Source organism: Triticum urartu, chromosome 5A (genome assembly GCF_056163025.1).
Source record: "Triticum urartu cultivar PI428250 chromosome 5A, HENAU_Tu73, whole genome shotgun sequence".
NCBI lineage: Eukaryota > Viridiplantae > Streptophyta > Magnoliopsida > Poales > Poaceae > Triticum > Triticum urartu.
Window position 1 is genome coordinate 8,634,554 of NC_141877.1, and position 72,089 is coordinate 8,706,642.

At 46.4% G+C, this 72,089-nt stretch overlaps 2 protein-coding genes and 2 pseudogenes across 4 annotated transcripts; 2 read left to right on the top strand and 2 right to left on the bottom strand.

Moving 5' to 3' along the window:
* Positions 1-22,375: 22,375 nt before the first annotated feature.
* LOC147967423 (uncharacterized) lies at positions 22,376-24,037 on the bottom strand. The gene is made up of 2 exons (XM_087522465.1): positions 22,644-24,037; positions 22,376-22,413 (listed from the first exon to the last, which is right to left on the bottom strand). The coding sequence occupies exons 1-2, from the start codon at positions 23,935-23,937 to the stop codon at positions 22,376-22,378; spliced, it is 1,332 nt and encodes a 443-aa protein (XP_087378591.1). The 5' UTR covers positions 23,938-24,037.
* Positions 24,038-28,311: 4,274 nt separating this feature from the next.
* Positions 28,312-41,064, top strand: LOC125506859 (putative protease Do-like 14). Of its 3 annotated transcripts, none has more exons than XM_048671562.2 (12): positions 28,312-28,639; positions 29,725-29,880; positions 29,965-30,111; positions 30,214-30,365; positions 32,882-33,163; positions 33,265-33,395; positions 37,780-37,897; positions 38,008-38,100; positions 39,058-39,135; positions 39,240-39,327; positions 39,416-39,487; positions 40,106-41,064. In XM_048671562.2, the coding sequence occupies exons 1-11, from the start codon at positions 28,402-28,404 to the stop codon at positions 39,442-39,444; spliced, it is 1,512 nt and encodes a 503-aa protein (XP_048527519.2). In that variant the 5' UTR covers positions 28,312-28,401; the 3' UTR covers positions 39,445-39,487; positions 40,106-41,064. The 3 variants fall into 3 exon arrangements, with proteins under 3 accessions (XP_048527519.2, XP_087381424.1, XP_048527518.2); XM_087525298.1 differs by having other exon boundaries at positions 40,661-41,064; XM_048671561.2 differs by having other exon boundaries at positions 28,313-28,639; positions 40,041-41,064.
* LOC147967424 (uncharacterized) lies at positions 30,376-32,870 on the bottom strand (annotated as a pseudogene).
* Positions 41,065-54,341: 13,277 nt separating the features above from the next.
* LOC147967425 (uncharacterized) lies at positions 54,342-59,035 on the top strand (annotated as a pseudogene).
* Positions 59,036-72,089: the final 13,054 nt, after the last annotated feature.

The following is a 72,089-nucleotide window of genomic DNA, read 5'->3' on the forward strand; positions in this document are numbered from 1 at the left end:
ATCACGTGCATCATGCAATCTAATCGTGCATCCTGATTTTTAGGAGAAACTTGCCTACCAAACGATAGATTGGATGTGGATTTCTTTCTCTGGAAACCTTGCGTGAACCGAGGCAAGAAGATGGAGGAGGGATGGAAATGTAAAACCAATATGAATCGGGGCTGCTAAGATTGCACGCCTCCTCTCTTCTCATTATGTCATATATATATACACAATTACATGGCAATCAACGTGGGTTACAAGTTTAGGTAGGATACAAACCGACTTGATCTATATTAGGAATTCTATCTGTAGCAGCTGGACTAGGACTCTCCAACACGCCCCCGCAGTCTGAACTGTGGAGAGAAGCAACGTGAAGACTGGACCGAAACTCACGAAAGAGTGCAGACGGTAGCCCTTTCGTGAAAATATCAGCATACTGGGATGAAGATGGAACATGTAGAACACGTACGTCACCGACAGCAACCTTCTCGCGTACGAAATGAATGTCAAGTTCGATGTGTTTGGTCCGACGATGTTGTACTGGATTATGAGCAAGGTAAACAGCACTAACATTGTCGCAGAACACAATGGTGGCATTGTTGACTGGGCGATGAAGTTCCTGTAGTAACTGACGGACCCAACAGGACTCGGCTACTGCAGTTGCGACAGCTCGATATTCGGCTTCCGCACTTGAACGAGAAACGGTAGTCTGCTGCCGAGAAGACCATGAAATCAAATTATCGCCAAAAAAACATGCAAAACCCGGAAGTGGAGCGTCTGGTGTCGGGGCAACCAGCCCAATCGGCACCTGAATAGACAATGAGTTTATGAGAGGAAGAGATATGAAGTGTCAAACCAAGATCAAGTGTGCCTTTTAGATATCTAAGAATACGTTTAAGGAAGAGAAGGTGGGGTTCGCGAGGATCATGCATATGAAGACACACTTGTTGAACAGCATAGGCTATATCTGGGTGAGTGAGGGTGGCATACTGAAGAGCACCAGCAAGACTACGATATAGTGAAGGATCAGAAACAGGGGAACCAGTGGTGGATGAGAGTTTGGCATTAGTGTCAACTGGAGTAGAAACAGGATTACAGTCACGCATGCCAGCCCGAGAGAGAATATCAAGAAAGTACTGTCGCTGGGAGAGTTGTAAGCCAGTGGATGTGCGAGAGACAGAAATTCCAAGGAAGTGATGAAGAGGTCCAAGATCTTTCATAGCAAATTCTTTAGCAAAGGAAGTGATAATCGATGAGAGAGAAGAAGGAGAGGAGGCAGTAAGGATGATGTCATCGACATATAGAAGTAAATATGCAGTGATGTTTCCCTTGTGAAGAATAAACAAGGAAGCATCAGATTTGGACTCAACGAAACCAATAGAACGAGCATAGGTTGCAAACCGCTGAAACCACGCTCGAGGAGCTTGCTTGAGACCGTACAAGGATTTATGCAAGCGACAAACATAGTCAGGATAGTGAGGATCAATAAAACCGGAGGGTTGTTGACTATAGACGACCTCATCAAGATGACCATGAAGAAAGGCATTTTTAACGTCTAGTTGATGAATGGGCCAAGAAGAAGAGAGAGCAATAGAGAGAACCAACCGTATAGTGGCCGGCTTAACAACAAGGCTAAAAGTCTCATCATAGTCAACTCCGGGCTGTTGGGAAAAACCACGGACTACCCAACGGGCTTTGTGACGAGCAAGTGAGCCGTCAGGATGATATTTGTGTCGAAAAATCCATTTACCACTAACGATATTTGCACCGGGAGGAGAAGGAACAAGTGACCAGGTGTTGTTTAAAGTGAGAGCATCAAACTCTTCTTGCATCGCGCTGCGCCATGATGGGTCACGAAGAGCCGTGAGATAATTATAAGGTATGGGCGAGGATACGACAGCAGAAAGATTAAGGCGATCAATTGGTGGTGGTAAACGACCGGTCGTTGAGCGAGTTCGATGAAGAGGTACTGGGTCAGGTACCGGGAGTGTAGGCGACGTGCTAGCGGGGCTCGGAGAGGGAGATGTGGCAGCGAAGTTAGGCGGACTGATGGGAGTGAGCAAGCCAGCCGGACTGGGCGGGCTATCGGGCGTAGGTGGAGTGCATGAAGGGGTGGCGGGTGCATGCATAGCGGGTGTGGGGGTAGCGGGCGCATGCATAGTGGGTGCGGCCGTAGTGGGCGCATGCATAGGGGGTAAGCTGCGGTTGACATCGCCTCTGCAAGTGTTGCTCCATATGTTTCCCGATCCAAGTCGCCTCCTCCTTCTCACAACAATCTCTGGGATATACGTTGGCGGCGGCTGCGGTTCAAGGAGCCGTGTATTCCGTCGATTAGCAACCATCCGCATGAGCCATCGTTCCTTGACAGTGACACCGGCCGCACCTCCGTTGGTCGCACTCTGCCTTGACTGTGGACACACCGGCTGTGCCTCCGTTGGTCGTAGACGTCTTGGAAGAGGTCCATCCGCGTGTTCACATTCGGCGTCCTCCTCTCCCCGTCAGTTCGGGCCGGCGGGGCGGCCGACGGCTCTCCCGTCTGGTCGTATGGGTGTTGTGTTCGATTCGCGGCGTTGCCGGTGTCACAGGCCATGGGATGCCTCTGGGTGCCGCCGATGGAGACGCAACGTGCTGGAGAAGGCCGCCGTCACGGGGATGCCGCGCCCGCAGGAGAATCGGAGAAGGTGCAGCCTGACCTGGCGACGGACACGGAGGAGGCGCCATGAAGTCTGGTGGGATCCGGGGTTCCTTTTCACGCATTGCATCACGTGCATCATGCAATCTAATCGTGCATCCTGATTTTTAGGAGAAACTTGCCTACCAAACGATAGATTGGATGTGGATTTCTTTCTCTGGAAACCTTGCGTGAACCGAGGCAAGAAGATGGAGGAGGGATGGAAATGTAAAACCAATATGAATCGGGGCTGCTAAGATTGCACGCCTCCTCTCTTCTCATTATGTCATATATATATACACAATTACATGGCAATCAACGTGGGTTACAAGTTTAGGTAGGATACAAACCGACTTGATCTATATTAGGAATTCTATCTGTAGCAGCTGGACTAGGACTCTCCAACACGCCCCCGCAGTCTGAACTGTGGAGAGAAGCAACGTGAAGACTGGACCGAAACTCACGAAAGAGTGCAGACGGTAGCCCTTTCGTGAAAATATCAGCATACTGGGATGAAGATGGAACATGTAGAACACGTACGTCACCGACAGCAACCTTCTCGCGTACGAAATGAATGTCAAGTTCGATGTGTTTGGTCCGACGATGTTGTACTGGATTATGAGCAAGGTAAACAGCACTAACATTGTCGCAGAACACAATGGTGGCATTGTTGACTGGGCGATGAAGTTCCTGTAGTAACTGACGGACCCAACAGGACTCGGCTACTGCAGTTGCGACAGCTCGATATTCGGCTTCCGCACTTGAACGAGAAACGGTAGTCTGCTGCCGAGAAGACCATGAAATCAAATTATCGCCAAAAAAACATGCAAAACCCGGAAGTGGAGCGTCTGGTGTCGGGGCAACCAGCCCAATCGGCACCTGAATAGACAATGAGTTTATGAGAGGAAGAGATATGAAGTGTCAAACCAAGATCAAGTGTGCCTTTTAGATATCTAAGAATACGTTTAAGGAAGAGAAGGTGGGGTTCGCGAGGATCATGCATATGAAGACACACTTGTTGAACAGCATAGGCTATATCTGGGTGAGTGAGGGTGGCATACTGAAGAGCACCAGCAAGACTACGATATAGTGAAGGATCAGAAACAGGGGAACCAGTGGTGGATGAGAGTTTGGCATTAGTGTCAACTGGAGTAGAAACAGGATTACAGTCACGCATGCCAGCCCGAGAGAGAATATCAAGAAAGTACTGTCGCTGGGAGAGTTGTAAGCCAGTGGATGTGCGAGAGACAGAAATTCCAAGGAAGTGATGAAGAGGTCCAAGATCTTTCATAGCAAATTCTTTAGCAAAGGAAGTGATAATCGATGAGAGAGAAGAAGGAGAGGAGGCAGTAAGGATGATGTCATCGACATATAGAAGTAAATATGCAGTGATGTTTCCCTTGTGAAGAATAAACAAGGAAGCATCAGATTTGGACTCAACGAAACCAATAGAACGAGCATAGGTTGCAAACCGCTGAAACCACGCTCGAGGAGCTTGCTTGAGACCGTACAAGGATTTATGCAAGCGACAAACATAGTCAGGATAGTGAGGATCAATAAAACCGGAGGGTTGTTGACTATAGACGACCTCATCAAGATGACCATGAAGAAAGGCATTTTTAACGTCTAGTTGATGAATGGGCCAAGAAGAAGAGAGAGCAATAGAGAGAACCAACCGTATAGTGGCCGGCTTAACAACAAGGCTAAAAGTCTCATCATAGTCAACTCCGGGCTGTTGGGAAAAACCACGGACTACCCAACGGGCTTTGTGACGAGCAAGTGAGCCGTCAGGATGATATTTGTGTCGAAAAATCCATTTACCACTAACGATATTTGCACCGGGAGGAGAAGGAACAAGTGACCAGGTGTTGTTTAAAGTGAGAGCATCAAACTCTTCTTGCATCGCGCTGCGCCATGATGGGTCACGAAGAGCCGTGAGATAATTATAAGGTATGGGCGAGGATACGACAGCAGAAAGATTAAGGCGATCAATTGGTGGTGGTAAACGACCGGTCGTTGAGCGAGTTCGATGAAGAGGTACTGGGTCAGGTACCGGGAGTGTAGGCGACGTGCTAGCGGGGCTCGGAGAGGGAGATGTGGCAGCGAAGTTAGGCGGACTGATGGGAGTGAGCAAGCCAGCCGGACTGGGCGGGCTATCGGGCGTAGGTGGAGTGCATGAAGGGGTGGCGGGTGCATGCATAGCGGGTGTGGGGGTAGCGGGCGCATGCATAGTGGGTGCGGCCGTAGTGGGCGCATGCATAGGGGGTAAGCTGCGGTTGACATCGCCTCTGCAAGTGTTGCTCCATATGTTTCCCGATCCAAGTCGCCTCCTCCTTCTCACAACAATCTCTGGGATATACGTTGGCGGCGGCTGCGGTTCAAGGAGCCGTGTATTCCGTCGATTAGCAACCATCCGCATGAGCCATCGTTCCTTGACAGTGACACCGGCCGCACCTCCGTTGGTCGCACTCTGCCTTGACTGTGGACACACCGGCTGTGCCTCCGTTGGTCGTAGACGTCTTGGAAGAGGTCCATCCGCGTGTTCATATTCGGCGTCCTCCTCTCCCCGTCAGTTCGGGCCGGCGGGGCGGCCGACGGCTCTCCCGTCTGGTCGTATGGGTGTTGTGTTCGATTCGCGGCGTTGCCGGTGTCACAGGCCATGGGATGCCTCTGGGTGCCGCCGATGGAGACGCAACGTGCTGGAGAAGGCCGCCGTCACGGGGATGCCGCGCCCGCAGGAGAATCGGAGAAGGTGCAGCCTGACCTGGCGACGGACACGGAGGAGGCGCCATGAAGTCTGGTGGGATCCGGGGTTCCTTTTCACGCATTGCATCACGTGCATCATGCAATCTAATCGTGCATCCTGATTTTTAGGAGAAACTTGCCTACCAAACGATAGATTGGATGTGGATTTCTTTCTCTGGAAACCTTGCGTGAACCGAGGCAAGAAGATGGAGGAGGGATGGAAATGTAAAACCAATATGAATCGGGGCTGCTAAGATTGCACGCCTCCTCTCTTCTCATTATGTCATATATATACACAATTACATGGCAATCAACGTGGGTTACAAGTTTAGGTAGGATACAAACCGACTTGATCTATATTAGGAATTCTATCTGTAGCAGCTGGACTAGGACTCTCCAACACGCCCCCGCAGTCTGAACTGTGGAGAGAAGCAACGTGAAGACTGGACCGAAACTCACGAAAGAGTGCAGACGGTAGCCCTTTCGTGAAAATATCAGCATACTGGGATGAAGATGGAACATGTAGAACACGTACGTCACCGACAGCAACCTTCTCGCGTACGAAATGAATGTCAAGTTCGATGTGTTTGGTCCGACGATGTTGTACTGGATTATGAGCAAGGTAAACAGCACTAACATTGTCGCAGAACACAATGGTGGCATTGTTGACTGGGCGATGAAGTTCCTGTAGTAACTGACGGACCCAACAGGACTCGGCTACTGCAGTTGCGACAGCTCGATATTCGGCTTCCGCACTTGAACGAGAAACGGTAGTCTGCTGCCGAGAAGACCATGAAATCAAATTATCGCCAAAAAAACATGCAAAACCCGGAAGTGGAGCGTCTGGTGTCGGGGCAACCAGCCCAATCGGCACCTGAATAGACAATGAGTTTATGAGAGGAAGAGATATGAAGTGTCAAACCAAGATCAAGTGTGCCTTTTAGATATCTAAGAATACGTTTAAGGAAGAGAAGGTGGGGTTCGCGAGGATCATGCATATGAAGACACACTTGTTGAACAGCATAGGCTATATCTGGGTGAGTGAGGGTGGCATACTGAAGAGCACCAGCAAGACTACGATATAGTGAAGGATCAGAAACAGGGGAACCAGTGGTGGATGAGAGTTTGGCATTAGTGTCAACTGGAGTAGAAACAGGATTACAGTCACGCATGCCAGCCCGAGAGAGAATATCAAGAAAGTACTGTCGCTGGGAGAGTTGTAAGCCAGTGGATGTGCGAGAGACAGAAATTCCAAGGAAGTGATGAAGAGGTCCAAGATCTTTCATAGCAAATTCTTTAGCAAAGGAAGTGATAATCGATGAGAGAGAAGAAGGAGAGGAGGCAGTAAGGATGATGTCATCGACATATAGAAGTAAATATGCAGTGATGTTTCCCTTGTGAAGAATAAACAAGGAAGCATCAGATTTGGACTCAACGAAACCAATAGAACGAGCATAGGTTGCAAACCACTGAAACCACGCTCGAGGAGCTTGCTTGAGACCGTACAAGGATTTATGCAAGCGACAAACATAGTCAGGATAGTGAGGATCAATAAAACCGGAGGGTTGTTGACTATAGACGACCTCATCAAGATGACCATGAAGAAAGGCATTTTTAACGTCTAGTTGATGAATGGGCCAAGAAGAAGAGAGAGCAATAGAGAGAACCAACCGTATAGTGGCCGGCTTAACAACAAGGCTAAAAGTCTCATCATAGTCAACTCCGGGCTGTTGGGAAAAACCACGGACTACCCAACGGGCTTTGTGACGAGCAAGTGAGCCGTCAGGATGATATTTGTGTCGAAAAATCCATTTACCACTAACGATATTTGCACCGGGAGGAGAAGGAACAAGTGACCAGGTGTTGTTTAAAGTGAGAGCATCAAACTCTTCTTGCATCGCGCTGCGCCATGATGGGTCACGAAGAGCCGTGAGATAATTATAAGGTATGGGCGAGGATACGACAGCAGAAAGATTAAGGCGATCAATTGGTGGTGGTAAACGACCGGTCGTTGAGCGAGTTCGATGAAGAGGTACTGGGTCAGGTACCGGGAGTGTAGGCGACGTGCTAGCGGGGCTCGGAGAGGGAGATGTGGCAGCGAAGTTAGGCGGACTGATGGGAGTGAGCAAGCCAGCCGGACTGGGCGGGCTATCGGGCGTAGGTGGAGTGCATGAAGGGGTGGCGGGTGCATGCATAGCGGGTGTGGGGGTAGCGGGCGCATGCATAGTGGGTGCGGCCGTAGTGGGCGCATGCATAGGGGGTAAGCTGCGGTTGACATCGCCTCTGCAAGTGTTGCTCCATATGTTTCCCGATCCAAGTCGCCTCCTCCTTCTCACAACAATCTCTGGGATATACGTTGGCGGCGGCTGCGGTTCAAGGAGCCGTGTATTCCGTCGATTAGCAACCATCCGCATGAGCCATCGTTCCTTGACAGTGACACCGGCCGCACCTCCGTTGGTCGCACTCTGCCTTGACTGTGGACACACCGGCTGTGCCTCCGTTGGTCGTAGACGTCTTGGAAGAGGTCCATCCGCGTGTTCACATTCGGCGTCCTCCTCTCCCCGTCAGTTCGGGCCGGCGGGGCGGCCGACGGCTCTCCCGTCTGGTCGTATGGGTGTTGTGTTCGATTCGCGGCGTTGCCGGTGTCACAGGCCATGGGATGCCTCTGGGTGCCGCCGATGGAGACGCAACGTGCTGGAGAAGGCCGCCGTCACGGGGATGCCGCGCCCGCAGGAGAATCGGAGAAGGTGCAGCCTGACCTGGCGACGGACACGGAGGAGGCGCCATGAAGTCTGGTGGGATCCGGGGTTCCTTTTCACGCATTGCATCACGTGCATCATGCAATCTAATCGTGCATCCTGATTTTTAGGAGAAACTTGCCTACCAAACGATAGATTGGATGTGGATTTCTTTCTCTGGAAACCTTGCGTGAACCGAGGCAAGAAGATGGAGGAGGGATGGAAATGTAAAACCAATATGAATCGGGGCTGCTAAGATTGCACGCCTCCTCTCTTCTCATTATGTCATATATATACACAATTACATGGCAATCAACGTGGGTTACAAGTTTAGGTAGGATACAAACCGACTTGATCTATATTAGGAATTCTATCTGTAGCAGCTGGACTAGGACTCTCCAACACGCCCCCGCAGTCTGAACTGTGGAGAGAAGCAACGTGAAGACTGGACCGAAACTCACGAAAGAGTGCAGACGGTAGCCCTTTCGTGAAAATATCAGCATACTGGGATGAAGATGGAACATGTAGAACACGTACGTCACCGACAGCAACCTTCTCGCGTACGAAATGAATGTCAAGTTCGATGTGTTTGGTCCGACGATGTTGTACTGGATTATGAGCAAGGTAAACAGCACTAACATTGTCGCAGAACACAATGGTGGCATTGTTGACTGGGCGATGAAGTTCCTGTAGTAACTGACGGACCCAACAGGACTCGGCTACTGCAGTTGCGACAGCTCGATATTCGGCTTTCGCACTTGAACGAGAAACGGTAGTCTGCTGCCGAGAAGACCATGAAATCAAATTATCGCCAAAAAAACATGCAAAACCCGGAAGTGGAGCGTCTGGTGTCGGGGCAACCAGCCCAATCGGCACCTGAATAGACAATGAGTTTATGAGAGGAAGAGATATGAAGTGTCAAACCAAGATCAAGTGTGCCTTTTAGATATCTAAGAATACGTTTAAGGAAGAGAAGGTGGGGTTCGCGAGGATCATGCATATGAAGACACACTTGTTGAACAGCATAGGCTATATCTGGGTGAGTGAGGGTGGCATACTGAAGAGCACCAGCAAGACTACGATATAGTGAAGGATCAGAAACAGGGGAACCAGTGGTGGATGAGAGTTTGGCATTAGTGTCAACTGGAGTAGAAACAGGATTACAGTCACGCATGCCAGCCCGAGAGAGAATATCAAGAAAGTACTGTCGCTGGGAGAGTTGTAAGCCAGTGGATGTGCGAGAGACAGAAATTCCAAGGAAGTGATGAAGAGGTCCAAGATCTTTCATAGCAAATTCTTTAGCAAAGGAAGTGATAATCGATGAGAGAGAAGAAGGAGAGGAGGCAGTAAGGATGATGTCATCGACATATAGAAGTAAATATGCAGTGATGTTTCCCTTGTGAAGAATAAACAAGGAAGCATCAGATTTGGACTCAACGAAACCAATAGAACGAGCATAGGTTGCAAACCGCTGAAACCACGCTCGAGGAGCTTGCTTGAGACCGTACAAGGATTTATGCAAGCGACAAACATAGTCAGGATAGTGAGGATCAATAAAACCGGAGGGTTGTTGACTATAGACGACCTCATCAAGATGACCATGAAGAAAGGCATTTTTAACGTCTAGTTGATGAATGGGCCAAGAAGAAGAGAGAGCAATAGAGAGAACCAACCGTATAGTGGCCGGCTTAACAACAAGGCTAAAAGTCTCATCATAGTCAACTCCGGGCTGTTGGGAAAAACCACGGACTACCCAACGGGCTTTGTGACGAGCAAGTGAGCCGTCAGGATGATATTTGTGTCGAAAAATCCATTTACCACTAACGATATTTGCACCGGGAGGAGAAGGAACAAGTGACCAGGTGTTGTTTAAAGTGAGAGCATCAAACTCTTCTTGCATCGCGCTGCGCCATGATGGGTCACGAAGAGCCGTGAGATAATTATAAGGTATGGGCGAGGATACGACAGCAGAAAGATTAAGGCGATCAATTGGTGGTGGTAAACGACCGGTCGTTGAGCGAGTTCGATGAAGAGGTACTGGGTCAGGTACCGGGAGTGTAGGCGACGTGCTAGCGGGGCTCGGAGAGGGAGATGTGGCAGCGAAGTTAGGCGGACTGATGGGAGTGAGCAAGCCAGCCGGACTGGGCGGGCTATCGGGCGTAGGTGGAGTGCATGAAGGGGTGGCGGGTGCATGCATAGCGGGTGTGGGGGTAGCGGGCGCATGCATAGTGGGTGCGGCCGTAGTGGGCGCATGCATAGGGGGTAAGCTGCGGTTGACATCGCCTCTGCAAGTGTTGCTCCATATGTTTCCCGATCCAAGTCGCCTCCTCCTTCTCACAACAATCTCTGGGATATACGTTGGCGGCGGCTGCGGTTCAAGGAGCCGTGTATTCCGTCGATTAGCAACCATCCGCATGAGCCATCGTTCCTTGACAGTGACACCGGCCGCACCTCCGTTGGTCGCACTCTGCCTTGACTGTGGACACACCGGCTGTGCCTCCGTTGGTCGTAGACGTCTTGGAAGAGGTCCATCCGCGTGTTCACATTCGGCGTCCTCCTCTCCCCGTCAGTTCGGGCCGGCGGGGCGGCCGACGGCTCTCCCGTCTGGTCGTATGGGTGTTGTGTTCGATTCGCGGCGTTGCCGGTGTCACAGGCCATGGGATGCCTCTGGGTGCCGCCGATGGAGACGCAACGTGCTGGAGAAGGCCGCCGTCACGGGGATGCCGCGCCCGCAGGAGAATCGGAGAAGGTGCAGCCTGACCTGGCGACGGACACGGAGGAGGCGCCATGAAGTCTGGTGGGATCCGGGGTTCCTTTTCACGCATTGCATCACGTGCATCATGCAATCTAATCGTGCATCCTGATTTTTAGGAGAAACTTGCCTACCAAACGATAGATTGGATGTGGATTTCTTTCTCTGGAAACCTTGCGTGAACCGAGGCAAGAAGATGGAGGAGGGATGGAAATGTAAAACCAATATGAATCGGGGCTGCTAAGATTGCACGCCTCCTCTCTTCTCATTATGTCATATATATACACAATTACATGGCAATCAACGTGGGTTACAAGTTTAGGTAGGATACAAACCGACTTGATCTATATTAGGAATTCTATCTGTAGCAGCTGGACTAGGACTCTCCAACACGCCCCCGCAGTCTGAACTGTGGAGAGAAGCAACGTGAAGACTGGACCGAAACTCACGAAAGAGTGCAGACGGTAGCCCTTTCGTGAAAATATCAGCATACTGGGATGAAGATGGAACATGTAGAACACGTACGTCACCGACAGCAACCTTCTCGCGTACGAAATGAATGTCAAGTTCGATGTGTTTGGTCCGACGATGTTGTACTGGATTATGAGCAAGGTAAACAGCACTAACATTGTCGCAGAACACAATGGTGGCATTGTTGACTGGGCGATGAAGTTCCTGTAGTAACTGACGGACCCAACAGGACTCGGCTACTGCAGTTGCGACAGCTCGATATTCGGCTTCCGCACTTGAACGAGAAACGGTAGTCTGCTGCCGAGAAGACCATGAAATCAAATTATCGCCAAAAAAAACATGCAAAACCCGGAAGTGGAGCGTCTGGTGTCGGGGCAACCAGCCCAATCGGCACCTGAATAGACAATGAGTTTATGAGAGGAAGAGATATGAAGTGTCAAACCAAGATCAAGTGTGCCTTTTAGATATCTAAGAATACGTTTAAGGAAGAGAAGGTGGGGTTCGCGAGGATCATGCATATGAAGACACACTTGTTGAACAGCATAGGCTATATCTGGGTGAGTGAGGGTGGCATACTGAAGAGCACCAGCAAGACTACGATATAGTGAAGGATCAGAAACAGGGGAACCAGTGGTGGATGAGAGTTTGGCATTAGTGTCAACTGGAGTAGAAACAGGATTACAGTCACGCATGCCAGCCCGAGAGAGAATATCAAGAAAGTACTGTCGCTGGGAGAGTTGTAAGCCAGTGGATGTGCGAGAGACAGAAATTCCAAGGAAGTGATGAAGAGGTCCAAGATCTTTCATAGCAAATTCTTTAGCAAAGGAAGTGATAATCGATGAGAGAGAAGAAGGAGAGGAGGCAGTAAGGATGATGTCATCGACATATAGAAGTAAATATGCAGTGATGTTTCCCTTGTGAAGAATAAACAAGGAAGCATCAGATTTGGACTCAACGAAACCAATAGAACGAGCATAGGTTGCAAACCGCTGAAACCACGCTCGAGGAGCTTGCTTGAGACCGTACAAGGATTTATGCAAGCGACAAACATAGTCAGGATAGTGAGGATCAATAAAACCGGAGGGTTGTTGACTATAGACGACCTCATCAAGATGACCATGAAGAAAGGCATTTTTAACGTCTAGTTGATGAATGGGCCAAGAAGAAGAGAGAGCAATAGAGAGAACCAACCGTATAGTGGCCGGCTTAACAACAAGGCTAAAAGTCTCATCATAGTCAACTCCGGGCTGTTGGGAAAAACCACGGACTACCCAACGGGCTTTGTGACGAGCAAGTGAGCCGTCAGGATGATATTTGTGTCGAAAAATCCATTTACCACTAACGATATTTGCACCGGGAGGAGAAGGAACAAGTGACCAGGTGTTGTTTAAAGTGAGAGCATCAAACTCTTCTTGCATCGCGCTGCGCCATGATGGGTCACGAAGAGCCGTGAGATAATTATAAGGTATGGGCGAGGATACGACAGCAGAAAGATTAAGGCGATCAATTGGTGGTGGTAAACGACCGGTCGTTGAGCGAGTTCGATGAAGAGGTACTGGGTCAGGTACCGGGAGTGTAGGCGACGTGCTAGCGGGGCTCGGAGAGGGAGATGTGGCAGCGAAGTTAGGCGGACTGATGGGAGTGAGCAAGCCAGCCGGACTGGGCGGGCTATCGGGCGTAGGTGGAGTGCATGAAGGGGTGGCGGGTGCATGCATAGCGGGTGTGGGGGTAGCGGGCGCATGCATAGTGGGTGCGGCCGTAGTGGGCGCATGCATAGGGGGTAAGCTGCGGTTGACATCGCCTCTGCAAGTGTTGCTCCATATGTTTCCCGATCCAAGTCGCCTCCTCCTTCTCACAACAATCTCTGGGATATACGTTGGCGGCGGCTGCGGTTCAAGGAGCCGTGTATTCCGTCGATTAGCAACCATCCGCATGAGCCATCGTTCCTTGACAGTGACACCGGCCGCACCTCCGTTGGTCGCACTCTGCCTTGACTGTGGACACACCGGCTGTGCCTCCGTTGGTCGTAGACGTCTTGGAAGAGGTCCATCCGCGTGTTCACATTCGGCGTCCTCCTCTCCCCGTCAGTTCGGGCCGGCGGGGCGGCCGACGGCTCTCCCGTCTGGTCGTATGGGTGTTGTGTTCGATTCGCGGCGTTGCCGGTGTCACAGGCCATGGGATGCCTCTGGGTGCCGCCGATGGAGACGCAACGTGCTGGAGAAGGCCGCCGTCACGGGGATGCCGCGCCCGCAGGAGAATCGGAGAAGGTGCAGCCTGACCTGGCGACGGACACGGAGGAGGCGCCATGAAGTCTGGTGGGATCCGGGGTTCCTTTTCACGCATTGCATCACGTGCATCATGCAATCTAATCGTGCATCCTGATTTTTAGGAGAAACTTGCCTACCAAACGATAGATTGGATGTGGATTTCTTTCTCTGGAAACCTTGCGTGAACCGAGGCAAGAAGATGGAGGAGGGATGGAAATGTAAAACCAATATGAATCGGGGCTGCTAAGATTGCACGCCTCCTCTCTTCTCATTATGTCATATATATACACAATTACATGGCAATCAACGTGGGTTACAAGTTTAGGTAGGATACAAACCGACTTGATCTATATTAGGAATTCTATCTGTAGCAGCTGGACTAGGACTCTCCAACACGCCCCCGCAGTCTGAACTGTGGAGAGAAGCAACGTGAAGACTGGACCGAAACTCACGAAAGAGTGCAGACGGTAGCCCTTTCGTGAAAATATCAGCATACTGGGATGAAGATGGAACATGTAGAACACGTACGTCACCGACAGCAACCTTCTCGCGTACGAAATGAATGTCAAGTTCGATGTGTTTGGTCCGACGATGTTGTACTGGATTATGAGCAAGGTAAACAGCACTAACATTGTCGCAGAACACAATGGTGGCATTGTTGACTGGGCGATGAAGTTCCTGTAGTAACTGACGGACCCAACAGGACTCGGCTACTGCAGTTGCGACAGCTCGATATTCGGCTTCCGCACTTGAACGAGAAACGGTAGTCTGCTGCCGAGAAGACCATGAAATCAAATTATCGCCAAAAAAACATGCAAAACCCGGAAGTGGAGCGTCTGGTGTCGGGGCAACCAGCCCAATCGGCACCTGAATAGACAATGAGTTTATGAGAGGAAGAGATATGAAGTGTCAAACCAAGATCAAGTGTGCCTTTTAGATATCTAAGAATACGTTTAAGGAAGAGAAGGTGGGGTTCGCGAGGATCATGCATATGAAGACACACTTGTTGAACAGCATAGGCTATATCTGGGTGAGTGAGGGTGGCATACTGAAGAGCACCAGCAAGACTACGATATAGTGAAGGATCAGAAACAGGGGAACCAGTGGTGGATGAGAGTTTGGCATTAGTGTCAACTGGAGTAGAAACAGGATTACAGTCACGCATGCCAGCCCGAGAGAGAATATCAAGAAAGTACTGTCGCTGGGAGAGTTGTAAGCCAGTGGATGTGCGAGAGACAGAAATTCCAAGGAAGTGATGAAGAGGTCCAAGATCTTTCATAGCAAATTCTTTAGCAAAGGAAGTGATAATCGATGAGAGAGAAGAAGGAGAGGAGGCAGTAAGGATGATGTCATCGACATATAGAAGTAAATATGCAGTGATGTTTCCCTTGTGAAGAATAAACAAGGAAGCATCAGATTTGGACTCAACGAAACCAATAGAACGAGCATAGGTTGCAAACCGCTGAAACCACGCTCGAGGAGCTTGCTTGAGACCGTACAAGGATTTATGCAAGCGACAAACATAGTCAGGATAGTGAGGATCAATAAAACCGGAGGGTTGTTGACTATAGACGACCTCATCAAGATGACCATGAAGAAAGGCATTTTTAACGTCTAGTTGATGAATGGGCCAAGAAGAAGAGAGAGCAATAGAGAGAACCAACCGTATAGTGGCCGGCTTAACAACAAGGCTAAAAGTCTCATCATAGTCAACTCCGGGCTGTTGGGAAAAACCACGGACTACCCAACGGGCTTTGTGACGAGCAAGTGAGCCGTCAGGATGATATTTGTGTCGAAAAATCCATTTACCACTAACGATATTTGCACCGGGAGGAGAAGGAACAAGTGACCAGGTGTTGTTTAAAGTGAGAGCATCAAACTCTTCTTGCATCGCGCTGCGCCATGATGGGTCACGAAGAGCCGTGAGATAATTATAAGGTATGGGCGAGGATACGACAGCAGAAAGATTAAGGCGATCAATTGGTGGTGGTAAACGACCGGTCGTTGAGCGAGTTCGATGAAGAGGTACTGGGTCAGGTACCGGGAGTGTAGGCGACGTGCTAGCGGGGCTCGGAGAGGGAGATGTGGCAGCGAAGTTAGGCGGACTGATGGGAGTGAGCAAGCCAGCCGGACTGGGCGGGCTATCGGGCGTAGGTGGAGTGCATGAAGGGGTGGCGGGTGCATGCATAGCGGGTGTGGGGGTAGCGGGCGCATGCATAGTGGGTGCGGCCGTAGTGGGCGCATGCATAGGGGGTAAGCTGCGGTTGACATCGCCTCTGCAAGTGTTGCTCCATATGTTTCCCGATCCAAGTCGCCTCCTCCTTCTCACAACAATCTCTGGGATATACGTTGGCGGCGGCTGCGGTTCAAGGAGCCGTGTATTCCGTCGATTAGCAACCATCCGCATGAGCCATCGTTCCTTGACAGTGACACCGGCCGCACCTCCGTTGGTCGCACTCTGCCTTGACTGTGGACACACCGGCTGTGCCTCCGTTGGTCGTAGACGTCTTGGAAGAGGTCCATCCGCGTGTTCACATTCGGCGTCCTCCTCTCCCCGTCAGTTCGGGCCGGCGGGGCGGCCGACGGCTCTCCCGTCTGGTCGTATGGGTGTTGTGTTCGATTCGCGGCGTTGCCGGTGTCACAGGCCATGGGATGCCTCTGGGTGCCACCGATGGAGACGCAACGTGCTGGAGAAGGCCGCCGTCACGGGGATGCCGCGCCCGCAGGAGAATCGGAGAAGGTGCAGCCTGACCTGGCGACGGACACGGAGGAGGCGCCATGAAGTCTGGTGGGATCCGGGGTTCCTTTTCACGCATTGCATCACGTGCATCATGCAATCTAATCGTGCATCCTGATTTTTAGGAGAAACTTGCCTACCAAACGATAGATTGGATGTGGATTTCTTTCTCTGGAAACCTTGCGTGAACCGAGGCAAGAAGATGGAGGAGGGATGGAAATGTAAAACCAATATGAATCGGGGCTGCTAAGATTGCACGCCTCCTCTCTTCTCATTATGTCATATATATACACAATTACATGGCAATCAACGTGGGTTACAAGTTTAGGTAGGATACAAACCGACTTGATCTATATTAGGAATTCTATCTGTAGCAGCTGGACTAGGACTCTCCAACACGCCCCCGCAGTCTGAACTGTGGAGAGAAGCAACGTGAAGACTGGACCGAAACTCACGAAAGAGTGCAGACGGTAGCCCTTTCGTGAAAATATCAGCATACTGGGATGAAGATGGAACATGTAGAACACGTACGTCACCGACAGCAACCTTCTCGCGTACGAAATGAATGTCAAGTTCGATGTGTTTGGTCCGACGATGTTGTACTGGATTATGAGCAAGGTAAACAGCACTAACATTGTCGCAGAACACAATGGTGGCATTGTTGACTGGGCGATGAAGTTCCTGTAGTAACTGACGGACCCAACAGGACTCGGCTACTGCAGTTGCGACAGCTCGATATTCGGCTTCCGCACTTGAACGAGAAACGGTAGTCTGCTGCCGAGAAGACCATGAAATCAAATTATCGCCAAAAAAACATGCAAAACCCGGAAGTGGAGCGTCTGGTGTCGGGGCAACCAGCCCAATCGGCACCTGAATAGACAATGAGTTTATGAGAGGAAGAGATATGAAGTGTCAAACCAAGATCAAGTGTGCCTTTTAGATATCTAAGAATACGTTTAAGGAAGAGAAGGTGGGGTTCGCGAGGATCATGCATATGAAGACACACTTGTTGAACAGCATAGGCTATATCTGGGTGAGTGAGGGTGGCATACTGAAGAGCACCAGCAAGACTACGATATAGTGAAGGATCAGAAACAGGGGAACCAGTGGTGGATGAGAGTTTGGCATTAGTGTCAACTGGAGTAGAAACAGGATTACAGTCACGCATGCCAGCCCGAGAGAGAATATCAAGAAAGTACTGTCGCTGGGAGAGTTGTAAGCCAGTGGATGTGCGAGAGACAGAAATTCCAAGGAAGTGATGAAGAGGTCCAAGATCTTTCATAGCAAATTCTTTAGCAAAGGAAGTGATAATCGATGAGAGAGAAGAAGGAGAGGAGGCAGTAAGGATGATGTCATCGACATATAGAAGTAAATATGCAGTGATGTTTCCCTTGTGAAGAATAAACAAGGAAGCATCAGATTTGGACTCAACGAAACCAATAGAACGAGCATAGGTTGCAAACCGCTGAAACCACGCTCGAGGAGCTTGCTTGAGACCGTACAAGGATTTATGCAAGCGACAAACATAGTCAGGATAGTGAGGATCAATAAAACCGGAGGGTTGTTGACTATAGACGACCTCATCAAGATGACCATGAAGAAAGGCATTTTTAACGTCTAGTTGATGAATGGGCCAAGAAGAAGAGAGAGCAATAGAGAGAACCAACCGTATAGTGGCCGGCTTAACAACAAGGCTAAAAGTCTCATCATAGTCAACTCCGGGCTGTTGGGAAAAACCACGGACTACCCAACGGGCTTTGTGACGAGCAAGTGAGCCGTCAGGATGATATTTGTGTCGAAAAATCCATTTACCACTAACGATATTTGCACCGGGAGGAGAAGGAACAAGTGACCAGGTGTTGTTTAAAGTGAGAGCATCAAACTCTTCTTGCATCGCGCTGCGCCATGATGGGTCACGAAGAGCCGTGAGATAATTATAAGGTATGGGCGAGGATACGACAGCAGAAAGATTAAGGCGATCAATTGGTGGTGGTAAACGACCGGTCGTTGAGCGAGTTCGATGAAGAGGTACTGGGTCAGGTACCGGGAGTGTAGGCGACGTGCTAGCGGGGCTCGGAGAGGGAGATGTGGCAGCGAAGTTAGGCGGACTGATGGGAGTGAGCAAGCCAGCCGGACTGGGCGGGCTATCGGGCGTAGGTGGAGTGCATGAAGGGGTGGCGGGTGCATGCATAGCGGGTGTGGGGGTAGCGGGCGCATGCATAGTGGGTGCGGCCGTAGTGGGCGCATGCATAGGGGGTAAGCTGCGGTTGACATCGCCTCTGCAAGTGTTGCTCCATATGTTTCCCGATCCAAGTCGCCTCCTCCTTCTCACAACAATCTCTGGGATATACGTTGGCGGCGGCTGCGGTTCAAGGAGCCGTGTATTCCGTCGATTAGCAACCATCCGCATGAGCCATCGTTCCTTGACAGTGACACCGGCCGCACCTCCGTTGGTCGCACTCTGCCTTGACTGTGGACACACCGGCTGTGCCTCCGTTGGTCGTAGACGTCTTGGAAGAGGTCCATCCGCGTGTTCACATTCGGCGTCCTCCTCTCCCCGTCAGTTCGGGCCGGCGGGGCGGCCGACGGCTCTCCCGTCTGGTCGTATGGGTGTTGTGTTCGATTCGCGGCGTTGCCGGTGTCACAGGCCATGGGATGCCTCTGGGTGCCGCCGATGGAGACGCAACGTGCTGGAGAAGGCCGCCGTCACGGGGATGCCGCGCCCGCAGGAGAATCGGAGAAGGTGCAGCCTGACCTGGCGACGGACACGGAGGAGGCGCCATGAAGTCTGGTGGGATCCGGGGTTCCTTTTCACGCATTGCATCACGTGCATCATGCAATCTAATCGTGCATCCTGATTTTTAGGAGAAACTTGCCTACCAAACGATAGATTGGATGTGGATTTCTTTCTCTGGAAACCTTGCGTGAACCGAGGCAAGAAGATGGAGGAGGGATGGAAATGTAAAACCAATATGAATCGGGGCTGCTAAGATTGCACGCCTCCTCTCTTCTCATTATGTCATATATATACACAATTACATGGCAATCAACGTGGGTTACAAGTTTAGGTAGGATACAAACCGACTTGATCTATATTAGGAATTCTATCTGTAGCAGCTGGACTAGGACTCTCCAACACGCCCCCGCAGTCTGAACTGTGGAGAGAAGCAACGTGAAGACTGGACCGAAACTCACGAAAGAGTGCAGACGGTAGCCCTTTCGTGAAAATATCAGCATACTGGGATGAAGATGGAACATGTAGAACACGTACGTCACCGACAGCAACCTTCTCGCGTACGAAATGAATGTCAAGTTCGATGTGTTTGGTCCGACGATGTTGTACTGGATTATGAGCAAGGTAAACAGCACTAACATTGTCGCAGAACACAATGGTGGCATTGTTGACTGGGCGATGAAGTTCCTGTAGTAACTGACGGACCCAACAGGACTCGGCTACTGCAGTTGCGACAGCTCGATATTCGGCTTCCGCACTTGAACGAGAAACGGTAGTCTGCTGCCGAGAAGACCATGAAATCAAATTATCGCCAAAAAAACATGCAAAACCCGGAAGTGGAGCGTCTGGTGTCGGGGCAACCAGCCCAATCGGCACCTGAATAGACAATGAGTTTATGAGAGGAAGAGATATGAAGTGTCAAACCAAGATCAAGTGTGCCTTTTAGATATCTAAGAATACGTTTAAGGAAGAGAAGGTGGGGTTCGCGAGGATCATGCATATGAAGACACACTTGTTGAACAGCATAGGCTATATCTGGGTGAGTGAGGGTGGCATACTGAAGAGCACCAGCAAGACTACGATATAGTGAAGGATCAGAAACAGGGGAACCAGTGGTGGATGAGAGTTTGGCATTAGTGTCAACTGGAGTAGAAACAGGATTACAGTCACGCATGCCAGCCCGAGAGAGAATATCAAGAAAGTACTGTCGCTGGGAGAGTTGTAAGCCAGTGGATGTGCGAGAGACAGAAATTCCAAGGAAGTGATGAAGAGGTCCAAGATCTTTCATAGCAAATTCTTTAGCAAAGGAAGTGATAATCGATGAGAGAGAAGAAGGAGAGGAGGCAGTAAGGATGATGTCATCGACATATAGAAGTAAATATGCAGTGATGTTTCCCTTGTGAAGAATAAACAAGGAAGCATCAGATTTGGACTCAACGAAACCAATAGAACGAGCATAGGTTGCAAACCGCTGAAACCACGCTCGAGGAGCTTGCTTGAGACCGTACAAGGATTTATGCAAGCGACAAACATAGTCAGGATAGTGAGGATCAATAAAACCGGAGGGTTGTTGACTATAGACGACCTCATCAAGATGACCATGAAGAAAGGCATTTTTAACGTCTAGTTGATGAATGGGCCAAGAAGAAGAGAGAGCAATAGAGAGAACCAACCGTATAGTGGCCGGCTTAACAACAAGGCTAAAAGTCTCATCATAGTCAACTCCGGGCTGTTGGGAAAAACCACGGACTACCCAACGGGCTTTGTGACGAGCAAGTGAGCCGTCAGGATGATATTTGTGTCGAAAAATCCATTTACCACTAACGATATTTGCACCGGGAGGAGAAGGAACAAGTGACCAGGTGTTGTTTAAAGTGAGAGCATCAAACTCTTCTTGCATCGCGCTGCGCCATGATGGGTCACGAAGAGCCGTGAGATAATTATAAGGTATGGGCGAGGATACGACAGCAGAAAGATTAAGGCGATCAATTGGTGGTGGTAAACGACCGGTCGTTGAGCGAGTTCGATGAAGAGGTACTGGGTCAGGTACCGGGAGTGTAGGCGACGTGCTAGCGGGGCTCGGAGAGGGAGATGTGGCAGCGAAGTTAGGCGGACTGATGGGAGTGAGCAAGCCAGCCGGACTGGGCGGGCTATCGGGCGTAGGTGGAGTGCATGAAGGGGTGGCGGGTGCATGCATAGCGGGTGTGGGGGTAGCGGGCGCATGCATAGTGGGTGCGGCCTTAGTGGGCGCATGCATAGGGGGTGATGGATGTGAAAGGAGGAGAGGAGGGGTAAGGGAAGTGGTGGTTTCTGTTGGTGATGTGGAGACTGGAGGTTGGGCTGGTGGGGCATAGGGAAAAGTTGTTTCGTCGAAAACAACGTGGCGAGAGATGATAATGCGTCGTGTGTCTAAGTCAAGACAACGATAGCCTCTATGTCGTGGGGGGTATCCAAGAAAGAGACATTTGACCGGCCGGGGAGAGAGTTTGTTAGGTGTAGTAGAGGCGATGTTTGGATAGCAAAGACAACCAAAAACACGAAGATCATTATAGGGTGGTGTGGTACCGAAAAGAGTTGTGTATGGTACGGAGAATTTTGTGGCTGCGGTAGGACGGATGTTGATGAGATATGTGGCAGTATAGAGAGCTTCGGCCCAAAAAGAAGGGGGGAGTGAGGCCTGAAGCAAGAGTGTACGTATAACATCATTGGTAGTGCGAATGGCACGTTCGGCCTTGCCGTTTTGTTGAGAGGTGTGAGGACAGGAAAAACGGAGTAGAATCCCATGTTGGGAACAGAAGGTGTCGAGATGAGTGTTAAGAAACTCTCCACCATTGTCGCATTGGATAGCTAAGATGGGTAGGTTAAATTGTGCATGAGCATAGGCGTGAAAAGCGACGAGTGTGACATAAACATCCGATTTCTTTCGAAGCGAGAAACTCCAAAAGTAGTGGGAAAAATCATCCACAACAATGAGATAATAGCAAAAACCAGAGGTACTAGGAACAGGAGATGTCCAAAGGTCACAATGTAAAAGTTGAAACGAACGAACTGTATATGTTTGAGAATCATAAAACGGAAGCCTAACATGTTTTCCTAACTGACAAGCATGACAAAGTGGCTGCCCATCTTTGTTGTATGAAATAAACTTGGATTGTTGGAGACGTGACATGGTGTGATGACCGGGATGTCCGAGGCGGCGATGCCAGAGTGATGACGGAGTGGTTGTGAGGAGGGCTTCATCTTGTCGGGGACGACAGACAGGATAGAGGGGCCCGGGACTATTGCAGCAAAGGATCACGGCCCTGGAAGGAAGTGCCTTCACCGAGAATCCAAAAGGATCAAATTCAAGAGCAACAAAATTGTCAGTAGTGAGTTGACGAACAGAGATAAGATTTTTAATAATGTGAGGAACGATAAGAATATTACGAAGAGAGAGGGGTTGGGCGGAAGAGGGAAGTGTAGATTGACCGACATGAGTAGCAGGAACGGATTGGCCGTTGCCCACGGTGACAATTTGAGTGGAAGGTTTTAGAGAGGAGATAGTACCGTGATTAGATGCCATGTGAGAAGAAGCTCCTGTGTCCATAAACCACTCCTGGTTTCCGGGAAGATGCATGCTGTTGAGGGCGTTCAGAAGTGCTGGATCGAGCTGATGCTGATTGCCGTTGTACGTGGGAGCTGTTGGAACCTGCTGTTGCTGATGGAAGTTGTACGTGGGAGCTACTGGAGCCGGGCCGTAGGCCGCGTACGCCTGCGGGGAAGCAGCAGCAGGTCGTGGACCAAGCACGCCAGGAGCATGCCACGGCTGTGGCTGCCATGGCGCTGGAGTAGGCTGTTGTTGAAGCTGTGCGCGCGTCGGAAGGCCGGTCCAGGGATTGTACATCCAGGGCTCAGAGCGGCCCCGTCCGCGGCCGCCGCGGCCGCGGCTGCGATTGTTGGTGAAGGTGCCGCGGCCACCGCTGTTGGACCAGCTCGAGGAGGGTCCGAGAGGACGTTGGTCGCCGTAGCCGCGTCCGCCCCCGGACGGCGGAACCCGTTCGCCGCCCGCGCGTGGCAAGACACTGTTGCCGCTTGCCCAGAGCGCAGTGGCGGCGGAGTTCTTTGCATCTGTTTTCTTCTGTGCTTCTTCAAGGACAAGGGCCGAGCGCGTCTGGAGGAAAGATGGAAATGGCACCTGAAACGGAAGGAAGGACCGTAGATGGCTGAACTGTTCGTTGAGGCCGCGGAGCACCGTGAGGACGAGCGTCTCATCAGAGATGGATATGCCAACGTCGCCGAGAGCGTCGGAGAGGGACTTGAGCTTGGCACAGTAGTCGTGGATGGACATGTCTCCTTGTGGCGTGTTGCGGAACTCAGTGTCGAGGGCGAGGGCGCGACTTTTCTTGTTGTCGTGGAAGAGGTTGGCGATGGAGTCCCACACCTGCCGCGCCGTGGAGCCCGGAGCCATGATGATGCCGAACAACTCGATGGAAATCGAGCCGTAAATCCAAGAGAGCACCGTGTAGTCATCACGTCCCCAATCGGAGGTGGGCGATGTGTCGGAGGGGGTAGCGGCCGCGTCGCCGATGACGTGGTTGGAGAGACCATAGCGCCCAAGAGCTACGAGAAAAAGCTCACGCCACTTGGAGTAGTTAGAGTCCTGAAGATCGAGGGTGATGGGCACATAGGTTTTGATTGAGGCAACGTAGGACGAGGGTGCGGGGATGGTGGCGGCCGAGTGTGTGACGGCGGCCTTGCCTGGCTCCGTGGCAAGGCGCTTGAGTTCTTCTTCACGGGTCCTGATGATGGACTCACGGTTCTTGAGCTCCTCTTCGAGCTTCTTCAACTCGTCGGCGTTCATGGTGGGGGAGAAGGAGAAGCAGGAGGGGCGATGAGGATCGGGTTTAGGATTTTAGAGAGAGAGGATCGATCTGCCTGATACCATGTAAAACCAATATGAATCGGGGCTGCTAAGATTGCACGCCTCCTCTCTTCTCATTATGTCATATATATACACAATTACATGGCAATCAACGTGGGTTACAAGTTTAGGTAGGATACAAACCGACTTGATCTATATTAGGAATTCTATCTGTAGCAGCTGGACTAGGACTCTCCAACAAGAAAGTTATGGTCTGGAAGGAAAGATTAGGACACAAATTGATGTACGTGAACCGGGATTTGATTTTGAGAAAACCAGAAAGGAGATTAAAAAACGTTGGGACATGGGATGCGGTATCGATCGATGAGGAGGGGGAGCGAACGAACGAACGAACGAACGGCGTACGGACTCCTCCATTAGGAGTAGAGATTCTATGCCACCTCATCAAATGTGTCTAGTTGGCATGCATGATACTACCTATGATACTATCATTATGACCAGCGTTTCTGTCCCTTTACCCCCCAACCCCCCCCCCCCCCCCCCCCCATCCTCACGGGACTCTCTCTTTTCCTTGAAGAGCAATCCCTCGCTGGGACACCTTCTACCTCCTTCCTCCTCTCTTGTTGCTAATCAGATCTGGAAGAACCCGCCAAGCTTCAGCCCGTCAATGGCATCGTGAAAAAAAATCAGAAGAGGGTAAGCACTCCCCACCCCTTTGCCCCCTCTCTCCTAGATCTTAGGTCTTCAACCTCCACCCATGTTTCCTTAATCAGCCACCTTCCCTTGTCTGCTTGAACATCAAGTGGTTTTTGTTGTCTACTTTGGTGATTTAATCCTTGCAAATAACCGCTAAAGGGACTGACAACCCGTTTGTCTGCATTGAGTGCAAGTATTTATTTTTGTGTGTGCGGGTGTTGTTCAAGAGGCTTTGTATGATTATCCTACTGGATTGATAATCTTATTTTTTAACTGAGAAAAATATTTATCTCCACTATACTACATCTTCTCTCCTCTTTGAGGAAATTCCAACGCAGCTCACAAGTAACGATGGCCTCCTGTATCATGGCCTCTACCTCGGCCCTCCTCACCTCGTCCTCGAACTCCATCCCGGCTTGGCGTCGTGGTTGGCCGGGGAAGCAAACATGACGAAGTGGTGGGCTTGGTATTGATATTTTTGTACACCAAGGGACGAACGGACGAGGGGTTACACTGGGACGAAAAAAACAAAGGATAGGGTCGGACGATTCTTTTTTGGTGGGTGAAAGAAAAATCACAGCAAGGGCATGATGGGGATGAGGTGAGACTACCAACTCCTCTTTAATAGTAAAGATTTTTTTAGTCTATATCTTTTAAAAAAGACTGAGCAAACATCTATCATTTTTAATGGTATAGAGATATTTATATCTATATCTATATCTATATCTATATCTACTAATAAAGTGAAGTGATATTCTTGGTTTCATCCCGTTATTTTGGTTTGCTGGTTTGGTTTGGTGTTTTTTATATGTTGCCGATCCATTATTTGAACAAACTAGTATGGACCAAGGTAGGCCTATTTCCTTAATCGACGGAGGAGCAGCAAAAATATACGCCCTGGACTTGAACTCCAGACCTCCGCAAGTATCGATCGCAACAGTCAACCCATCTATGGTATGAATTGTGCTACGAACAAGGTCGTTACTTAATGAATAGTCCCACGCTCCTTTCTGTCAAATTCCACCAAATTTTATATGTTTCCGAGTTGAAACTGGTAAGCCGCCTAATAAAGAATAATCAAAAGGGTGAGAAGCGCAGGAGAAAAGGAACTAAGAGAAAAATCTTCCTGTCCTAAGTTGCAAAAGGAAGGAAAGGATTTAAAAGATGAGGGTAAAATAATTTAGAATTAAAGGACTTCATGCCCAGATGGGAGAGACAAAAAAATAGAGCCTTTCAATCGGTTGTGGCGGCAATCGCCTGATCGTCGCCTTCAATACCGGCTGGTGCCTAAGCGCCCCGTGGACGACACACGAGGGAAAGGGCTCCCAGCCGTAACCGCGGGCGGCGGTTTGCAACGCTGATGGGTGCTTCGATACGATGGTTGGATGAAGTGTCGGCACCAACGGTAAGGCCAAATTTCCCTGTCATGGGAATGGTATTTTTTAAGATCACAATGTTGTAGCACAAAAATAGAAGCTAGCGAGTGAATATGTTTGAACTACTTATTGTAGTCTAGTTGTTCTCTTCTCATACATGCTTAGAGTAGACATGCTGAGTCCATGCATTTGCTGTTGTTTGGCAGCGGTGTATGCGCTGAAACATGCTGAGCTGAAACTTTTTTTGACAGTCTGCATGTGTTTAGACATGCTTAACAATTTTGAATTTTAAATATTTTTTGAATGATAAACAAAATTTTAAAAACATAAAAAAACTAAACATATTTTGAAATTTTATTGAAAATTTAAACAAAATTTGAAACTCTAATCATTTTTTGAAAATTTAAATATATTTTGACAATTTAAACATTTTTTTGAAATTTTAAACATATTTGCTGTATTTTTTTTGAAAATTTTAAACATATTTAGAAATTCTGAACTTTTCTGAAAAATTAATAAATTTTTGAATTTTTGATTTTTTTTTAAATAATCAAACAAAATTTGAAATGTTTTTTTAAAAACTTAGACAAAATTTGAAATTCTAAACATTTTTGAAAATTTAACAAAATTTGTAATTCTAAACATTTTTTGTTTTTAAAATTGAATTTCTGATTTTTTTAAAAAATTTAAACAATTTTGAAAATTTTCGATTTTTTTTGAAATTATGAAGCTTTTCAATAATTTATACAAATTTTGAATTTCTGAATATTTTTTGAGAATTTAAACAAATTTTGAAATTACGAACATTTTGTGAAAATTTAAACATATTTGGACGTGGTCTGATTGGTGGGGACCAGGGTCAGGGCCGGCATGCCTACCTCCATGCACCCTCTCTGGGGTGCATGTGATGGGCATGGTTGAGGGCCCTTTTTTGCATCAGATGGGCATAACCCAGGTGAGCCCGTGCATCCTACCAAACAAGTAAAAATGGGTCAGATTGGAAACTTTTGCCCTCATGCACCCTACGAAACACACCCATAAGTTCTCAAATGATTTCATGGCATGTGTACAAGCAACATAGAAGGGTATGCAGTATGATGGGGATTTGAGTGCAGACTGGGGGATCAACTGACTGGTTTAATTTGTTCACCAAGAGACAGATACACAGATGAAAGGACCACAGATATAGAATATGCAAGACATAAAAATAACCCAGTTTCATAGCAGCCAAAAAACGTTGAGGCGATCGATTATCTTCCGTTAAGTAAGTTCTACAAATTTATGTTTCATTTGCTGCTTTGAAATTGCATCGTGCATCTTGGTGAGTAACTTTAGTGATTTCGTTTTGCATAGATTTATACGAAGATTTGCTCATATTGAGCATCATGTGGAGTGGTAATTATGCATCTCAAAGGAAGATTTTTTTTCCTTGAGAAGCAAGGTAGTAGATTTTGATCCAACACAATAATATTTTTCTTTCTCAATTGTTTGTGGAATATATGGAAGCCATATATTTTTAATCGATAATATGGTGAAAATTTTATAGGCCAGTGTCACATGTGAATATAAGGCTTAGTTTGGCAGTGAAGTATTTTTAAAGTCAAAGTATTCGAAAACCAAAGTATTCTTATGCCTAGTGTACCAATACTTCAGTATTGGAAAAAGAGGTCCAACCCTCTTTTCCAGAGACTTAAAAAATGGCAGTTCCCTAAATATGTAAGTATATAAAACTATAGTTTTGGCTAAAGCCAAATACCTCAAAGTAATTAATACTTCGGTATTTCTAAAAACCAAAGTATTCTTGGAATGCCTAACAAAATACAGAGCTCCCAAACAGGGCCTTATCATATCATTTCCCCTTTTTTTTAAGGATCAACATTGCATGCTAGAATTTCGCAAAAAAAACATTGCATGCTAGAAGATTCACGCCAGAGGAAAGGCGAGGGAGGCAGAAGCGGACCGTGGACGACTGTAAATTATCGAGTATACCACACAAATTCTCAAATGTATTTTATAATATCCGTTGCAACACACGGAATCTTTTGCACGTACAATTCTCAAGAACAGTAGATGTGTTTTACACATAATTGAATACGCGACAACTTTTCTCCCGTTGCAACGGACGGGAATTTGTGCTAGCATAAAAAACAGAGAATCATTTTTTAGACAAAAAAAAAGAAAAACAAGAGAAGCAGGAATTGCTTCAAGGACCCAGCCAGGCCCATAGACAGCCCAGGTCGATCGAGTCGCTCCTCTCTTCTCCCTCGAGGCCTCAATCCCCAAACCCTTCTTCCAAAAAAAAGAAAAAAAAATTCCCCAAACCCTCGTCCGGCTTCTCCGGTGCAGAGGCCGCGGCGCACGAGCTTAGAAGATGCCGAAGGTCGGCAGGCGGCGCACGGGGGAGAATCCGGAGAAGGAGAGGGGAGCGGGAGGCGGTGGCGCACAAGGTGAGAAGATGCCCAAGGCCGGCAGGCGGCGCACGAGGGGGAATCCGGATCTGGAGACGGAGAGGGAAGCCAAGAAGAGAAGCCTGGCAGAGGAGGCCTCTCCTTCAGCGATGTTTGCGGCCTTTGAGCGTGGCGATGCCCCTCAATCCGAAGCAAAATCAGGTGATTTTCGCCCCATTTCCTCACAGATCGTGGCATCCATGTTTATGAGAGAATTGGAATTTTTGCCACTTTGTTCCTGGGGCTTCGCTAATATGCCACTCTGGAGAATTGATTCGCACAAATGCCACTTAGGTCGTTGAATCCTTGATTAACATGCCATTAGCTCCTCTTTTACTTGGTTTAATTATTGTTCACATTGAAAAACTGGCGAAAATACTATCTTGCCCACGTGTCTATCTACATACGCGCGCTGCCCGCCGAGTATATCGTGCTTGTGCCATACTGCCGGTGTCTTGGACGTCATGAGCCGTCGGTCACCTCGACAGAGTGTGCCACGGATAGGCTGGGCGTCTTGCGCCACCCATCGCTTGGACGCCGCGTGCCGCCGATCATCCAGTACTGTGGCTGAGTCATGGAATCTGATCTTTCTCTGAAGTAATTTTGTTCTGCCTTTCGCTTGTTTTGTTGATTTGATCTCCAATTCAGAAATCTATAGAGTTTGCATGCCTCGCAACGAAGCTCGGCATCACATGACGTACATATCGAATCTATGGAAACTACATTCTTGATCCCTAACCTGCTCCCTAGTTGATAAGCATCGGAATGCATAAATCCTGAAATGAGATGCGACAAATTGGGAGAGCAGCGACGGTGAGCAGGCGAGCGCCACAACTAGCAAGCGGACGGGGTGACCAGGTAGCGAGAGGAGCGACCACCGAGCGCATGGGTGGCATGGTGACCTCGAGCAGTCGGCTGCAGTGAGCAGGCAAGCACCTCAAGTGCGAAGCGAGCGCCTAGTATGAAGTGAATCCCTCGGTCAGTTAACTAGATAATTATGTGTAGATACCCTGAGGGTAAGTTGGTCTTTTCATCCCCTGTTAATGTGAAAAAACAATTAATAAATGGAATAAAAGAAGACCTAGTGGCATGCTAATCAAGAGTTCAATGATCTAAGTGGCAATTGTGTGAATCAATTCTTCGGAGTGGCAAATTAGCGAAATCCCGTGAACAAAGTGGCAAAAATCCAAATATCTCTATGTTTGTTGGTGTTTACTTATTCCTGCTGGACGGTTGTTCTTCTGCAGAGCGTGTCTATGATGTGGTCGAGTCCGTGACGGAGGAATCCTCCGGTTCCCCCATTCCTCTGCTCCACGAACCCTACATCCCTGACGAGCTAGCTTCCCATCCGGGCATACATCACGCCTTTGAGCTTGCCGAAGCCAAATACAACGCAGAAAAAGGTGAAATTAATTTCCTTGTTTCCTCGTTAACACGCTAATCATGTGTGCATAATCAATCTTATGATTAATTTTATCATATGTTAGATCATCGGTATGCTTTGTTCACCATGGCTCGCGGCCCTCCGCACTCGTGTCTGTTTAATGAGCGGAGGCTTCTTCCAATCCGTGAAACCGCAAAAGACGCGGTGCTTCTTGCATCCGGATCCGTCGTTAGGCTCTCCTCCTCTCTCGGTATGAGCAATTTTGTCACATCTGATCAACATTTGCTAGGAAACTAAGTGTTGCGACTCGTTTCCTAATTAGTTAACACATACTTATATGCCTTAATTGCAGGCCGCGTGCCACTGAATAAGTGCTGTGGGTTGTGGTTCCAACAGGATGAAGAGAAGAAAACCGCCATTGTTTTGACATCTGCGCACCTGGTTCGCAAACAGGATCCCTCGGTGATGAACCAGTGGACAGGAAAATATCACTGTGATGCTCGGGTGAGCTTCTTAACATTAATTCGGTAGTGGACAGGAAAATAAGAAACATAGCATGTATGTAATTCAAATACCATCCTAAATGCAGTTCACACCATAGTAAATACGCATAAGGTTTACATAGCAAGCAAAATAGCCAGTAAAAGCCTAAAGTGCACATAAGGTTCAGCAGTTCACACAAGAAGGTGCAAACAGCAAGCATAATAATATAAGTGGTAAATGACATGTTGCTCAAGCAGCCAGCCCAAGCAGCCAAGCAACAGCCCAAGCAGCAGCTCAAGCAGCCAAGTAGCATGCTCATGGATCTGTCCTCAGTTCCTCATCCAAATAGGTGCGTCCAGTCACCACTTCATCTTCATCACCCTCGTAATCTATCTCCTCCAAATCTGTCTCCTGTTGTTCTTCTTCGTCGGCCTCAAACTCTTCATCATGAAGATCTCTAACTCTTGCACTCCGACGAAGCTCAAGCAGTTCACTAGTTCCCGTAGCATCTCCATTCACACTCCAATGTATGCCATTGCCATCTCCTTCATCTCCATCACGAAACACCATGAAAGCATTATCATCTCCTCTCTCAAAACAAGAAGCCTCGTGCTTCGGATGCGTCAGTACTTAGGAGAACATCAATGTTCTTCCTCTCCTTCATCCTTTTCTTCTTGGACACTTGAGTTCTGGATGTACACACGTTTATTGAGGCGGTCTGTTGTAAGGCGATTTCTCCTCTTGGTATGTATCTACAAGTGCCAATGCTACTAGTCAGGAACTAGATAATAGGAACTTGACAAAACATTGAACTAATTCCAGTTTTAGAGACTAACAGACTCAAAACAACTCCAGTTTCTCTCACAGCCAGAACAACTTGAGGTCAAAGAAAGGATCTTCATAGCCATGTCCTTCAGCCTGGTGTCTCACCTCCATACAGTCTCCGCGAAGCAACTAGGAAGAGGAATTTCATAGTCAGGAACTAGGTAATAGGAATTTGAGTACTTGACTAAATATGTAATTAAGTGAAATGACAAATGAGTAATGACTAACCAGGATTGTACTCAAAAGTTTTGGCAAGTCGCAGCAAAATTCTTTCCAAAGGATCCCTCTCTGCTTTGGAACTCGCCAATTTCGTAGTTCACAACTTTGTCTCTATTGATTTCATCATCATGATATAATGTCTCCACACAAGAATAGAAGGCTGTATTGATGTCAGCAACATCAAATATGCTCTCATTTGCATAGCTGTAGTGTGGATTCAGCAAATAAGCAGTCAACTGCAGTGGGGCATCGAGCCTATCTTTCATCTTCTTGTCAACTATAGCTAACGCTTCTTTGTAGCGCACCTCGACATTGCCAAAGGCAACTTTGATTCCCTTCTTGCCTTCACAATCTCTCCATACACAAAGCCCATTGAGGGCCGCACATCACCATCAACTAACCGGAGGACCTTCACCAATGGCTCGAACACCTTGATGCAAAGATTCACACCCTTCCAGAAGGGCTTGTTGAAAATTATGGCTGTTGCATCTTTGCCTTTCTTTGAGGATACCACCATCTTCCTTAGTGAATCAGCCTTGTCTGCAACGCTTTGCAAAGTGAGCAATTGGGAAGCAAATCTGGTCACTCCGGGCCTTATGATTTCTTTCTTCTTGGTGAAGGACCTCATGCACTAGAAGGTGTGATGGTGGCCATACACAAATATTGTGAAAGACTTGGCTTGGTCAATTGTCTTCTTGAACTTAGGTAGGTTGCCAATTGCTTGGATCATCAAATTGACAGTCTGATTCGCACACGAGCTCCGAAAGATCTTTGGCCTCTTCACTCTCAAGAGATCCTTAGCTCTCATGTTGTATGAAGCATTGTTGGTCACAACCTGCACCACATGTTCAGCACCCAATTCATCAATTGTCTTATCAACCAGATTGAAGATCATCTCACTTGTATGCAGCGGGTCTGAGGTTTCCTTTGACTAGATGACGCTAACACCTTCCGAGCAATGTGTGACCAGATTCATAATGCTTCTCCTCTAAATGTTATTCCAAGCATCAGTCATGAGAGAGCGGCCATTCTCGCCCTTCTCAACCTCTCGGTCCTTGAGTTCACTCTTGGTTCTTGCATACTCTGATTTGAGCAAAGGCTCACGGAGATCGTATTGACTAGGTGGATCTAGATCTGGGCCAAATTGACCAATGGCCTGAACCATCTGCCTGAACTCATCATTGTCAATTGTATTCAATGGACTTGACTTCTGAGTTCAACTTTTGTTGTTCATTTTTGGATTTGACTTTTGAGTTAATTTTTCCCCTTCGTTTTGTTGTTCCCCATCAGTTGCCTCTCAAATTAAATTATTTATGATGTCTTGCTTGCTAAACTGGTAGCTAGTTACCAATTAAAAGTGAGCTGGTATTTGTGTATATAGTGTACTAAAAAGGATGATTTGATTTGTTGTGGTGCTCATTTTTTTAATTACTAATTGTGAAAATTATCTTGGAAATAGTGTCATAATTTTGCGTTTGCCGTTTGCCGTTCAGGTCATTGTTCACTTGCTTGATGGCACAACTGCAAGAGGCAGTCTCCTGTACCTCCAGGAGCATTATGAAATTGCTCTTTATGAGGTTACAATGCACAAACCTGCTGAGTTGCCCACTTTTAATGACACGGTGCATTCGGGTCAAGATGTTTTCAGACTTGGAAGAGATGATGAAAGTTTGGATTTGAAGATAACTCATGGTAGGGTGGAATACAAAATTCCAGTCCGACATGAGAGATGTCACTACCTGTATTTTTCCTCTGATGAATCTCGTCACCGTTTGGTATGTAATATAATTTGATTTCAACTTTATGTTATATATTTCAATCAATGTTGCTATTTTTACTACAAATTCCAATGTTTGTCATTGTTACTATGTTGTAGTTGCATGACGATGGAGGGCCCATCATTAATTTAGAAGGGAAGGTTGTGGGATTGGTTAACAATCATATAAATGAGAGTTTTGTGCCTTCATGCATATTACACAAGTGTTTAGATTTCTGGAGGAGTTTCCAGTACGTCTTTTCTCTCTTTCACTTCAGTTCTTTGTGAGTGCTAATGTATTTTTTATTGGTTTTCTGCCTTCTGTTTTTTGTTGAAATTAAACTCACATGATTAAAAAAGTAATCTCATGCTTGACTTATATATTCCCATAATTATTGTATGTACAAATACTGTTTGCTAAGTTTTCATTTTTTACTACATTTAGTGTTTGTCCATTCTTGCATAGAATTTGCATGACCAAAAATTATGTTTAAACTGTGATTTCTTAGCTACTATTATGTCCCCACAAAATTATGTTTGAACTGTGATTTCTTAGCTATTATTATGTCCGAATGAATTGCTAAAAATTGATTTAGCATAATCATGTACGTGAGGCCTAGGTGGCTACAAGTGGAGAACATTATAGGTAAAAAAATACAACTAGTAAAATTGAGTCGATTTGTCGGATTACCGACTTGTGGATTAGTTGAGACTCGCTAAGATTAGTCGTGCCTAATTGTATACTAGTCATTGACTACCATGTGTTATAAATATTATAGTAAACACTATTATAAGTGACCTCATCTGAGTTCATAATATGTACCAAAGAAGTATCCAATGACAAAAGGCAGCACAATCCAGAACTAGTCCATAAGAGCAACTCCAATGGGAGGACCCATTTTGTCTGTTTGGGTCATCCGGACAGAAAACTTGGCCCAACAGGGCGACCCAAACGGACGTCCGTGTCCGCCTGCTGTCCGTCCCGACCCAAACCTGACCCAAATCTGGGAACAAATGGGTACGAAGCGGACGAAAGCGGACACTCTCGTCCACCGCTGTCACCTGCTCGTGTCGGCCCCTGGTCCCATATGCCAGCGACTGCAACGCCCGCAGCAAGGCCACCGGTGCTGGTCTCCACCGCGCGCTCGGCCGCTCCTCCGCCCCGCAGCAAGGCCATCGGTGCAGGTCGCCGACGCGCGCTCGGCCGCTCCTCCGCGCCGCAGCGAGGCCGTCGGCACAGATCGCCGACGCGCGCTCGGTCGCTCCTCCGTGCCGCCACGAGGCCACCAGAGCAGGTCGCCACGGCGCGCTCGGCCGCTCCTCCACGCCCTAGTGAGGCCACTGGCGCAGGGCTCCTCCGCGCGCTCCTGCTGGGGCTCGAGGCCCGGACGGCGGCGCGAGCAGAGGTTGGCTGCAGCAGAGGCGCGAGCAGAGAAAAATCTCGCGGGGGAGGGGATCCGCAAGGAGGAGAGGAGGGGCGGCGCGAGGGAGAGAGAAGGGGGCGGGCGGCGCGAGGGAGAGAGGAAGGGGCGGGCGGTGCGGAGAGTTTGGGTCGACGTGCGTTGGATACAAGGCTTGTCCGCCCCATGTCCACTAGGTGGACAGGTGACCCAAACGGACACGAAACGGACAAAATCGGTGTCCGTTTGGGTCCTTGCGTTGGAGTTGCTCTAATGCATCAAAGAAGTTCCCAATGACAAAAGGCAACAGAATCCAGAAGTTCCCTCCACTTCATGTCTTCATCCCTCCATCACATCATATCCTTCGGCCCTACTAAAACATCAAGTTGATCAATCAATTGAAATTCACCAACTTCATGGCTTGGTCCAACAACACCCTGTTTCTCCTTTCTCCTCCATTGTCGTCGTCGCAGTCCATGTCCTAGTAGTTCTTCATCTCATCTTCACCCTCAACCATGGTATCTTCATTGTGCTGCTCCTCAACCTCTTCTTCATCAACTGTCCGCACCCTCTTCCTAGCCAGTGGCGGACCCAGGAATTGAAGCTAGCCGGGGCGAACATTTAGGGTCAATTTTTTTTGGATGCAAATACGCGTGTACTGAATCAAAGGTCGTGGCATTCAACTACCAAAATCATGAAAAGGCATAAAAAGTTATTAGAAACTACTGATAAAATGGACTCTTGTTGCTCCATGCATTTTGTGTTCGATATCTTGGCACGTCATGTTCTTTCAAAAGTCAATAAGATACTTCATCATGTGATTCCACTTGATCTAGCACAATTCTTGGTGGTATGACATCGAAAGTGCAACTTTAGCATCAGAAGCTATTTTAAATGTTGCATACAGCAATACAGTATTGATAATACCTGGATGTAACGTGTCTGCTCATTTTACTAGAATTAACCAGACAAAGCACTTTGTTGCCAGCACTTGATCAATTGCGACATAGCTTAGCCTAGAGCGGTGTTGGCACTTGGCACTATAATTCATACACTGATTAAGTAAGTATTCAGTAAGGGTATGAGCCAAAGAGTAGAACAAATCAAAATACACAAGAGACATGTTGCACAGTAGTGGGGCGGGGAAGCAGTGAGTGGCTAGCAAAGATTAAAATCGCGGGAGAAACGATATCGCGGCGGCCTCTCCCAGCAGCTATAGCGGCCGCCATAGCGGGCAATCGCGGCAAATAGCAGAAATTTTTCTGGTGGGAGAGATGATTCTGGAGGGTTTTACTGATTTTTGAGTCATTTGGAGGGATATGTGGAGGATTTCGCGGCAGCAACCATAGCGTAGCGGCGAGGCTCCAGGGCAGCTATAGTGCAGCTATCGCGGCTATTTCACGGGCTATTTTAATCTATGGTGGCTAGTGCTCGGGGATCGATTGGGGCTGGATCCGGTTGTATCGGTGGTCTGCAGCGTGCTCGTGGTCTTTGGGCCTTAAGTGCAATTGCGCAAACGCTGCAGCCCAGCCCATTCTTCTTTCTCTCCCTCACCCGGTCACCCTCACGGCCTCGCGTTCGGCTTCGCAGAAACAGGAAACATCCGCGCCGCCATGAAAACTGCCCGCCACCGGAGGAAATTGGGAGGAGCAGAGGAAGGGTAGGTAGGCGGGGGTCGCTGCTCTGCCGCCGGCGACCCGGGGCGGCCGCCCCAGCTCGCCCCAATGGTAGTTCCGCCACTGTTCCTAGCATAAATGATATGCGGGTCTATGAGTCGACTGGTAGCACCATGAGCAGTCCTTTGGAAGACCCACCCTCTTAGCATTTCCGTACCACCCATGGCTGAGATCAACATCACCCCAAGTCAATGCAACACCAACACCTTGATAAACAGGTTTGGCATAAACATCAACCCATTCATTTAACTACTGAAATTGCACCACTTGTTCTCTTCCAATTGCATCAATCTGTGTCTCTAGCAACTTCATTACCAAGGTTGCATCAAATGATTCAACGGAGACATTAATACATTATCATACACCAAGAAGATGATACCTTCTGGAGTATCCATAAGTTACTTGACAAAATGGCGTCCCTTCATGTCGGTCCACCCATCTGACATGAATGTGTAGGCATATTCTTTCCATGCCAACATGTGTTTCAGTTGGAATCATCTGTCTTGGCATTGCCCTTTCAAACAATGGGCATCCCCACATCATAGTAACTTCGTGATCTATAATCAGGACCATACTGCCCTATGGAATCCAATAGAATCTCCTAGCTTCTTGAATTGACGATGCATAGTGGCAGGTTATTATCATAGAGGAAGTTAGCGACATGATCATCAACGGGCGGTTTTTGTTCCTTTGTCTTGTTGTATTGTCCAAGTTTAGTCACTTCATTGAATTTTGCATGTTTCATAAACTTTTTGTATCTAGGGTATAGGATCTAAATTTGATGTAAAGATTCAGTTTTTCTTTTGGTTACTTCGCTGTCCAATTTTTCTGGCATTATACTCTTTTGAGCAGGGTTTGAACTGATAGAGTTTACCTTGTTGTCTAGGTATTCATCATGTTTATTTGTGTTTGCATGATTTTAGTTCTAGTAGTCGATTTAGTTCCGGCTAGTTGTATGCATGTAAACATGGCGGAGTGACCATGTCTGCAGAGAAGACAGCACGCAGCGATAGAGAGAGTGCAGTGTAGCGGGCGGACTGGCGGCCAGTAGTTGAGTACATGCATTCACGTGTTGCTGGGACTAATCATGTGTTTAGTGATCAGGGCATTAGTGCAAGTAGTGAAGAGGTGGCCTACGTAGGCAAGTACTGATGGTCAAGATAGAGTTAGTTAGCGTCTAGCTACATGCATGTAAAGAAAATGGCCGAGCCGTGTGGCCGTTGCGGGAGGTTCGGCCTGTTGGTGCTGGACGTGCGTACATGCAGCTAGTGGAGAGTGAAATACGGATCAAGCCGGTGTGTGGCTTGGCCGTGTGTGCATGTTTCCCTTTAAAAGCACTTGTAACCAGTTGCATCTAGTGAGAGAAAAATACAGAAAAGTGGCACAAGTTGTGTGCGGTGCCTAACTCTGTGTGTGCGTCTTCTTCAACCTCCAGACTTGTGTGTCTTCTTCTTCCCCGGGCTGCGCCAACATGAACTAATGTCTTATAAGAGTAATAATTCTAAGATGTTCTTTTCTAAAGTTTTTGTAACATTTGGTCTCGATTTTATTTGGTATAGGTGCATGCCACGGCTGCATCTTGGAATGACCTTTACTTCCATCAAGCTTTTAGACCCTGTATGTATCGAGAGGATGAAGCGTAAGCATAACATTGAGTCCGGTCTCATTGTTCAACAGGTATAGACAGCGGTGTTCGCCTTTATTTTAATTTTATCGTTGTTATTAGTTTCTTCAGGAACTGTTTTTCATATGTATATTATGGAGTAATCATGCTAATTAAACATTAGGTGTCAAAAGGATCGTATGCCGAGAAACTGGGAATCCGCAAAGGTGACGTTATTGAAGGTTTTAATGGAAAATATGTTTCTACGACGGTTGAGGTTTGTGCATTGTGTATTTATTAGATTTTAAATTTTTGCTACAACCCAAATGTAGCTACTCTAATCAACTGTAGGTTTAATCTCCCATGTATATACTAGATTGGGTTGATGAGTTGTGCTATAATCCAATAGAGAGCAAGTTATCGTGCATTCTTAATTAGATAATCTAGACTAGTCTAGCCACCTCCTTGCTTCATGGCTGGATGGATTAACTTTCTGCATGGATAACTATCTGCACGTGAGGTATGCCAGGCTGGCTGTTCTCATCAATTGGATGCAAGAATTCATAGTGTATGTTATGCGGTTGGCACACATTTACCCTTTTGCTAAGATTAAAAAGAGTACATAGTATTAGGGTGTAAATATGTTGAATTGTACTTCTAGTGGAGGTGTTTTTTATATGAAATCTTTAGAGTTGTAGCCATTATTGTCAGCGGTACAGGATATGATTTTTTCCCTGGTTCCGCTAAAGATGGGCCTACTAGGGGTATGTCAGAGCCCGCTGTTATGAAAATACGGGTACTCGGGGAATCATGGTGGCTATCGGGAGCGGTAAAGGACGGGCATGATCCTCCCTGTCAGCTTGATTTCTCGAGCAGCAGAACTGTTTGCGGACCTCTTAAATTGTCCACGCGGTGTAAGCATAAAAACAGAGGTGAAGTCAACAACCATCTCTTCTTATGCTGTCTCTAAAATACCCGGGGTCAACAAGTGCATTGATGATCACCCCAGCGCGCTCATGATGACCTGCGACTTATAGGTATCATGATGAGGGGTTCATAATCTTCAACATCACCTGAGCCCACCGCCCTATCTTCTGACAGACCAGTGTGGGCCGTGTAGGATGGGTTGACTAGGATCGTATGTGGCGTTAAGCATGAGAGGCTCCTGGTTGTAGGGTGTATTTTCTACATATATTTATATTCTTTCATGTGACACACTTGACTATTTTGCCAGTTGGAGAGCATGTTGGTAGACATCTGCTGGGATCATTTTGATCAGAGAAATAAATTATATGCAGAAAAAGATGTTTCAGTAAGTCAATCCTATGTTGTAATTATGAGCTGCTTAATTCATGCTGACCAAAGCACTATGAGAAAGATGTTTTGAGAACTTAAATTCTATTGATTGCTTTATAGGTTCTTATATTTAATGCTGCCAAACTTTGCCGAAGAACTAGAAATTTGACTGTAGTTGTATCAGATTTTGGAGAGGATATTATAGAAGGTAAACACCTCACATTTTATAACGTTTTCATTTTCACCTTGAACTTTGCATATTTAATGGAACCGTGATGTTTTTACTATTTGTGTAGGCACTTATCCTGTCACGATTGAAGAATAAAGAGGTCATGTGAGTCTTTTGTGTTTCTTGAGCTTCGAGAAAGGTAAACTTAAGTTTTCATATTCCCCTCTGTTTAGATTCAGTACGTTTGAACACAAATTGGGAGGTTAGAGGAGATATTATGTGTGGTAAATAACTTCATTCTGTTTGTAACAGGTTGTTCCGTCTGTATGCTTTACGGATTTAGCTTTGTTCTGCCTTGCCATCTCGTTTCATCTTAAATGAAAAAATGCAGTAAAAATTGCGTCACCTTTAGTTAGCCAATTAACCCTTGGTCGCTAGCGAAACATGACCGCCTCGCTTATTAGTCTTTCCTCCATGGATAAAGACAGAGACTTGATTACATCCTCCTTTGTAAGACAGAGTTTTTAATTAGCTCATAATCCGGTTCAGGATCTCCCATCTACAATGTTTTCATAACGTAATGTTTTTTTTATCTCACCTTGAACTTGCTGTTCTATATGCATTAAGATTGCACAGTAGTGGTCTTACCGTGGTCTGTAGAGAGTCACTCTCGTGTTGCCATATTTATGCAGGAATTTCTCGTCAGCCAAAGATCTATCTAATCGAACCTTTGATGTTTTTTATTTGTGTAGACACTTGGCTGCTGCTGACCTTCATGGATGAGTTAATGGAACTAACCCTTGCATGCCAATTACAGATCAAGTTCGGCGTAATCTTTTTTGCTGTCAGACAAGAACTTCAAATTATGGTGCCTTTGAACCATAGAAGCAACTTAGCTTAGAGCATAACCCGTACGTTAGTGTAGAACATGTTATTGGCTACCACTTATGTTGAGTGGTGTGAAACTCGCATCCTATCTGTATGCTAGACTTAAATGTTTGGACCGTAGCAGCCACATAGCTCGGGATGATGAAGTTTTCAAAAAGCCAAGTGCGAAGAACTGTAACTGAGTTTTCAGGCAGTCTCCTCTCTGGCTCCAGGCGTTTTAAGGAATCATACCATACTGTTGGAAAGCCATTGTGTGCTCAAACTCAAACTTTGCACCATTGTGTGAATTATCATGGATGAGTTCATCACCACCACTCTGCTCCGTCCATCATATGTTGAACCATTGTGGGAAGCAAGCATGTTTGATTCCCTTGCCCATGAGTCCTGCGACATTGCAGAATGGTGGCCATGGCCAGGCCCAGGCATCTCCATGCAATTCTGCGGAGTCTACAGAATGCCGCTGAACTGACGTGCGACTTTGCAGGCTAAAGGTACATCATGTGATCCTTCAGACTTGTTGATTGGATCAAGAAAGTTTGTGGGATGTGAGCTCCTCCTTCCTTATCAAGATGACAGGTCAGGCTGGGCATTCGGTTAAACCGGACCGACCGGTTCGGTTCTTCGGGTTTTGAACAAATTTGGTTTTCAGAAAATGATAACCGGTTGGTCATTTGGAGAACTGCTAAGTGAGGATTCAGTGGACCGAGATTTTGGTTCAGTCCTCAGTTTAAGACCAAACATCAATATATGCTTGTGGTTCCTACTCTTATGCCAAGACAAGTAGCTGGATAACACAAGTAATAACTAGACTCAAATAACTGAAACAGTGTGCTATTATTATTGTTGTTTTCATTCAAGATCATGTGGATAAGAGTGAGTACTTACCAAGGTTTTTTTCTTTACGATTTTGGTTATTTTCCAGGAGGGAACGGGGAAAACGGTGTCGAGAAAATCTCAGAATTTTTGGAATATTTTCACCCAAAATTATCAAATGAATTTTGAATTCAAGAACTTTTATCTTAAGTGGTCGGTGCACTTTGCTTTGTTCCAAACCTCACGAGATCGCGCCATCAGTACGCCACCACGGCCAGAATTTTAGTTTCTAAACAACTCATGAATCTTGGGCGTTTCAAACTTAAGACTCTGCGTATCCCCTTCAAGTTGAAGAGGTGCAGCGGCTCCGTCTCAAGCAAATCATGATGAGCGTCCCCCCTTCTGACTGCACCAAGTTAGACGTCCTCTAATCGTTTTGGCAAATTTTAATTATGTGGCTTCTAGAGTTTTTGGATAAACCTAGCTATCAATGTGCACATCATAAAGTGATAATCCTTATTGCTAGATTAACTTTCGGGGTGTGTGAAAAAAGAGACTTAATTAAAAATCTCGCCTCCCCCCCCCCCCCCCCCCCCACACTAAACTTCGTCAAATATGCGTGATCCTCTAGAAGTCGTCTATCTTCATCGCCCTCTTGCATATGTGACGGTTCACTATTCTTGACTATGGTGAAGTCCAATGAACTATTAGCAGATCATCGACAGCCAGAGCCGAGCGATTGTCAGAACCTTGTGAAAAGCGACACCATGTCATCAATGAACTGAACCGAGACAACACTCGAGAGAACATCACCCTCACAATCACATGTGATCTAAATCGAAACCTGCATCTACTCATAAAATCATTTATGATGATATTGTTTGGAAACATAGTAGAATACAAAAAAAGTCGCCCTACGATCATCTAAGAAAAATATGAAGATGCACATAGGGTTTGGATCAACCATCGTTACCGACTCCGGGAATGCAGCTGAAGTAGGCGAGTCGGTGTAGATCGTACTTGGAGTCCCTCGAACGTCGATGACGATCACACGAACCGCCCTCGAACGTTCCCTCGAACACAAGACCGAAAGCACAGCCTCTCTACTTGGTTGCAAGCATACGGTCTTCACAATTCGGTAGTGCTTCACCGTCCAGACTAAATGTCGCTGGAGAATTAGATGGAGGAGATTGGAACCACACGAGGCTTCTAATTATGAGGATTAGAGGTGGCTAGGGGTAGCTCTAATTAGTCAACTAGGACCAACTAAAACTAGAACAAGATTAACTAGAGGAGGCTCCTAAACTTGTATATGCAATAGAGCAAAATCCCCTAGTATATATAGGTTGTAGGGGAGGGAGAGGGCAGCCACCAAGGGAGAAGGAGTCCCCCTTGGTGCGCCGGCCTTGGGGGGAGTCCCACTCCCTCCCCAAGTAGGATTCGGCGAAATCACTAATTAAGAAGTACTCGTTGCAAAGAACACTCCACTTTCCCAGGTTGCGACAAGTGGTGCACATGCAGCGTGCCACTTGTCGCAACCTGGGAGTTTTCCCATTTTTCATAGATCTCGTTTATTCAAAACATTTTATCTTTTAAACCATGCGTCCAAATCTCGAATCGTTTTCATCATTGGATTCCTCGCGTCGAGATTTTCAAAACTAGATCCCATGTTGATAGGTTTTGACGAACTTTTTTTCATGAAACAAACCGGACGAAAAAACAGGGCAAAAAACCGAACCGGGAGCACGGTTTTTTCCCTTACTGAAAGAGGCACGCCCGTGCCTCTCGCGAAATCACACCTGTGCCTCTTGTGGAAGCAAAACCGTGACTCTCGTGAAAGGAAAAAAAACAGAAAACACGTTTTTTTTGTTTCCGAGAGGCATGACGGTGACTCTCGCGAAAGCACAACCGTGCCTCTTGCGGAAACAAAACCGTGACTCTCGTGAAAGAAAAAAAACAGAAAACGCGTATTTTTTCCCCTTCTGAGAGGCACGGTCGTGACTCTCGTGAAAGCACAACCGTGCCTTTCGCGGAAGCAAAACCATGACTCTCGCGAAAGAAAAAAAATAGAAAATGCGTTTCGTTTTTCCCTTTCAGAGAGGCACGGCCGTGACTCTCGCAAAAGCACAACCATGCTTCTCGCGGAAGCAATACCGTGACTCTCGTGAAAAAAAAATAGAAAACGCATTTTTTTTGTTTTCGAAAGGCACGGCCGTGACTCTAGCTAAAGCACAACTGTGCCTTTTGTGAAAAAAAAACCATGACTTTCGCGAAAAAAACGCGTTTTTTTCGTGCAAAAAAAAATTCTGATTTTTTTATCGAAAAGCTAAGGAAGACCCGGAGAAAACCAAAATGTCGAAAAAAGCCGAAAACACGTGCAGAAAAAAAATCCGTAGGAAGCGTCCAGAGCGCGACACGTGGCGAATGGATGAGAGCGCGCCAAGTGACGTTGATCGTTGCGAGGCTCCCGAAGGAGCGCTCGTTAACTAGTTGCTCCCAGGATTCGGCCTCCCCACTAGGAAAGGGGGCGCCACATTCATTTGGGCCTTTAATTATGGCAAGGCCCAAGTTGCCTTCCACCTCTTGACCTTTTTAGGCCCGTTGATATTAAATTAAATATATATATATATATATATATATGTTCTAAATATTTTCATACCATATACATATATAATTTAATATCTTCGTAAACATTTTCCACCTATATATATTTAATCGCTAATACCCGCTATTACCTGATATTCGCCGAAACCCTTCGGGTGACCCCGAAACGCTTCCGGAACCTCTCGGAACTATTCTGGATATCAATGAAACAATTCCACAAATATATTCTTATCACCTCCGTCCAACAAACATTCAGCAGATCGTGATTACCTTAAGCTTGTGACTCTGTAGGTTCGGTAAATCATAGACATGAACGAAACTCCTTCGTTCAATGACCGATGGCGGAACCGTGGACCCGTATCGGTCCCTATGATTACACGAATGATATTCGAGTGAACCTTTGGTTATCATGCGATGTTCCCTTTGCTTCGTGATACTTTACAAAACCCGGTATGCATCGGTATCCTCCTGAGTCATCACCATGATCACTATACCGTTGCTCCCGTTACCGGTTTTGTAATTCTTTCTCATTGAAGTGTTCAGGCATCCTTGTGATGTAGTCACCTGTGTCTGGCCAGATGATGATGGATGTCATCACATCGAGAGGCTCCTAAGAATATCTCTCCATTGCCGGAGAAGCAAATCCCACTCTGGAGCTATCTGGCCTTGCCAAACTTTTCGATGAACCTGTAAGTTTTCATTATGATCACTGTGTTACAGGTGACGTTTGAGCAACTCAAGGCCCACCGTACGGTAACAAGTGACTATAATACTCTCATGGTCTAAGAGCAAATTCGTCATGTCAACACTCCGTGTTATTACAATTGATTACAAACGATATTAACTCAATTCATAATAGACAAGATTGGGTTGATTCAATATGATCGTTCTTCCAATGTCATAATCTCAATATTGTTTTTGTACTATCGTTACACTTAACGATAACCTAAGATCCGAAAAATATGATCACCAAAAATACTTGATTTAGTGAGGCAAAAATAGGAACTTTGTATTTAACCATTTATCATTCCACACGTGCATATGAGTTTTCCACTGAATCACATATTGTAGGATCATAGCAGTTATAGCATAGAATCTAAACTCTATAATTATGAATATGAAAATATAATAATCGATAAAGTTACTAAGCTCCCACGAAATAGAGCGCCCCCAGCGATCCTGGTTTTTTTCTTGTCTATGTCTGTGTTGACCTATGAGAACCGCCTTGGACCAATTGTGATGGATAAATGAGTTTTGGGCTAATACGACGTGGAGTGAAGTCTATTTTTAAACCTTGAATTCATACGGCTGGTCGGGATCAAACCCTAATCTTTCGATCCCTGAAATCTGTACCCTATGCTTATCGATCCCGGTCTATTTTAACCCCGGATCCAATTATGCCAGTTTGGTGTGTTAGGAAAACTAGCAAATGTACCCGTGCGTTGTAACGGGAGAAACAAATACTTATATGTTGTCACTTCTCTTTGCCCCAACCCACTACTTCATCATATGACACATGTACATTACGTTGGCATTATGATCTCCATCTGTATATGCAGTGCAGCTATATATAGTTACCATCATCATCCACATATGCCAAATTTAAATGATCTGAAGAATTTGAAACTAAATCAATGAAGATTAACCAGCCTTGCTACGGCAACAATCTCAACTGAATAACATTCTACAATCCTATCTAGATGGAATACCGGTTCACATTTTTCTTTCCACAAAATTTTGATCGATGATTTGTCGATTAACAGATTCAGCCGGAAACATACATGGTTAACATGTAAAATGCAGCTAGGCGATTTCAATAGAATAATAAAGAAAAAAAATCATGTCATCTCCAGCTGCATACCAAACTTCACTATCGACAACTAATGCCACGGTATATGGGTCATGGCCTGACAATATACTCCAGCTGCAAGGTCTTGTCCTTCCTCCGCTAGATATCATCCTTTAAATTTAAAGAATTTAAATACTACAGCAGTAACTAACACATCAGCTCTCGGGTATGAATTGTTAAAAATAGGGGCTGCCTTACTCTGCAATATACATGCATAACAACCAAAATGATACATGAGAACATTTGATTTTGTACTCCTCCATTGCTAGTAGTCATCCATATAAACCTACTACAAAAATAGTTTTCAATACACATACCTGAATATATGACATGCCTCCTCCATTGCAATGTAAACACACAAACATGAAATTATCAATAAAGCAAGCTCCTCGCATTCAACCTGACAGCAATAAATGAAAACAAATCATTCATGAATTTGCATAGAAATCTAGAGGATATTTGAGTAGTATCGAAAGTGTAAGTGAACTTGTATGTGTGCGACCAGTGGCAATTAAACTACAGTACAACATTTTTCTCCTCCCTAGTTATCCACAAAAGGTTTGATCTCTGTCAACCGTGACTATCATGGGTCCAGTGAACCTGTGTATATATTGGCTCGGGTGAATACTTAGTGGTCTCTGCAGTAAAGAAAGCACAAGAAAATATATAATAATTTTCAATTACCAGAGAAATAACTAAATTGTTCAGAAGCTTCAGGCAATAATGAATAGCAAGTACTTAGATAATACTCTGCAAGCTTTAGGCAATGAATTAGTGCTGAAATTGAAAATATATAAGAGAGAAATAACTGAAAATTGTTCAGAAGCTTCAGGTAATCCATAACCGAAGCGAGCAGCATCTGCGTGTGGAGCGCCCAGTTTGGCGATGACAACAATAGGGGCATAAGTATTCTTGTGATTCGATACGATCATGTAAAACATATACCTTGAGAATCCTTATGTTGGTCTTAAAGTATTGTCCCTTTCTTTTAATTTTAATCGCCAGGTAATTAATCAGGAGGAAAAAAAACCGACCAGAATATATACTGGATTGAAAAGTTGAACCGCTGGTGAAATCCACACCAAGATATGTAGTAACAACCTGTCAGTACCAGGGCAATATTCGTTGGAGAAGATACAAACTGAGTTGCAAGCATAGCATATTTCTGCTTATCCTTGGATTCTTTGGTTTAGAATTGAGGTCATGGCTTTCCTTACACTACGGCAGGGTTAAACTCTAGATATCTTCAGCCAACCAACCAGAGAGCGAAAGCTCAACTCTTCTTTGTTTACCTGGGCCCAAGATATGCTTACCACCAAAATGCTGCTCGATGAAAGGCTAGGCAGATGCAAATGAGGTTATAGTACATTATCAACAATTAGCTGCTACACTTTATTTAAGATCTGGGAACCTGCTATTCTGATATGTTCACTGGGAGAATCTACATCACAGTATACGCTAATAACTTCAGACCTTGTTCCTTCAATTTGCTAGGCTGGTTGACATGATCTGCGAAACAGTCCCACAGACACATACCAGCAATGCAAAGTTCGCAGCCGGGGCTGCTGGTGGCCCTCGAAGTAGCAAAAGAATCACCAACCGATGGTAACAATATGTAAGTTCCGACTGGTATATTCCGGTCGGCACGCTTGGCAGCGGTAGTGGGTGGACACCTTGACTGATGGATGGACTCGGGATGCGCTCGTGATGCCCGCACCAGAGCCCAACAGCCATGACGCGCTCCATCCCCTGCCCGTCGACTCCCGTACAATGGCCTCGAGGCTGGCTCCTTTGCCGAACGACTCCAAGACCCACTACAGCATGTCAATTATTTCCTCCCATCAAATTCTTCTTGCTCCATCGAACCCAGCCAAGCCTCAGGGCACCATGTCCCCGTCCATGGAAGAGAGGAGAAGTAGCAGCTGATTTTGGGGAGGAGTTGTCTCGATCCCGACTGGAAGTCGTTCTCCTTGTCTCCTTCAGCACAGGGGTCGTCGGCAGGACAATGACATGAGTGTGTACGCATATGAAGCGTGTCATTGGAGAACCAGCCGGCGATTCCGGTGGAGGAGTCATCGATGCCTGCGAGTCTTTCGCCCTTCGCCACTTTCCTCTCGATCTTGATCTGATTTTTCTCGACTTCATGCTTGGTACCCGTGAGTTCGTGACCTCTCTATCCCGATCTGATTTTTCTGTCGATTTGGCCAACAACCTCGATGTCGATCAAGTGGCAACGTGAGGACCAACGGCGGCGTAACGAAGGGGATCAGTGAGGTGAGGAGCAACGACATTGACGACTTTGTGCTTGGTCCCCGTGACCTCTCCCTCTCGATCTAATAACGAATCGAATAGTTTCTTTTCCTTGATTTGGTACGCATTGAAGAGAAGGAATTGTGCCCTTGAAGAAGGAGATCGGGTGAGATCAAAGAAGAGGAAGGAGTCCAGGTCTGCTGCAGAGCTGCTGTCGAGGAAGAAAGAGATCGATGCAAGAAGACGAAAGAGACCGGGTGTAATGCGGCCACACATTGCGCTTTTTTTAGGGAAGGAAAGCCCAGCCCAATTATGTATTTGTGTACACAATCGACAGGCCAATCTTTAGAACACAAAATAAAGAAAACAACTACCATTGAATCACCTTTAGTACCACCTCGAATATGTTCTAAATTTAAACTGAAAGCGTAAATTCACTGGAAGAAGCTATTGTGACGGTGAACCCATGAAGTCAATCCGTGCTTTATTATTATTAGGGATAGAGATAGGGATAGAGGGATAGATAATGATCCCGGCCAGGATTGTTCTCTTCTCTCACTGAGTACATGGGTTCACTTGTCATATTTATCTTCATCTCTCTCTGTAGGAATCACAACTCGTGCTCAAGCCCAGCCATCCGGTGTCCACGGCAACGGGGAGCAGGGCGTGGTGCCTATCCTCATGGGTGTGCGACGGCAAAGGAACGCCTTCTGCCAGCCTCCCTCGACATCGCCGCACCGCCTTGCCTCGCCATGCGCCAGGCCCCATGGACAAGAGAATTCCGAGGTGCTCCACCGCCAGCCCCTCCTTTCTGTTGGAGTTAAACATAGCATAACCCGGCGCTGATGCGTGTCTTGGATCCGTTGACTAACTAGGGCAAGTAGCAACCTAGTGCACGTCCCAGGGGATTGACAAAAGGAGATCGTGCTACTAGGAATCAAGGATGAAGGCAGCCGGAGTTAGTGCTAGCTTTGTACTACGTTGCGTCCGGCCAGGAGAAGCTTCATCGTCCACGTCACACTGTCACCGTAGCCGTGCAGGATGTTGTCCTTCATCCATCTGCGCCGGCCAGTCGCGGTGCTTGCTGCTTGGCCAGGACAAGCTCTAGCTCTTCATCGCCATCCTCTCCTCCGCGAGGAGGATGAGGAGCTAGCGAGTGCGGCACTCGGCCAAACCCAGCACGACTCGCTCGCCGTGTCCCGCCTTCTCGAGTATTTAACCAAAAACTATCACAATTCGTGAAACCGTGTCTACAAACTATCACTTTACGATTTTGTTCCTAAAACTATCATTTTTCTATTAATCTGAGACTAAAAACTACCATGTGAGTAAATCAACTGATTCAGCCATTTTAAATACGTTTATGACAGGCCTGGCCCGCATGTAAGTGCTGACATGGCATCGTAAGTCAACACCGTTTGTCTGACCGTTAAATCCGGTCGCCGGAGTGCAGCCCCTGCACTCCCCACGCCGCAGGCGGTGCATGCCTCTCTTGCTCGCCCCCGTCGACTCCAACCACAGGCAGGGAGCGGGGCGCCCGCGGGCGAGCGCGGCGGGGCCAGGCGACCATGGGTGCGGCCATGGACATGACCAGGGGCGTGGCGGCTAGCGGCGCGACGACGGGCGCGCGGCCAGGGCGGCAAGGCCAGGCATGCGGCCCCGGGCGCGCGACCACTGGGCTCGGCTACGGGTGCCCGGCCTAGGGTGCGGCGGTCAAGCGCGCCATGGGGGCTCGACGAGGGACGCAGCGGCCAAGCGCGCGCAGCCAGGGGGCTCGGCTAGTCGTGCTGCCATGGGCGCGCGGCCACTGGGCTCGGCCAGGCATGCGGCCGCGAGCAGGGGCGCCGCCACGGGAGCGGGGCCAGGCATGCGACCACGAGCGCAGACTGCATGGGCGGGCGGCCATGGGCACGGCCACAGACGCGTACTCCGGTAACAGCTGTCGAGCTCCTCCCGCGTGGCCGTAGAGATTCTTTCGATGGCAGCAAGCTCCTCCTGGGTGGCCGTCGAGCTCCTGAGCGAGCGTTCGCACGTGCCGGTGCACAACAAGTGCTCGATAAAATGTCTACATGCCACTTAACAGTCAACACAATCGGTCAAACAACCGAATGCCCTGTCAGTCCCGACGAGTGGTCCCATCTTGTCATAATTAGGTTTATTTTTTCCTAATCAGTCATCAAGTGGATGTGGTAGTTTTTAGTCACGGATTAGCAAAAAAGTGATAGTTTTTAGAACAAAATCGTAAAGTGATAGTTTATAGGCACGGTTCCACGAATTGTAGTAGTTTTTGATTAAATACTCCACCTTCTCTCTGCCGTCAGCAGCATGCGCGCTGACTTGGAGGGGAGGAGCAGCATGCGCCAATGCCAGGGCGGAGGCCGTGTAGCACCACGAGTGCCGCAACGGTTGTTCCACGGGACGGCAGCAGCCATGGGCGCGACCATCAACGGGCTGCTGCAGGCGTTCGCGTACAACCAGCTGTCCGGCTCCAACGCAAAGGGGTGGCAGTTCAACTGCTTCATCCGCCTCAACAAGTTCGCCGCCGACCAACGCCTCCGCCAATCTACGGCCGCCCGTTCCACCATTTAAGGAGAGAGAGAGGAGGGGAATTGGTGGAGATTGGAGAACAAAAATGACATGTGGGCCAGTGTTGCAAGTGAGAGTACAGATTAAGCCTGATCGGGATCATCTTTTTCCTAGTGCACCAAACAGGTTCAAGCTCGAAATAGACCAGGATCAATGAGTAGAAGGTACCAACTTCAGGGATTAAAAGGTTAGGGTTTAATTTGGACGAGTGGTATGAATTCATAGTATCCATCCGAGACGGACGATAAAACAGATCGACGATATATAGTGCGTGGTAGTACCCCACCGTCGAGTTTATTGGACCTCTTCGTATTTTGGTCCAGATTTTAACCATTTATATACTACTAAAATATAAAGTACTCCCTCTGTAAACTAATATAAAACCGTTTAAATCACTATTTTAGTATTCTAAACGCTCTTATATTAATTTATGGAGGAAGTATATGCTATAAAAAATTATACCGTTGGACTTGTATTTGACAGAGCTTTCCAACAATATAATTTTTGTGACATATAGTTTACATTTTGTTAGTTAAATGTTTAAGTCAAACTTTAGCTTAAAATAAGAGGGGTCTAATGAATCCGGACGGAGGTAGTATGTACTTGTTTAATTCCAAAAGTTGTTTTGCGCCCGCGGGTGGAGCCAATACTAGTCGGATATCATCCGGCCGTCCACCTTTTCCCTTGGCTTCTCCGCGCCATGACCTAGATCTCTACTATTAAAGGGCACTCTACTATTAAAGGGCAATATGCCGTCGTCGTGATGGTTCTACCGCAATCCCCACCCTCGACTGCATCCCGTCGCTAACTCGGCCCATGAACGAGATCCATCGCCAACTCAGCCCACGATCACGCACCAGCCGAAGAAAAACAGTTAGGACTCAATCCACGAACGACGTCCACTCCATGCATTGACCAAAAAACAAACCACGTCCATGCCAAACCAAAAACAAAACGCCCGAGCCAAACCAAACCAAAAAAACAAGTGCGAGAGCTCCATCGAGCCCTGAACGCACGTCGCCACAAACGGCAGTTACTCCTCTTGCTGGATCCATAGTCGCCATCCGGCCACATCCGCCGGAACCAGTCCGGCCACATCGTTCTCACGGCAGGAACCAGTCCGGACACATCGTACTCACGGCAGGTGTGCGAGGTGTGCGAGCTGCAGCCTTTGCTGCCACCGGACCAGCAACCTCTGCTCCCGTCTCATCTGCAGCCTCTGCTGCCGCCGCCGGAACCAGCACCTCTGCTCCCGTCTTATGGTGTTGCTCGCCAGGGCCGCCGGCACCAGCCACCTCCGCACGCCGGCTGTTGCTGCACCCATCTCCTGACGTCGTAGGTACATCCTCCTGCCACCATCTTCACAGTTCCCTAGATTAACCATCGTCAGCTGGTTCCTACAAATAAAATGCATAACTCAACCTTAAAGGACTGAACAAAGCATGCAGGATTTTAAGCTATGTACCAGCTACCTGAAAACCATAAATTTCAATGAAGAATAGGCCCATTAAGTTCTGGGAATTAACCTGAAAATCATAAATTTCAATGAAGAATAGGCCCATTAAGTTCTGGGAATTAATATGTTTCATAATCAAGGACGAATAGGCTCAAGTTCTGATGTCTTTCCAGCAAGTACACCCAATGCAAAGAACTTAATGGGCCTATTCTTCATTGAAATTTATGATTTTCAGGTTAATTCCCAGAACTTAATGGGCCTATTCTTCATTGAATATCGCAGGGTGATATCTTCAAGTACCATTTGGCTTGGGTGCCAATTATTTTTGTATTATTTTGTGCATACTTATGTCCAAAAGTTCGAAGAACAAAATAATCTTAGGACTCAAGCATGAAGTCTGAAAAAAGGCTAACTTGGCATACATTTCATAAAGCTCCACTTTACATATAAAACACCTAACAGTGAGAAAGAAGGACATCTCTAACAAATTATGAATAGTAACATGTATGGTTCAAAAGTTGTTCACCTCTTGAGGGGAAGGGATTGTCTTTTGACTACACCATAAAGATTATATTGGTTCACCTCGCTTGCAGCATTTTTTAATTTTCTTCAGATACTTTGTCGGCATGACAAAACAAAGATCTGCACAAACAACATGAGATCGAGTGAGTTAATTTTAGCCCAAATATATTGGTATTACCGCTCAAATCGAAACAAATAGTAATATGAAAGGTAAAAGAATAAGGTTCACATATCCACCTTACTGAAGGTCATCAGATCATTGCTTACCAGGACTATCCTTACAGCCAATCACAGCTAGCAGCTATAAACATCCGAACACTGCAGCCCCTTAAGTACTTTTGAATCTTGTTAATTAGGCTGCTCCTCCCCAGTCCTTCCTAATCTCAAAGTAGTACCTCATGTCCAGGTACACCTTGTCATCATCATCAACAAACTGCAAACAAAATTCAGACATATACATAGTCTGGCATAAGATAGATTCACCAGAACATTAACTACACATGATCTCTGTACAGTTTTTTTCATGTTTTGTGGGTGGCCATATTAACTTTAATTTAGAAGAATAGGAACCCATATACCACTTGAGGTGGTATCTTCTTAAGCCTTTTAGGCATAAGGCACCTGCTGAGGGCTGAATGTCCTGAGAATCGCCTTCTAGATGAAGCGAAAAAGAGGAACATGTTCTAATCATTTTCTAATGCAAAAGAATCAGATATGTCACAGGACAAAGGGCATCTGTATGATAAAGGGAAAAGAGGTATGTGTATGCCACTCACATGTGTCGACATAAGGTCTTCAATAAGCTTTCAGAACTTAGCCTACCTTCATTTTATCAGTTGTTGATTATGGGAGGAGGCCAAGATCACCACCCACCAATACACCCCGGCCACCATCTGGTTTCTTCATACGCGAACAAACGGACACCACTAACTACAGCGTTTCGTCTTCCGATGATGATGACAATGTGCGCACACATGTGGCTATGATGGTTCCCATAGCCGGCAATCTCACAGCCTTTCAGCCAGTACAGCATGTGCAAACGTCAATCAGTATCGATCTTACACATGAAATTTTTTCCAGCTTGCATTTATACATTTGTTAACCTAAGTGGTCCACAAAATGGTTCTTCAGGAAATCACTCTCGTGAAGCCACTTACTATGATCACCGTGTATCACTTCAAGGAACACAGAGCAGCATTAAGCATAATATTGGTTCAGATATAGATATAGCGGTTCGACACAACACCTCACACACTGGTCCTGAACACATTGCTTCAAATGCAATCATTACATCGGACAAAAAACAGAAAAGGCGAGAACAATATATAGCACGGCGGGATAGATTAACACCCGAAGAGAAGGAGAAAATCAATGCACGCCGAAGAGCAGCTAGGAAGAAGAAAACAGACGAGGAGAGGAATGCCCGTCAAAGAGAAGCCAGGCAACGGATGACACCAGAGGAGAAGCAACAAAGCAACACCCTTAGAAGGGCGGACTACCAAAATATGATGGTCGAGGACAAGCAAGAGAGGAACAGCTGCAGAAGGGCATCCTACCAAAATATGTCGGTCGAGAAGAAGCAAGAGACAAACGCCCGCCGGAGAGCACGTGCGCAGAACATACCACCCAAGGAGAAACAGAAGATGCTAGCTCAACGCAACGCAATACTCGCGGCTAGGCGCAACATCCCTTGCGCTGAATCCATCGCAATGCCGCGCCCAGATGCAGCTACCTTAGCTACGCCCAACCTGATGTCGACCACTCATGCCAGAGGCCCCGCCGCTTCAGCTCCTTCCCCCAGTTAGCGAGTAAGGCTGGTTACAACTTCGAATCTGACGGTAATCCTCCCATATTTACTCTACTTGTTATGTCCATGTGCGTTGGACCAGTATTTACCGGCTCCTCAACCATGCAGGCGAGTACCTTAGTCGTACCCTGGACGATAATGAGGCCCCCGGCAAACTCATAAATGCCTCACAGCAAACCAATGATCAGTGAATACACGACAACCAGAATCAAGCCCATGAGCAGAGCCAGGAGACCAGAGCACACCGTAGGGCTCGCGAGCGAGCTCACAAACGAGGTATGGCGGTAAAGAATATTCAAGGGAGTGCCGCAAAACAAAGAGCGCACAAGAAAAGCATAGCAGAAGGTGAGAGGTCAGCGTTGCTAGATCGTCGTAATGAAAGCTTTGCAGCTAAGCGGAGGTCTCCACACCCAAGTACCTTACATATGAACAGAGCAGCAACAAGCTCCGAAACACCGCCCACAGGAGCTGCTTCACCGGCTTCGTCCCCTTCAACGAGCACGCCGTCTTACACCATCGGGACCGATGGTAACCCTATCATCTTTTACTCCCCTCCCAGTGACCACTCAGACTAAACCATTACTTACCGGCTCAACAATGTTGCAGCTCAAATGGACGCCTTCCTTTAATGGCATTATGGACGATAATGGACTTTCTGGTGACCTCATGGATGATGAGTACTACCTATTTGCCGGTCAAGGTACTCCCAAGCGCCTTTCGCTGCTCATCTCTCTATACTATTGATTTATGTTGTGTATCCTATCGTGACATGTTATGTCTCGACAATGCTTGCAGGATCCGACGCTGATAGCACTGACATCGATGAGCCTGTAGACTCCTCCAACACGGGATCTATCGAGCTTGATCCTTTCGACTATGTGTACTCGAACATCCCAGACAGCACGCACATCCTGAAGCACGCGGTGAACTGCGACCATTGCAAGGCCAAGAAGTTCCAGTACGAGACTGACGGCTTCTGCTGTCGGAACGGGGAGATTAAGCTGGCTGAACCGGAGCCTATCCCGGAGCTGATGAGGTTATGGTCTAGCGCGGATGGAGACTCTCGGCATTTCCGGGAGAGCATTCGGTTCTTCAACAGGCACTTCTCCTTCACTACCCTTGGCGTCAACCTAGACAACAACTACACAAACATGAAGTCAGGGGTGTACACGTTCCGGGCACATGGCACTATATACCACAAGGTGCACTCGTTCGGTCCAACATCTTGTCCTGAACATCTGCAATTGTACTTCTACGGTGACGACCCCAACTTAAGCCATCGCAAGGAGGCCACCAAGCAATTGGACCAGCGCGTTGTCAGCAAGTTAGTGGACATCCTCAGGGAAAACCCCTACTCCCAGCAGTTTAGGAGTTTGGGTGCCCACAAGGAAAACCTCGAGGAGTACCGGATAGACCTCAACATTGACCAGAAGCTAGACCAACGGAGATATAACAGACCGGTGTCATCTGAGGTGGCTGCGATTTGGGTCGAGGGAAGCGATCTAGCAAACATGTTCAACCGCAACATGACACTCTATGGGGACAACAACGAGAAGCATAGTATACATGCCACAGAAGGCTGCTATGACCCGCTGTCGTATCCCCTCTTTTTCCCAAGGGGGGAGCTTGGCTGGCATCCAAATATCCCTAAGCACAATGTCCCTTGGGAACTTGCACAACAACCAAGAGGAGACCGCGATAACGATTCAGGTTCGCCTGTTTGGTATGCTTATATGCAAGAAATAACATTGTCTATCCTTCCCATATGGTACCTAACCTTCTTCCTTCACGTCTTTCCACAGAGGGGAACAGCCGGTTGTGTGTCTCTGTTAGGGACTACTACTGTTACCGGCTACAGACGCGCCCTGCGATATTCAACCCCATACTTCACGGAGCACGCCTGTTCCAGCAATGGGGTGTCGACATGTTCATCAAGATTGTGGGTTTTAGGCTCAAGTGGATCAGGGACCACCAGCCGCAGATACGTGCCGATCTATACCAAGGCCTTGTGGATAGCATCGCAGTAGGGGAGATGCGAGCGAGCGCTGTTGGCAAGAGGATCGTGCTCCCAGGGACACATCAGGGGTGTAACCGAGACATGAAGCGGAGGCATATGGACGCCATGGCATTGGTGCAGACGTATGGGAAGCCTGACATCTTTTTTACTATTACATGCAACCCTAGTTGGGAGGAGATACTGAATGAGCTGCTTCCTGGCCAGACTCCCCAGGACCGACCAAATCTTGTCGCACGCATGTTCAGGGCCAAGCTGGAGACCATGAAAGAGATGTTGTTTAAGAAGCACATCCTTGGTGTTGTGGTAGCGCATGTGTATGTCGCCGAGTTCCAGAAGAGGGCCTTCCCCATGCGCACTTCCTGTTGATCATGAATTCAAATTATAAACTTGTGGTGCCAGAGCAGTATGACCGCCTCATATCTGCAGAGCTCCCGGACAAGCATAAGTATCCAGAGCTCTATGCCATGGTCGTGAAGCATATGATGCACGGCCCATGCGGTAATCTAAATCCCAAAAATGTGTGCATGCAAGACTTGAAGTGCAAGAGCAAGTACCCACGGCCGTTCAACCAGAACACCTTACAGGGGAAGGATTCATACCCGGTTTATCGACGACGGGACGATGGTCGTAGTGCTAAGGTCCGCCATCAACTGCTAGATAACAGATGGGTGGTGCCTTACAACCCTTATTTGTTGCGGATGTTCAACTTCCACATTAATGTTGAGGTGTGCTCGAGCATCAAGGCCGTCAAATACCTTTACAAATACGTATACAAGGGCCATGATCGAGCTTCAATCAGCATCGACCAGCCTGACAGCAATGGGGTTGTAGACGAGATTAAAAGGTACATTGATGCGAGATGGGTTACTCCACCGGAGGTGATGTGGAGGATATTCGGCTTCAACCTTTCTGAGAGTTTCCCATCGGTCCTACAGTTGCCACTTCATCTCCCTAATATGCATAGTGTCACGTTCAAAGCGCAAGAGGACCTGACCGATGTCATCGCCCGTGATAATGCATCTAAGACAATGCTGATTGAGTATTTCCTCGCTAATCAGAAGCACGAGTGGGCTCGGGATATCCTGTACAAGGACTTCCCGGGAAGTTTCACATGGCAGAGACAAAAGTACTGGAGGTGGAGAGAAAAGCAGCACCAAGTAGGTCGAATCGTGTCAGTCCATCCAGTCGAGGGGGAGCGGTACTTTTTGCGAGTGCTGCTCAACCACGTACCAGGCAAGACATCATTCGAGGACCTGCGGACCGTGCACGGTGTGCTATGTGATAGCTTTCGTCAGGCTGCCGAGAGATTGGGCCTCATTGAGGCTGACAACACGCTTGACGAGTGTCTTACAGAGTCAACAGAGTTCGCGATGCCAGCCTCACTCAGGAGGCTCTTTGCAACAATCTTGGTATTCTGCGAGCCAGGTGACATGCGCGGTCTATGGCATAGGCACCTAGAGGCGATGTCTGATGACTACCGCCGATCACACACGTGCTCAAAGGCAGTGGAGCAGATGGTATTGCTTGACATCAGGGGCATGCTACAGTCCATGGGCAAAGACATCACATTGTTCCCTCTTCCGGACATCGACGAGACCTATGACACTACTGGAGATGAGGCTAGAGAAGTCACCGAGGAGTCCACAATCGAGGTTGACGCGAACGACGCTGCTTTAGCGTCCTCACTGAACCCTGAGCAGAGACTTGCATACGACGAGATACTGTCAATAGTCGATGCCGGTGATGGGGGTGTATTCATTGTCGATGGTCCAGGAGGTACCGGGAAGACCTTCCTATACAAGGCACTGCTTGCAAAGGTTCGAGGCGAGGGCAAGATCGCGGTGGCTACAGCGACATCTGGTATCGCAGCTTCCATCATGCCTGGCGGAAGGACAGCCCACTCAAGGTTCAAGATCCCACTCAGCATTGAAGATGGGGCGTCGTGCAACTTCACCAAGCAAAGTGGGACAGCCAAGCTCATGCGCATGGCTTCACTCATCCTATGGGATGAGGCCACGATGACGAAGCGGCAAGCGGTTGAGGCACTGGACAATAGCATGCGGGACATCATGGGACGACGGGACCGACCTTTCGGGGGGGGGGGGAACTGTCGTGTTCGGTGGGGACTTCAGGCAGGTGCTTCCGGTCGTCAGGAAGGGGTCACGGGGTCAGATAATCGATTCAACCCTGCGGAGTTCATACCTTTGGAAGGGCATGCGCCAGCTAAGGCTCGTCACCAACATGAGGGCACATAACGACTCGTGGTTCGCAGATTACTTGCTAAGGGTAGGCAATGGCACCGAGGAAACTGACGAGGAAGGCAACATAAGGCTCCCTGAAGATATTTGCGTGCCGCCAACAGGAGATGGCGTTGACCTAGAGAAGCTAATCGACCATGTATTTCCAGCTCTAGAAGACAACATGGCTGATCCAAATTACATGACATCTCGAGCAATCCTCTCCACCAAGAACGACAACGTTGATAAGATAAACACATGCATGATAGAGCGCTTCCAGGGCGAAGAGAAGATCTACCACAGTTTTGATAGTGCAGAGGATGATCCAGACGGCTACTATGCCCTCGAGTTCCTCAACAACCTGACTCCCAATGGTCTGCCTCCGCATGCTCTCAAACTAAAGATAAATTGCCCAGTTATACTGTTGAGAAATATTGATCCAGCTAATGGGTTGTGTAACGGCACAAGGCTTGTGGTCCGGGGTTTCCAGAGGAACGCCATCGACACAGAAATCGTGCTCGGACAACATGCTGGTAGGAGGGTGTTCCTTCCTCGAATACCTCTCTGCCCATCCGATGATCATATATTCCCTTTCAAGTTCAAGAGGAAGCAGTTCCCTATTAGGATCAGCTTTGCCATGACAATCAACAAGGCGCAAGGGCAAACCATCCCCATTGTTGGGGTGTACCTACCGGACCCGATTTTCTCTCACGGTTAGCTCTACGTCGCATTGTCTAGAGCCACCGCGAAGAGGAACATTAAGATGCTTGCCATCAAGGACAACGACAATGGTAAGGGCAAGGGCAAGGACGAAAGCAAGAATTTGAAGAAGCGAAAAAGGTCTGAACCCTTATTAACGACCATAAAGAACATAGTCTACAAGGAAGTCCTTAGCACATGAAGTCGTCAGATCACATTATAGCAAGTCAAGGTAAAGTATGTTCAATTCTGCATTACAACCACATAACTATTGTACATATTAATGCACACTGACCTGAGTTTGTTGCTGTGCAGTACTCGAGGGAGCATAGTCAGTCTTCAGAAACCATGAGTATTCCTTTCGCGACATTTGCCCGCCCAATACATGGTCAAAGATGCACCTGTTTAAGTTGGAAATAACATGAGACAGCATGAAGTTTCCAACATATACAAGACGAAGATGCTTGGACAGTGACTTGGCAAAGAAGAACAAAAATACTAAGGTTTCGTATTTCTTCCTAAGGCATATGCTTTTTAATATGGTAAAAACATGAGGCATGTAATATCATATACCAATAAAAATACTGACTTCAACTTCAGTTGCATAGAATCTCTTGTTAGAAATACATGGATAAGGAACTATGTATCTGATAATTTATGAACAACCCAAATTTGAGCCGAGTTTGCCATCAGTGAGCTCCTGATATCTCTACTATCTCTACTATTAAAGGATGAGTCTTTCAAGACAATAGATACTTCTATATGAACAAAAAGAATATAATCTGTTCATCTACTTTTTTCAGTAGCTCTGTGATAGATTTAGCACGCAGGTGTCCTTAAATTCTAACACTTTCTTAAACATCAATTTCAGGCCTGAAAATTCATTACAGAATGTGTTCAAAGTGCCATGTACAGGATTAGAAACATCAACCCTTAAGCTATTCAGATAGAGCGTTGCCGTGACTGGTGAATGAGTCATATTAGACCCTGAATACAAGCACCGCTCGGAATGGAAGCTTTGGCCAATACCACTATAGCGTGTTGTACTGAGCTCATTTGCCAAATGAAGCGACTGAAACCATCTTATGATTGGAAGGTAATGTTCTGCCGGTGTCAGATATAGAACAATTTTTTTGAGTTGACTGGAGGGTAGCCGCACTTGCACAAATGTCCTTTTGCTGATCATCGGTTTTTCCTGATTAAATTGTGATCACCGAGGAAATCATCTGCTACGTCAACCAGACCATTGCCATCTGAAAGCTTACCGAGGAACGCTGTCGTTCCATCAGTTGTCTCAGCTTCCCTTTCCATGTTATCTCCCTGGCCATGCTGCTGCCTTTGCCTGATTCAGGCGTACGTGATTTGCTTCATCCGATCGATGCTCACGCCATGCCTTTTTAAATAGGAACGCTAAAATGGTTTAAAGAAAAACTATTAGAAGACACTTTCCCTGTTCTACTAAAACCAAGTTTTACTAATTCTGTCCCTAGAAAAAAAAACTATACTTTTGTTACGCTAACAAATTTCAGATGGTTAGCCCTTTAAACGAGTTTATGGGAAACAGAATTGGCAAAAACTCCATATCCAATACAAACAACCCTTATCCTAACAAATTTCAGGTTGTTAGCAAAAATCTCGAGGTAGATTGAGTCTCTCTTATATACCCGTGCGTTGCCACGAAACAACAAATTTATATATAGATACGATGTGAAAACATTACTGTAATTCACGAACATGAGTGTAAGATGTGGCCTATGACCATGTTGGTACAAATACCTACATAAAGATTGTGCATACTGGGATATAGGTTGGCGGCTCATACGTTTTTCTAAAACATTTTAGGTTATTCTAGCTTGTGGAGGTCTGGTCATCCAAATTGTCTTCACCAAAGGTACACATGAATATCAAGTGAAGGTGAAGCTAGAGAAAACAGACTTTGAAAAAAATCAATTGTCAAGTGAAGGCTTCAAATAATTGATGCACCTTTTATCAATTGCCTTTGTTTCATATATATGTTTGCACGAGTTTGATCAATCTACTGCATTATATTTATTTATTTAACAAAACCTGAACATTTTCAGATTAAACAAACACAACTATTCATTTAAGCTCGAGAAACAGGACATATGATTCCCTAGCAAATTCATTAGCCATTTCATATTACTAAATGAAGAATTCCCAGATGACAAACAATGTAAAAAAAATTATCACATCGTATCTATATATAAATTTGTTGTTTCGTGGCAACGCACGGGTATATAAGAGAGACTCAATCTACCTCGAGATTTTTGCTTACCTCCAAGATCGAATTTCACCGGCGTTGACAATCCAACAAAGCTGCCAGAACGCGGAGGGAGAGAGGGGAGCCGACCGTGACAAGGTAAGATACGTGGTGCACCACGGAATCCACTCCTCGATCTCCGCCCATCCGGGCGAGCAAGGCTTGCTGCAGGGTCTCCTCGCGCTGCACGGCGCGCGCCAGTCATCGAGCGTTGCCACCAGAAGATTCCAATCGGCATGTCGTCGTCGCAGCGGGGGACTCAGGGCAGGGGGCGCCGCGCGGTCGATGCCGCCGCCCAGACTGCGCGCGCGTCCGCGAGAGCGCTGCCCCCTGGATCTCGTCGGAAAGCAGTGAGTGATGGGGGCGGCTGTGGGAGGCTAGCGACGGCGCAGCCAGACGGTAGGAATGGTTCAGAGGCGGGGGGATGGGAAGTTGGGCCGGGATGGGTGCCTCGCACCGTCGCACGGTGTGCGGATGCGCCATGACGCGCCGGCGGGTGCACAGGGGAGTTGAGTGGCTGGCTAAGGGAAAATGGGTGAGCGGTGAGGAGAAAGTGAGACTCATCGAGTCACAGCTGTACAGTTGTTTTTTTGTGGCAAGGCTCTATATTTTATAAGTATATATTAATGGTGTATATATATTATAGCATATACTGTACCACCTGAGGTATTTAGACAGTTTGACAGGGCTATCAAATTTTTTAGATGTCTGTCTTTTTAATCTTTTATTTTGCATGTTGCATATGAATCATTATACTATTCCTGGGGAAAATATGGCAGTACTATATTTAATTCATATATTTGTATATATATTTCACTTTGCAGAATGTGTCACTGATAGATATGGATATTGTTAACCATGGAAAAGAACCTATCACCCGCAAAAGAAAAAGAAAAAGAACCTATCAACAAGAACGATGAGCACATAGAAATAGCAAATTCGCGTCATAACAAACCAAGAAGAGCAAATACAAAAATTACAGCACAAGGACTTACTTTCACTTTTATAAATGTAGACAAAGTTTAAATATTATTAAATGAAACATTTATAATATATATTTTTGCAGATATTCGCCAGAAAATAATAGGTGGGTTATTGGTATGAAGTTTCTTCAGCAATTTATTGAATGGAGGTGGGCTTTCCTAGCAAGCAAGTTGTCTACAAAGAATCTCAACACAGAACATATACAAAGAAAGCTCGGCGCATGTAGTACAGATAGTAGACATTGGTTATGTCTATTACGCATGATTGTGTATTTCAATTTGTAAGTGTAGTTATTACGTACTTGGTTTGTATCTACTATGTACATGACTGTTTCATCACGTTTGTTTGTGTCTATGGTGTTTTAAGGGATGTGCTAATTTCACAGATGATTTAGTTATTATCTACACTAGCTCCATGCCCGTGCGTTGCCACGGAGAAACAAATTTAGAGATGAAATATCTATGTCAAATATTATTGTAATTTATAATGTGCATGTTGTACGTGGTTTATGAATATGTTGAGATATCATCTTGGAATGTCTGCTCACGACCTCCTCTCGTCTATCGCTTGTTGTTAACGCCAGACATGTCTCCGTTCTATAATGTTGTTCCTATCACGCTAAGCGTAATAATGGTGAGCTCTTCCTCGCAATAAAATAAAATAATGGTGAGCTCTCGCCTTTTTTCTTCCATATTTGGCCTTCTCTGTCGCGTCTTCCTACCCGATCTTCTATAGCACCGCCTATCGTGGCTGTCATATTTCTCAGTCACCTGGAGCACTCACACCACCCCAGAACATCGCGGTCTCGCTTCCACTTACTTTATCGCCCAGGTCTGGATCCTCCTAGCCTCCCAAGTGCGAATTTTTTTGTTGTGCCATCGTGTCACACTTGCTATTAGTGTTTAACAATGACCCCATTGTGATATATAGATAGCTTAGCAATGCTACTGCCCACATTAATTTAAATTTCCAGCTGCAACTTTTTTTTTGAGAATCACCGCGGGGGGGGGGGGGGGGGGGGGGGGGGAGCTCCCCCATCTGAATATATTACTCAAAAGACTGTCGTGGCGGTCAGTACAAAATTACATCAGCACGGTGCAACGTGCAGAGAGGTAGGAACGCCACGAGAAGACGTCCTCCTTGTCTTGTGAACTCACAAGACGATGAAACCAGAGATCCAAAGCAGAAATAAGGTTCCTCAAGGTTATTACAGAGCTTTGGTCTACCGACCTAAAAACCATGTCATTACGTGATGTCCAAATCATCCAAAGCAAAGCCAAGAGGACCGAAGGCCATGCTGTGGTTGGGAGGTGAGGAGGGGTAGAGACGTCCCATAAATCTGTGATGTCGCTGGAAGGTGGTAGGAGCCCCAGCCATTGCCAAATCCGAACTGCAACTTAACAACCACCAAGCTTACAATATCTTCTCCCTTGATGCCCAATAGCCTCAGTATGTGTGCATCTCAAATGCATCCAAACATAACATATGTTTAGTTTTTCACCATTTAGCTATAAACATAAACATTTTCTTTCATTACTTCCCTCTCGGCCCCCATGTGCACTCTTTCTCCATTGCTAGCCCTTGTCTTCAAGTGCACAAACGACATGAAAATTGACACATGCATAGTGACATACGATGTCCTCCTTTCTATGTCAAATATTCGGTAAATTGGATGTTGGATTGACCCATTAGATGTATTTCAGCCATCATGACTCTTTTTGCATTTTCTCAACATCTTTTGACCGAGAGATTATAGTGCCAGCTACATCAGTCGGTAGATAAGTCTTCTCACCTGACAAAGAAAAACTTAAATCAAGACTCTACATAACCGGATTGTTTACACTGAGCATTACACAATTTTGAATTTCAGTATGTGGTGTCTGCTTGTACCTGTAGTTCTGCATCTCTGCTACATACATACAGCATATCCACCATGGTTGTTGACCTCGCAGTCAACAAAGTGCTAAGTAAGTAAGCTTTTTTTTTTGCGGGTAAAGTAAGCATTTTCTGCTGATTGCAAGCATGCCATCGATCAGATGACTGACGTGACTACGTGAGCAAGCACATTCTGGTTCTCTTGGCATATGAAATGAGCACTATCAAAATAGAAAGCTGAAATAAATTGCAAAAACAGAAGAACTTACACAAGCATGTTATTATATGCGTAATATGTAATCCAAGAGATCAAGCAAAAAGAATGACTCTTTGCCTGTCCTTCCACTGAATATTAGTAACAGTATTAGTAATAGATTAGAGTTGACTGTTCTGAACTTGTGATAGTATAAGCCGCCTCTTGTGTTTTCGTCACACAAGGGGAAACAAACAGAATTGGAAAACACACGTCGCTAGCTAGCAACGAGAAAAAAAGGCTGGGTCATTACCGCTTGCATCGCCCACCCCTTGGCCTGCTATGAGCCTGTGACCATAGTCCATAGCACCATGCCTGTGCTGCCCGTACTCCCGGCCGTCGTCCGGTTCCTCCATCCCACGCGACAACAACGTGTACGTGCACGCTAAGGACCCCCTACATCACTATCCTCGATTGCTCCCTCTCCCCATTCCATCCATCGGCTACCCGCCCCGTGGGCCGTGGCTACTGTTGCCGCTTGCATGACGTGTGTTGGAGGCTCGAAAACCTGCTTGCACATGAAGCCTGGCTGCCTGCACTGTCAGGACCGAGTTCATGGCCGACGACGGCCACCGCGCAGTCAGCGCCATTCGCTAGGAGGGCATGCAGTTGTGAGGTGGCGGCGCCGGTGCAAGAGGTCAGACACCGTGGAGCCGCCGTCATACGCGACCCACCGGTGCGGTTGCAGCTAGCGGGAAAAACCCTGGCTACGGGAGCGCGGCGTGCCGAAGACGTCGATGGCCGGGTAGAACGGAGAGTAGCGGAGGCAGCGGATGATGACGATTTCCTCCTGGATGAGCGCGATGACCAAGCCTGCTGTCTTCTTTGGCTGCTCCACCGCGGGCTGTTGCGCCTGCCTCGTGTCGTCCGATGTCGACGGGGAGCGGGGCGAGATTCTGGGGCGCTGTGGCGAGAGGAGCCAACACCATCACGACGACGGCAGATTCTGCTTTAATAGTAGAGATTTAAAAACAAGTTTGTCCATGTTCATAGATTTTGAATTACCTTTGACATTGTTCGTTTGTCGAAATATATTCTATAAAAACCACTCATTTAAAGTATCCAAGTTCATGTTATCGCTTTGTCGAGTAATCTTTTCACATGATTTTCGTATTCTGTGTGTCCGTGGCAACGCACGGGCATTCAACTAGTAGATACTATAGATGGCGCTCATCTCTTGCACCCGTTGTCCTCGATCGCCGGCGGGGTGCCTGCTGGATCGGAGGAACTACTTTGGCTCTCCACGACCTATACTTTGACTTGCCTTAACCATAGTCAACATGTAGCACTCATGTGGATTGTAATGGTAGGTTGCAATTAATCAACGCGGAAGAATGGATAATTAAAACTTGCTTATCCCACTTTCCTTTTTTTGTGGGAGTGTTTGTCCACGGTTAAGAGTTAGGATTCCCTTGTTTACATTAGAAATTTTCAGTTTCCTCCATTAAGAAAAAAAAACAATGGTATTGTCCATGACTACCAAAACAGAGCGGTTAATTGCCTTATCGTGTGTCCATGACTAGCAAAATAGATGTTTTCTGCCTGCTAGGTTAATCCTAACTGTTACTTTCTTCCATGTTCAGAACCAGAGGTATTGTCATCGCATTGGAAGATGGCATGTTCAAGTTCCTCTGCTTAACTAGATTTGCCAACGATGATGTTCCTCTGACCGCAAGGCTATTCTCTGGGACTAGAACTCAGGGCGTTTTTCTACTTACAAGTTGTCAGAATATTTGATATGGGATGTCCATTGTCTCAGAATTACTGCTACATTTCCAGAACCATGCCTAATCATCAAACTGAAGCACATATTGGTGGAATCTAATAATTGCTTCTAGGTAAACTCGCTAGCCAGTACTGCTTATCGCTTATAAACTCGCTAGCCAGTACTCAATATCCATGGTAATGATCTACTTGTGCTTGTCATCCAGAATGTGTGCTAAACAAACCTTGCACATGTGTAGCTTACTTTGAGATTCTGGGAGAAGTTTTCCATTGAGGTTCGCTAGCAAGCAGAGGAGGTGACAGTCATTAAGATTGGTGGCACATTGCAAAGCTCACCTTTATCAAATGTTCTTCTGGTTGCAAAAAAGCTTCCAAAATTATGCTGTCAAGTGCACGATGTGCATAAAGACTCTGTACTAACTCTCACTAACTTAGGTCAAACTCTCCCCATTTTCTTCATGGCAATTTTCACTGTTTTGTCTGCCGCGGGCACTATAAGATGGATAACTTTGATGCTAAGTTGTTGTCAAACAGGAGCCTTTGCTGGCTTCGCATGGGTGATGGACATAGGGCTTTTGATGATGCGGCTAAATGCAAAAGGTTGCGTCCAAAGTGGGAAGAGGTGAACTATCGGCAAGGAACAGCTCTAATGTTCATAAAGGTGCAATAGAAGATGGACTTCAAAGTTCAAACTGACAATGTCATTGCTTCTTTCATATCTGCTATAGTTGATTCTGATGTGCGCTTGCCTTCCTTAGGAGTATGCTGCTGTGCATTCCGCACTCTCGCGCGCTTTAGAGTTGGACCCGGAAAGTGAAGAGACCGACAAATTATTCTGGTATGAAATCCATGTTTCATCTCGTTTTTTCCTCGAGAGTATTAGATTAACATTGTCAGCAGCTGCAGATTCTAGGATTAACATTGTCAGCAGCTGCAGATTCTAGGTGTTTCCATAATTAGTTAGTTGATTTGGTTGCTTCTTTTGACAATGTTGTGATGAACTTATCAGTTGGTAGAATTTGATCCTTCTTTTTAACAATGTTGTGATCAACTGATTCATGCAGGGAGGCGATGGAACTGAAGTGAACTTGCCCTGCATGCTGACTGCAGAGAGAAGCTCACACAGAATCTCAAGCTCTCTGTTTTTTTGCGTCCTTAGAAGAAAACCCGCATGTAATAATTCACTCATGGGCCGTAGCAGCAGCTTAGAGCAAACCAGGTTACTGGCTACTTATTTTAAGTTGGTTTTGCGGAACTTAACCCCTGTTTTGTTTGTATGGTAGCAGTGGATGGTGAATTGAATTGGTTATTGCTAGAGTGAAATGTTTGGCAGAAGATCATGATACTATGCATTGCCAATTCCCATATGTAGCTGCTACCATGATTGCAAACCTTTGATGAGATTGCTATTTTACTTTGCAAATCATTGGCACTGTTTATGCTCTTTCCTTTTTCTTTTCTTTTTTTGTTTTCTTTTTGAAAAGGAGGAAAACCTCCGGCCTCTGGATCAATTGTTGCATGCAGCCATATTATTAATAAAAGTGTATAAAAATTTGAGATCTACAAAGGTTTCACAATCCGAGTGCAAAACGAAGATAACATAAAGAACAGGCTACGATGCCTATACACCTAGCCTATTATTAGCTCACCATTCAAATCAGCTCAAGATAGACCGTGCCACCATTTTCCAACGGTTGCACCCAATAACCAAAAGCTCCCTGTAGTCCGCATAAGTGAGTAAGGAACACATAAGGATCCAGACTGTAACTCTGTAGATAACCTGCAAAAAAATAGTGAAGTTTGTCCATTAAAAATCAAATCATTTCTAATATTCCATATCGCCCAAAATAGTACGCATATCCCTATCGAATATGTTTGGCTATATGTATGTCCACACCATTAAGCCACGTCCCAAATAACGTGTTGATGCTCGTTGGGGTTGAACGTTAAAAGCTATATTTATTAACGCCATAATAATTTTGCAAGTGGACAGTCGAGAAAGAGGTGTTTAACCGTTTCATTTTGATCGCAGTAACAACATCTGGAATTACCAACCCAACTTCTTTTCAGCAAGTTATCTTTGGTCAGTATGACTCCTTTGTGAACGAACCACATGAATATTTTAATCCGGAGCAAAACTTTAATCTTCCATATGTGCAATGATCTAGACAATGGCTCGGAATTAATTAGGTCCAGATACATAGATTTCACTGAAAAGGATCCATTCGCAACTAACTTCCAGCGAATCGTATCCTCATGGTCCGACAGTTGAACATCCATCAACCTGCGGACCAGGTGCAACCAATCATTCCAATGTTCCCCCACTAGGGATTTCCTAAATCGGATATTAAGCAGTACCGAATTTAATACTGTGGCGACATAGTCTTTCTTACTTTGCACAATATTATACAGGGAAAGATATTGCAGAACCAAGGGGGACGCGGAGTTTCTGCACCCGAACTCAAATGAGCTCGGGTGAACAGTAAAATCAAAACAAAATCAAAAAAAATTTAAAAAAATCCAATTTTTTTTGGGAGAAACATTGACAAAAGTTCTAAGTGCTTGCAAAAATTCGCCATGAAATCACATTTCTAGAAGGCGTGGCAAAAAAAAAACAAAATCAGTACTCTAAAAAAGCTACTTTCAAAAGCATTTTGGAGCACTGAATTTGTTTTTTTGCCACGCTTTACAGGAATGTGATTTCATGATAAATTTTTGCAAGCACTTAGAACTTTTGTCAATGTTTCTCCCAAAAAAAAATTGGAATTTTTTGATTTTTTTTATTTTTTTATTTTACTGTTCACCAAGCTCAAATGAGCTCGGGAGCAAAAAGGCACTTTCGAACCAAGGGCATCTCCCCTACTCATGTATCTTCCTAGAATCTAGTCTTGGTACCATTACCTACAATGAACTTTACCTGTTGGAAGAAGGTTACCTTTATCCTCATTAACCCCTTCCAAAAGGGCAAGTCCGTAGGCCTAGCTGTAGCCTGGGCCAAAGTCTTGGTACGTAAGTACTTATTAATTCCTTCTTGTTGGTCTTGGTATGTAAGTACTTATTAATTCCTTCTTGTTGTTAGCTCTGCTTTTCTTAACTGGCCATCAAGTGTAATATAATAATTAAAGTTAGTTTAATGTGATATGTGGTTGCATCAAATAGTTTCATGCTCTAGGAGAATCTTGATAACCTGATGAAAATGATGCTGTTTTGCTTCATTTCTGGTAACAGCATTCATCTTCCACCCATACATGGTGGCTCTTTTATGCTGATTTGCTTCATTCTCTTGAGGTTTTCTAGGGGGTATCTTTGTTTTTGTACAAGTATGGCGAAGATTATTATCTTTAGTTTCATCATGCTCCACTGTTCATTGCTAATGCTTGTGAAAATCATGCCTTTTATGTCCCAAGGTAGAATATGTTACCTTTGTTTGTGCGTAGGCCCAAATTTGTAAATTACCTTCATGTTTCTTGCAATGTAAACATTTTTGTAAATATTTTAATAATGCATGACATCAGGTCTTTCTAGGCTATGATCGTTATATCGAAAAAATATTATGTTGAGGTGTCTGCGGTTTGTTTAAACACTTGGTAAGAAGCCCAACAAATTTGTGTATATGCTCATTAGCATGTGCTCCCTCCGTTTCTAAAAATAAGTCTTCGTAGAGAGATGTTTCTTCTACCTTATAAAAGCTCAAGGTGCGGAGATCCTAAACCATCATCGAAATCGTCAATTGCTACAACTATATGTTTCTCCATTGGCCAATAATTCAATTGCATGTTTTATTGTTTGCATGTTTTAAAATTAAAGCTTTCTTCCTGGGGCCACACTACACATCGGCCGACGGATCTTTTTCATCGCAAGCCATGGGATCTGACAGTTTGAGTGACCGAGCCTTACCCTCTATCATTGCAACACAGGTCACGTTGCGAATATTTCTGCAACATGGGTCATGTTTCGGACATTTTTGCAACATAGGTCAAGTTGCAGATTTTTTGTTTGTAACAGACATCTTGTTACAATCTTTTTTTTAACAAAGGTCTTGTTACAATTGTTTTTCTTGCAACAGAGGTCTTGTTGCAATTTTTTTTCTTTCTATAGAGGCCTTGTTACAGTTTTTTTTTTCAACAGAGACCTTGTTGCCGAAACTCTCCATAGCGGACAGCAAGCAGCAACCACGACGGTGGAAAAGAAGGGCTGCCGGTTGTCATGGCCTCGAGCAGAAGCTCGGTCTGGGAGGGAAGGGAAGGAGAGGTGTGGGAGGAGAAGAAAAAGAGGAAGGGAAAGGGCGGCGACGGAGGCCTGCCACACCAGTGAACGGCGGCTGGTGGCGAGCATAGGCATGCAGATGGCATGGGCGAGCTCTCCCCTAAGGGCGCTGATTTAGGACAAAGGGGATTGGGGAGACGAAGGGCCTGTTCGGCCCTCCTCCGCTCCACACTCTCACTCCGGGAGCTGGCGGAGCAAAGTTAAAAATCCCGGAGCGAAGGAGTAGGTGCTATGCAGATCCTCAAATTCGACGGAGCTAGTGGATCACCGAACAGCGCCGAAGTATGAGAGAACAAGATGTCTCAGTTGGGATAAGGATAGCAGTGGGGTTGGGCTCCACTGGCATATACACAAATTTGAGGATCTGCATAGCACCTACTCCTTCGCTCCTTGATCTTTGAACACTTCATCCACACAAAACTTTAATAAAAACTTTGTGAGATCCGTTAGTATAATAAAACAAATCACTATCTTTAGGTACTGTTGCAAACTCATTCCAATTTCATATTAGAACTATATCTACTGTAATCCAACTTCACCATGGTTCATACCCCCCAATACTATCCATAGATTATCAAAATAAGCGATCAACACATAGAAAACAGAATCTGTCAAAAACAGGACAGTCTGTAATAATCTGGAAGTTTAGTATACTTCTGCAACTCCAAAAAATTCTAAAAAATAACAATTTAAACAATTTGTACAAAAGTAATGTGCAAAAAGTTTCAGAACCATTTGACTTTCCAGTAAAAACTGTAAAATTACGCGCTACAGCCAAAGTTTTTGTTTTTTTACTGTACATAGTAAACAAGCAATCTAATCATCTTAAAACCAATGCTTGGCACATTATTTTTATAATAATGGATATATACAAGGGGATTATTATTTTTAAAGAAGCTTTCATGAAATTTTTTACATTGTTTCCATGAGCATGAACACACGTGTTCAAGGTCAACCCTCATTTCTCCAATGCATAACCTTCCAACCATTTCACTAATTGAAAAACTTTTTAGGTATAAGAGGCAAGTAAATTTTTTTGTATTTTCATTCTTTTAATTTTTTTATATGTTTCACCCATAACTAAACAGAAATAAAAAAGGAAAAACAAAATATACTTAGTGAAGAAAGCAAACAAGCATACACAAGAATATCAACCCCACGCTATTGCTTCCCGGCAACGGCGCCAGAAAAGAGCTTGATAATCCCCAAGTGCAGGGAATCATCGTAGCAATTCCCAATGGTGGAAGTGATAAGTATGGAGTGTCGGACTCACAAGGAGCTAAAGGTAAGATCAATATTCTCTCAATCCCTATCTGCTACTGATACAACTCTATGTACACCGAAAGTTTGCTTCCAACGACCCGCACCTTGTCAGTGTAGTCGGAACATCGTGGTCCGCCAACGACCCGCACGAACGAAAGCACGCAACCCGTCTTTCCACCTCTAGCATGACTAAGAACCCGCAAGCCCGAGCCATCTTCCTCCATGCGCACAGTCATGGGCCCGCCAACACACCACGGCTGTCGCACCAACTTCAAACATACAATCGTACACAAAGGTGGCGAAATGGGCCAGTCCTGGCATGCTGGCCCGATAGCTCGCGTGCCCGGCCTATGGTGGGCCAGGTTGACACGTTTATAATTAGGCCGAGTGCATGCACAACACGACCCATTTACTTTTTTTCAAGAA

Bases quoted from the DNA above. Each gene is read 5' to 3' on its own strand.
- LOC125506859 (XM_048671562.2), top strand. From the start codon at position 28,402: ATGCCGAAGGTCGGCAGGCGGCGCACGGGGGAGAATCCGGAGAAGGAG. The intron at 33,164-33,264 runs GTATGTAATATA...ACTATGTTGTAG, and splicing joins ATGAATCTCGTCACCGTTTG to TTGCATGACGATGGAGGGCC. The intron at 39,136-39,239 runs GTAAGTCAATCC...ATTGCTTTATAG, and splicing joins ATGCAGAAAAAGATGTTTCA to GTTCTTATATTTAATGCTGC.
- LOC147967423 (XM_087522465.1), bottom strand. From the start codon at position 23,937: ATGAACGCCGACGAGTTGAAGAAGCTCGAAGAGGAGCTCAAGAACCGT. The intron at 22,414-22,643 runs GTACTATCTCCT...TTCTCGGTGAAG, and splicing joins TCACATGGCATCTAATCACG to GCACTTCCTTCCAGGGCCGT.